General features: G+C 35.2%; 1 protein-coding gene across 3 annotated transcripts; it reads right to left on the bottom strand.

The window, feature by feature from the left end:
- Nucleotides 1-535: 535 nt before the first annotated feature.
- nrf1 (nuclear respiratory factor 1) lies at nt 536-22,944 on the bottom strand. Of its 3 annotated transcripts, none has more exons than XM_056455761.1 (11): nt 22,848-22,944; nt 20,542-20,791; nt 19,519-19,633; nt 18,350-18,476; nt 18,118-18,261; nt 15,232-15,390; nt 13,711-13,911; nt 12,448-12,549; nt 12,137-12,324; nt 9,761-9,885; nt 536-2,040 (listed from the first exon to the last, which is right to left on the bottom strand). In XM_056455761.1, exons 2-11 carry the CDS (start codon nt 20,762-20,764, stop codon nt 1,880-1,882), a joined length of 1,545 nt encoding a protein of 514 aa, XP_056311736.1. In that variant the 5' UTR covers nt 20,765-20,791; nt 22,848-22,944; the 3' UTR covers nt 536-1,879. The 3 variants fall into 3 exon arrangements, with proteins under 3 accessions (XP_056311736.1, XP_056311737.1, XP_056311735.1); XM_056455762.1 differs by having other exon boundaries at nt 12,167-12,324; XM_056455760.1 differs by having other exon boundaries at nt 12,167-12,549.
- Between the last annotated feature and the right edge of the window lie 30,481 nt (nt 22,945-53,425).

The following is a 53,425-nucleotide window of genomic DNA, read 5'->3' as shown; positions in this document are numbered from 1 at the left end:
GTCCAGAACCAACAAAACCAGTTGTTCAATTCTTGGTAACAGTTAAGTTATAGGTTTGATTCTCAACTCAAACACTGCAACTTGGTTTTTGCAACACCAAGGTTATGGGTTTGATTTCTTGGGTCAGCAAAACCAAGAATATAAATATAAATCCTACCAAGGTCAAGGGATTGATCCATAGATCAAACAATAGATGATGGTATTAGTACCTCCGAGCTCAAAGGTTTGATTACTAGAAAATGAATGGATACATTAAGCACTTAATCCAATGTCACCTTTGTTAAAAGGATCTACAAAATGCATAAATATATATGCAAGATGACGAATATGGTTGTTTTTTTGATGGTAATGTACCGGCATGGGATGAACATAGGGACAAAAACAACAATACACTTCATATATTTCTGAAGTGTAATGAATTAAAAAGGCACAATGAAGAATAATAACACAATTAAGTGAATCCTTAATATAAATGTACTATTTATATCATACGAGCAGGTGATTAATTTTTCTGTAATAATTTTCCAAAGCAGAATTCTGAATAGTGGCCATTTTATTTCCAAGACTGGATAAAAAGGGAAAGACAAAGTTTGCCAATGTCGCCATCATTTTGCACCAGCAACACGGGAGGGTTTGGTTTCATCAAACCGTATATATTTTACAAATTTCACATAAAAAGCCTCTCATTTGTGTGAGGTATAAAAATTCGAACCGATCAGGGGCTGGAAACATGACAGAGTGGATCATGGGTGGAGGAAACAGTAACAAAACATCCAAAATTGCACTGTAGAAACAATACAACAAGAGCTTGAGAGGTAAAGAAAGAGATATGAATTTATGGGTATTTCACTTCGCAATAACATTAGAATTCAAAATACATCCTATTTCATATCTAAATCTTTTTCCACGTGTCTTATTCAAAAGATATGAGTGCACATCTAAACAAACCAAAATAAATAAAAAATAAATAAAACATTTTCCCCAGCAGTTTCATAATAGGATCAGTTTCCAAAATGCAGACATACCATGAATATGTAAAGCTCTCTTTGTTTTCTGAAGTATAAAAGTTGAACGATATGGAGTGCTACATCTTCATCCTTGTCATTGACATTAATAGCAATCGATTAATAGTACAATTCAGTGAATAGTCTATAGATAGCACTGAGAGTTCTGAAAGTTCAAATCTGTACCGGCAGGAAACGGTGGTCTCATTCGATATACCACATCATTCGAGATCATACTTTTTTTTTTTACAATGGGAATTATGTGAAATGCTTACAAAGAAAACTACATTGTACAGACTTACAAAAAAAAAAAAAACCATGCATATCTCAGTAGTCAATGGGATCTAACACTAAAATTGTAATGCAATTTACACAATATATTAATGAAATTATTCAAATATGGCACAAGATGGTTCACAATATATATAATATGTACATAAAAACTGAGGAGAAAACGCATTAAGAATGACCAACACATAATGCCATATACATGGGGGGGAGAAATGAACAAATGACGCCAGTTTTGAAGGCAGAAAATTTGGATTGAGGTTTTTCTTTTCGTGTAATCGTAACGAAAGAAATAATTGGTAATTCTAAGTATCCTCTGCATTACATTTATCAAACACCAGCTAAAAAAAAGAAAAAAACGAAACTAATGTTAATGAATTTAACACTATGATGAAAATAAGACAACTAATTGGGTGTACAGCGTAAAAAAAACAAAACGGAAATGAATAATAATAACAAGAAAACCTCTACACACCCCTGCAGACATGAGAACAGGCTCGAATATTATTTTTTTACACTATATTCCAGCAGCTACTTCACATAGGCGCTGAAGTTCCTGTCCCGCACACCTGCAGGGGTAGAGTATGTCACTGTTCCAGGGTCACCACTTCCACCGCCTGCCCGTCGAGTGTCATCGTGTTGTCGATTCGAGTGGCTACGGGAGCCATGGCCACCTGAACGGGCCGATTGCCCTGGGCCAAACTGGTGACCACAGTCTGATACATGCTGACTGGAATTTGGACGAGACCTGGGGTAAAACAAAGAGCAGTTAGGTTTGTTTTCCATTCTCACTTGCTTACTGTGCAAAATTAAAACATTTATGCAGAAAAATGTTTCCATTTCATTTGTTTAGATCAGTGTTCCTCAACCATGTTCCTGGAGGACCAGCAACACACCCATTACAGGTCTTTCATTCCTGCTAATGAGCTGAATCAGGTGTGTTTGGTTGAGAAGAAATGGAAAATGTGCAGAGCTGGTGGTCCTCCAGGAACGTCACTGAGAAACAATAGCAATGTTTCCATCCACCCATTTTTATGATGCAATGATGCGCATAAATTTTGAAAAAGCGCATAACTGAGTCGGATAATTTCTTCGCAGAATAATTGCTAAAACAACACAAGTTTTTCCAAGATGAGCTCAGTTTACTGGCTAGTCTCGTAATCCAACAACCTCATCTGACTTTGATGGGTATCAAGGACTATTGTTATTGCTCCCATAGTATTTTATGCACTTATATATATATTTTTTTTTTAAAGCTCATCTTGATGTTTTCTCAGTGTTTTTATGCAATATTCTAAAATGTAGGGGTGGAGGAAATATCGATACACCACAATTTTGTAATATTTGACATGGCAATATATGAATACACAGACACCCACACATCCATATATCGGCAATATTTTATCATACTATTTAGTTGAAACGAAAAACGTACACTCCTCTAGACGGTGTTGTGAAACTTGAGTGCTTTCTGGTGAGCGGAATCTCTTTATGCATGCAGCAAGTTAGTAAAATAAAAATGGTTGCGTCGCAGAACGGTGCATGCATACATACAGTACATAGATTTATGCCAAGTCTTTTTTATTAAAACATCGGTCAGTTTGCCTGCTTAATTCCAAAAATTCTAAACAGAAAACAGAATTGTTTCGTTTATTTAAAACCGTTTTTGACAATTTAATGCTGGAAAAGGTTATGAAAATTCCATACACCACAGAATACCGCACTCTAAAATCTCATTAATATTGTATTGTGATACAAGAAACGTGATACTGTATTGTGACCCAACTAAAATGCATATGAACATATGTAGATAGAAATTACAACCTTATTCTTCACGTACGAGCAGGCTATTAGAATCTTGTTGGCTAAAGAATTTCGGTCTCATTCACTTCCACTGATTTTTGAACGTTAAAAACAGCTCGTTATGCTGCTTGATGTTGCAAGCTGATATTTTCTTTATTTAATTAGTCTACTTTTTATGTTTAGTCATGAACATATTTGTTTGTAGAGTAAATGGTTTGATTGTTTTCTGCCATTAATTATTCCAAGTCATTTCTCCTAAAGACAATTTAATCGGAAAGTTCTACAACATTCGCTAAAACTTCCGCATCGCAGAATAAGCTATCGGTGGATATAACCTCTATTAGATGCAACTGTGATGCCGTCAGCGCTGGTTTGGGATGTGCGTAGCTTGTCATTTGAGACAACCGGAGGGAGGGTAGGTTGGATGAGGCCACCTCGGACAGCCATGTTAGAGTTTGAGGGGCGGTGCGTGCTGAGGGCCAGCCCTAGAAAGAGGGCCGAGGGCAGGGCGACTGCATCACACTGCAATGCGGAACAATGGAGTAATTGAGGCAGCCGCTCCCAGCTTCCATTTCTCTCTCTCTCTCCCATTCTCTGACTCTAGGTAAACCCCTCAATCTACAGTACCTCTGTTTCCAAACCCAGCTGTGAGTGGAGCAGTCTGGATTACTGCTGCAGTCACATGGGGCCAGAGGTTGGCCAATACATTAGGGCCAAAAAAGGGAAGGTCAGAACTAACAGTGATTGGTTAACGCGTTCAGTAAGTTTTAAGGTTATGTAGGTTAGTATGCGTAGCATCATTAGTATGTTTCTGTAGGTGGTTGGGCTTGTGCATTAGGTTTTTTGAAGTAAGTTTTACATTTAAAGTAGTGCTATGGTGCACAACTGTCCCAACAACTCAAGTAATGGCTCATGTTTCAATCAATCAATCTCAAAGTATAAATTAATACAGTCACACTAAAGTAAATTATCGGTTTTGACTGCTTAAACAAATGAAAAACAAATAAATGGTAATAAAAAAAAGTTAAGATGTCGTCTCTTCTCCCAGAACATAAAGTGTATATCAATAAACCTGTTCAAAAGCATTCATCACAAAATAATAAGGCCGATACTTATTATTTCAAATATAAATGATATAACATACAAATTGAAAAGTTATTAAAATAAACAATATACACGTTTATATAAATACAAAAAGAAATGATCAAAATATGGGAGAAATAATGCTCTATAATTTAATCTAACCAATATTTTATGTAAAAATGAAGCAACATACTTATTCTGACCAGTACTAAATATTTTAATATATCTTTTTTATTTGATTTGAAAGGGAGGTCTTGGGCTCCCTGCTGAGACTGCTGCTCTGGCAACCCGGCCCAGGATAAGCAGTGGAAAATGGATGGATGGAAATTTTGATTATATTTTTAATTATTCAAAAGTTGTAATTTATGAGATGAAATTGCCATCAAAACATTTTATGTAGTGTATAGTGCTCAGCATATATAAGTACTGCCCCTATGAATCCATCTTTTAAATTCATATTTTTAATAGGAAGCTATACAATATTATATATCTGCATAAACATTAGATTAGTCAGTACTGAAGTCAAATCTGGAGCTAATCTAACAAATTAACTAATGAGAACGGTCTAAAAACTAGTACACCCAAATTTATGTCATAAAAAATATTAAATACAAATAAATAAAAAAAGAGGAAAAATCAACAGAAGCAAAAAAGAAAAAAAAATTGTTGAAATTTTGTTGGTTGAATTTTTTTGCGATATTTTGCTTGAATTTAATTGCATTATCTTTCTATTTTTAAATATGTGTGGTGACTAAAATATTATTTTAATAAATATATCTGTTTAATAAATCTGTTTTGTTTAAATGCACCAAAATACATGGCCTACATTCATTTTCAAAATGGATAAAAATAATCATTTTCAAAATGGGGTGTACTCAATTATGCTGAGCACTATATTATATCATTAATGCTCACATGTGAAGTAATAATAATGATAAATGACCTGTAATATTTCAGTAAAAATGATGCGCTTTCTTTCAAAGAAAAAGAGCATCCACGTGTTGCACAAGTGACTCAGTCCAAATGCTCTGATTTCTCGTAATCACATTGTCTTGCATAATTGACCGGGAGTTTGTAAGCAGTTTTTCAAGTGAAGTGCCTACAAACCCTCAATCACTCTGACATTGAGGGCTTCTACCAGACCTGCAGACTGAAAAAAAGGCCACTGAAGCAGGAAACATGAATCAGTCACGATTACCTCTGACCAGCCACTTCAAAGCTGCACCCGCGCTGCCATTTCACTGATTGAATGAGGTCAATAAACGCCGGCTGTCCGTCAAGTGTCTTGTTGTTGACTGCGCTCTCCCCAATCCTTCCCATGCCAAAGCGTAAATTAGGGTTAATTGCGCAGCTTAAAGGTGAGGGCCTCATTTTGGGAAGAGACGGCTCTCTGGGACTTGGTTACGTATATGGTGATGCACTAGCATTCTTTGTACTGGCCTCCTCTAAAAAGGGTTACTTGTGTAAAGACAAAGTTGCATAAAGTGGCATCCTCTTATCAAACACCACCAAACTTCCTAGACATCAACAGACGGTCAATTAAAATAATAAATTCTCCGAATTTGGAAATCAGACTATAATCAGTGTTATAATCCAAAGCCAAATAGGAAGTGGATCTTATATATTAGTGCTGTACTCATTACTCTTAGTTTAATTTTAATAATACTGTAATGTTTGTTCGCAAAGGATTGTACATTGGAATAGAGCAGTAATATGCTAGTCAGTGGGGTGAAATCAAGTTTCTTCCACAACAACTAAATAGTACTGGTTCAGTTCGTAAGTTGTCCTTCTCCAATACCGTCAGACCGTGGTTTGAACATGTATAACGTTTATCGCATAAGCTTGTTGTTCATCATGCCCAATCGATTTTCACTGGCGATGAGCTGAGTGAACGTGCAAAATTCCCCCTGACATTAGATGTCGCTTAATGAAAACAGAACCCTCATACTATTTCCTAGTGTATTTATCACATAAGCTTTTCCACTCATGATTAACTTCCTTTACAAACAGCTGGTAAAAAGTTTGTAGCAAAAGTTAGAAGGCATAAAAATAAATAAATAAAGTGAAATCCAAACTGAATTTGGTCTTTAATTGTTGTGCTTGGTTGTGCTAGATGTGTTTTACTGTAATGTCAGCAGCTCAAGGCATATGAACTAAAGCCCCAATCCTATTGGTCGGCCAGTTTTTAATGCTTCATGCCAAACTACAAAAACTAACCCAAGCTCATTTTTACTATTATTATTATTAAGTTATGCTATTTATCATTATTGTATTATTTATTAATTTGTATAATTATTATTATTATATTGCTTTGTCCTAAAAGTTTAAAGAGAAAACGTAAATTTCACTATGTCTGTCATATTAAGCATTTATGTTCTTTTCACTCAATTATAATAATAAAAAAGTAGCTTTAACGCCTGCTGTTTTGTGCATCTGTGCACACTCACATTAGCAACATTTGCTTAGTCACAAGGTACTAAATTTCAGCGATAATAGTGCACAATGATTGTGCCATTTTGCGTGAACCTTAAAGCTTGAATCCACTGATCATTTCTGACACTGCTACATGAGATTGGCTTATTTTGTTGTTTCTGTCAGAATAGTCTGTAAAGGCTCCGCCCTCACTTGGTTTCAGTGCTGCCAGACTGGGCGGATTCCCATCCAATAGAGCGGTTTTGAATTTGATTGTGCAGGTAAAAAATGGCTTAAGTGAGTTGACAAAATTTGGGACGATTTGAAAAACATAATATATATAACTTTTTAAACCAAACGTATCTATGTGCTCTTACTCTATTCAGTTAGTAGTGACCAATGTGTAGGTGAAAGACAGTTGTATCAAAATCTGACTCCCTTAACAAATCTGACTCTCATTCGTGTGCATGCATTTCATGCAGTGCCTGCCATTAAATTCACAGCGGTTTATCATAAAACTTTTCTTGATCAATTTTCCCCCAATTGACAGCAAGAACGAACATAGAAGAGTTGTCTGATTGACAAGGAGCACCTTTTTTTTTTTTTTTACGCCATTATGCATCTACATGAATCCATAATAGGAATACATGGAGCTGCTGTGGAAGCTGGAACTCCTATCTCTGTTGTGTCAAACAAGTCATCGTTTCGTGAGTTGCCAAATCAATTATTTTTAGACTCACCAGATTTACTGGAGACACATTGGAGTACAATAGCTAATTGATATTCTTAAAACTATCAGACTGAAACTAATATCTATAATAAATAAAGTCAGCTATATCTGGAAACACTGTTTGGTTTTAAAACTATGACATATTTGTACACTCCCTAATAGGGGCAAATTTGACAGGCTGTGATTAATATGTTGGACATTTTCAGTGGAAACTTACAACACATGTTCTGGAACATTAATATAACATCTTTCAACAAGGTGCATGTCCCCATTAAATTGCATTTCATTCATATTTAGGATTACTTAAACTTATACACTTGAGAAATCTAACTCTCAAATCACACCCGTGGTTGTATATTTGGGGAAAGGCCCAACGCCCATGTCTTTAAACGTAGTCTTAATTCCTGCTAATCAGCTTTTATGTTTGAATACAGCCTATTCTCTTAATGTCATGTGTTTTATAGACCGGGCTTCCCAGTGCTGACAGCTGGCTCAGTGATTAGACTATGCACTGATAATGGAGAGGATCAAAGCCCTTTAAGAGGGTTCCTCAGGGGTTATAAGGGGGAGGAGTTTCCTTTTGGTCACTAGGGGCAATGGAGTAATCAAGGACACTAGGTAAGAAGGGTCACTGAGAAATGATCAGGTATTAATGAGGACCATTTTTAAAAGAGCATTATGCACAAATGGATGCCGTGTAATTTTTTTAAAAGCACGTTCCCTCATATAACTAATTATTAGTGTTTATTATTATATAAATAAATGATGCACTATATTGATTCCAAGATTAATATTTTAAAGTTATTGCAGTACAATATAATTACTTAAAAGACCAGTTTATGACCAATAATTGTGTGCATGAGCATTAAAGCTTAAATCCACTACTTGTTATTACCTACACTGCTACACGAGATTGGCGAGATTTTGTTGTTTCTGTCAGAACAGTCTGTAAAGGCTCTGCCCCAGCTTATTTGCTTTTTAAAATGTGTTTTACACACTCCTAATAGGGGCAAGTTTGACAAGCTGTGATGAATGTTAATCTGGATATTTTCAGTGGAAACATGCAAACACATTCTAAATGTACGCCATGTACTTTCTTAATGCACGTTCCCTCATATAACTGAGCTAATTATTAGTGTTTATTATTACATAAATAAATTATGCACTACATTGATTCAAAGATTAATATTTTAAAGTTATCGCATTACATTATAATTACTAAAAAGTCCAATTTGTGACATGCACAGTCATAATTATGTAAGAATCGAAACTGACACATCATAATTACAGTAAGGCACTTCAGATACATTTTTCATACTAGTCATGCTTTACAGTATAAATCCACTTTTAGCATTTAAATCTTTTTAAGTGTTATTTACTAACTTTTTAGTTAATTAGTTTAACTGCTATAGAATTTTAGCTAAATTTAAATAGGTTATCAAGTATCAGTTAATGCAAGATAACACTAACTAATGTTAATATAATACAACTACATAAATATTGTAATTATAATGAATGAATTATAATGGAAAGCGTCACATCACCTTCCCGTGTTAGTTGCAAATTACGTGACATCACCCAGATGGAGGAGCTTGGCCGGATACGCCAATTGTGTGGAACAAGCACGTCGTCGTTAATATTTGGAGGAAAATAAATATATTTATGCTTTTTTGGAGTCAAACACTTTGGATAACTCTTGAACAAAAAATAAGACCTCGTAAAAACACGATTAAGACTTTTTAATACCTTATAAGGGCCTTAATTTGATCATAATTGATTTATCAACTTTTAATACATTTTAAGACCCAGCGGACATCCTTGAATAACACCAGATTTGAAACTGTAATATTTGAATATCATTGGGCAATGATTTACCTACATTTAAATGCAATCTTAAATCAAAATTAAACAAGGTTTCATTTCCACTGGCATTCGAAATCAACAATAGATGATTTCTAGATAGATGAAAAACTTAAATCTACCATAATTTCCTATCTCCCTTCAATCTGACTTCATGTTTCATGTCTAAAAGAGTGAACACGTCATCCTACACCGTCACAAATGCCTCCAGTGCACATTACTGCTGCTATCCGACAGTAACACGGCTTCTAATGCATGTGTAAGCACCAGTTCTGGAGTCTGCCGTGCATATGCAGAGCGCTTAGTGTTTGAGGCAAAGCGAGGATTAGCGTGAAGTGTAGAGGCTGGAGTCTGTGACACAGGTCACACACACACACCATCTGTCCCACAAACACCCCGGGGATTAAAACAGACCTCCATGGCCTTCCTCGCGCTCTCACACACCTTACAATACATGCGTAACATCCCTTCACATACCTACACGGATGACGCCGAAAGTGGATTCTATGCATTTATGTATTTCAATGACATCCGGCGAGTGTATGTGTGATTGTGTGTGATGTGTAGAAGATGTTTGTACCACTGCCATCCGGAACTCCAGTTAACGCTCCGACTGCAGCCGCCGTTTCTCCTGCTAACACGATCTGTCCTCCGCCTTGAAGAGTCGCTTCTGCTAATGTCGCCACTGCGTGAGCTGCTGCTTCGCTGTAACACATGCAAGTCAAATGAAAAATAAGTAACATCGTTTTTTTTATGAAAATACAATGCTTTATATTAGAGTTGAGGTGTATTGATTAGTACTGGTGTGTACTGCCCCCTAGTGTAGGAGGTCACTCTGAGGAAACAGAAAATGATAATCACCATTTTACTCAAGTTATTCTGGCTCTAGCTATAACATGTTGAAATTAGGAGATAAACATTTAAGAGTTTATTAAAAATAAAAAAACGAACATACTTTGGTTATCCATAATTATGAGAAGCCAAAGTTGATTAAATTCAAATTAAGATGTTAATTAGGGCTGCACGATAATATATAGTTTCAGCATCGATATCGCAATGTGTGTGTCCGCAATAGCCACATCGCAGGATATGAAATATTAAATTGGTTGAGAATAAGGCATTTCAACTTCGTTTTAAGCATTCTGGTGCAAAAACGTACATTATAAATATAACGAGGAGCTATTTTACTGAATTAATATACAACGTAGACTATACAGTGTTATTTTACATTTAATTGTTCAATTTATGTACCCGAATACTCTTTGACTCTCCAGAAAACCATAAAGCACTAGTTTGGTTTCCAACGTTCGTTGCTCTATTGTAATTATTTTTGTTTGCAATTGTTTTTTTTTATGCCTACATGATTCACCCTTACAAAATCACCCAAATCAATCTAAATTAACAAATTATTTCCAAATTGAGCTATTCATGCCATCTGGTTAAATTATTTTCATATTGCAGAAAAACTAAATATCGCAATGTCAGATTTTTCCAAAATCGTGCCGCCCTAATCTCAATTTGGTCATGATTATGAGATAAAAGTGATCATTAAATTACGAGTAAAAATGTAGACATGATCAATTATGATTCAGCACTGACTCAAAAACTCAAATTTGATGAGTCGTAAAATCAACAGACAGCTGAAAAATATTATTATTATTACTATTAACTAATATTATTATTGTTGTTTTACTATATGTTTGAGATATAACAATAATAATAGCCTCCTCATCTTAACCTTTAATTTACATCTACAGAATCGTGAGAAATTTGTGATCTTTATTTTAAGCAAAAAAATTTGACCAAGACATAATTGACAAGTCATCAATACCAACAAAGTTGAAATTAAAACATTTTGATAGCGCCAACTTCGACTGTTATAATATGAGCGTACTATGCCAAAATTATAAGATAGAAAACAGATAAACCAAGATGTTTATGACTTGGATTAAGTTATAAGCATACTGGCATATTTATCAAATAAAGTGTCAATTTCAACTTAAAAATATTGACTCATGATTATGATAATGGGTGACAAGGTGGCTCAGTGGTTAGCACTGTCACTTCACAGCAAGGTCGCTGATTCGAGTCCCATCTAGGTCAGTTGGCATTTCTGTCCTGAGTTCGCATGTTCTCCCCATGTTCGCGTGGGTTTCCTCCAGGTGCTCCGGTTTCCCCCATAGTCCAAAGACTGTATAAATTAACTGAATCAACGAAATTGGCCGTTGTTTATGTGTGTGCATGTGAGAGTGTATGGGTGTTTCCCAGTACTGGGTTGCAGATGGAAGGGCATCTGCTGTGTAAAACATATGCTGGATAAATTGGCGGTTCATTCCGCTGTGGTGACCCCTGATGAACAAAGGAACTAAACCGAAAGAAAATGAATGAATGGATTATGAGAATAAAGTCAAATTTATGACAGTGTGTACAGTTTTGACTATTACAACTTTCACTTAATGTCAATAAAAGCTATAAAGTATGAATTGGGTAAGAAGTCAATTAATTACAATAGAGTCGTATGACAAGGTGACATAAGCTGAAAAAGTACTTACAATTAAACAAAATTTTAGATAAAAGCTAGAAATTGACAAAAAAAGTATATCAGTTATGAATTCATCAAAAACTCAATTTTCCCCCTTTTTGTGGTGAAAATTGGCTAATATATCAAATATAGTTCACGCTCTCGTTTGCATGTACAGCTGTCCTGACAGTGCTAAGAGAACGGACATTAGATTTACTGCTTTAATGAAGACCGCTGAGCAGAAAACAATGCCTTCTCAGCCTAATTGTTGTGGGACTGGCCTATGAAGTGATTGTTCCTGCTGTGTGAGATTTCTGGGCTGCTGCTGTGACCTGCTTGTGGTAAACAGCAGAACGGGCTCAGGTGAGGCCTGTTAACAAGACCCCGGAGACAAAAACCTGCGCTTCAGTATTTCCTTTCTATTTTTTTTCCTACCCAAACTTCAGCGCTCCCTCCAAGGAGTACCTGTTGAGGGCCATGGTTACAGTTGCCCCGGTTTGCATCTCTTGCGAAGCTGCAACCGCAGCTTCGGCTAAAGAGGCCACAGCCTGCGTGGCCTCTGACGCTTGTGTGGTTTGGATGGTCATCTCGCCTCCCTGAAGTGTGGCCCAATTCTGCTCCACCTCAAAGACAGAAGGAAAATATGGGATGTAAGGGAAGAAATATGAGATAAAAGAATAGTATTTGTGTATAAAGATGCAAACTTGTGAAATATTCAGGTAAGAAATTGTGAGAGTTAATAGTACCTCTCCATCCGTCACTGTGGAGTAGTTCACTTGGGCTACTGTCACTGTGCCAGGCAATTCTGACGCATCTGCCAGTGTCGCTACTGTAGCTCCAGTGCCAACCTGTTGATTAGTTATGAATTTGGGACTTAGGACACGGCAATTTGAACAAAGTTTTCCATCTTAATAATGTAATGCATGCTTTGTAACAATTTATAATATTAGCATAACTTTGAGCATATTACTTTTTAAACTATAATTTCCAAGGCATTTTTTAAAAAGTCTCTCATGCTCACCAAGGTTACATTTATATGAATAAAAAACATGGTTAAATAAGTAAAATTGTGAAATATTACTACAAATGTGTTTTCTATTTCAATACATTTCTGTGAACATTCAGCATTATTATTATTTTACTCTTCAGCGTCTCATTATTCTTCAGTAATCCTTATTGATTATATTTTGATTTGCTGATAATAAAAAAAGTATTGTTTTGGCAAAACAGTTGTGCTGCATCATTCTTCGATGCATAGAATCAAAAGAACAGCATTTATAAGTTTTTTTTTTCATTACAATTATTTTTACTGTCACGAATGATTTAAATTAATACATGCAGGTTGAATAAAAGATTAATTTATTTAAAAAAACTGACCCATAAATAGCAAAGTATATATTTTTAGAAAGACAATGAATTAGACAGGAGTGTTAATAAAATAAATACCAAACATGTGATGTCATCAGTGCCAAGTTGTGGCAAAAAAAACATGCCCTTTTAAACAATCTATTACATTTTTCTTTTTGAAAGTGGAATGAACTAGAAATGAATGAAAATCGTAAATTCTCAGCAGCATTATATTTAGATCTGCACAAATTGCATCAGGTTCCATTTTTGCAGCATGAGCATTAGAACGAGTCACACCTATTTGTCATTATTACAAGATTAAAAGCGATAATGTTTTCTGTCAGAATATAAACTTTTTAATGAGCCCAATAAACAATTTTATTGATGGCATTTTTGGGTGAACGTTTGAAGATTTCTGATTGATATTCAATAAACACGCACAACTAACAAGATTATTATAAAAAGTAGATATAAGAATAGGACTGGAATTCAATCCCAGATATTGCACCATAATTAAAATATTGCCTTTTAATGGAAAAGTAAATGTCCATCCTAAACATTTCGCACTCCCTTACTGAACATAAAGTCCTGCAGTGCAGCTACTGTACAGTGTAGAGAAAAACAAGTGTGCAGTTGTTCCCTGCGCTGGGACCTGAGCTCACCTGTATGAGTGAGACGGTTCCATCAGGATTACTGATCGTCTGCACTACAGTCTGTGACGGCACCAGGTGCGCAATGCTGTGTGTGGCTGTTGTGGCAACTTGTGTGGTGACCTGGTCCTCAAAGGCATAGAGCAGGTCTTCTCTCCCATGCTGCTTATAGCAGTTTTTAACGATAGTCCTCAGGGCCTGCGTCCATGACACCTGTTTCCAATGGAAATAAACCCTCGGTAAGGCAAGATGATGCAAGCTTGAGCCCATTTGTTTTAACTCAGATGTCATTTTGTGAAAAGATGACAAAACGATGTTGTGGCTGATTCAATTATTTGCCTGTGGCATCAGTAGGTTTGTTATATTTTACCATTTATGATAATACATTCATTGTTTTAACAGTGAGCTCAAAAACAAAACATGATTGTGTTGAAGCCTACAAGAATGCAGCTATTAAGTTTCTATAACTATTTAAGATAGCAAAAAACATTGCTTTAATTTTAAAAGGTATAACAGTAGTAATATCACATAAACAAGAATGCCATTTTCTTTAATAACCGTGTGTGAGCAAATCTGATACTGAATTTATTGGTAAGTTTAATCCCAAAAAAATTAGACAAAATGTTGACATGGATTTTCCTTTCTCAACAAAATTACTTCTAAAAAAAAAAAAGATGGAAAAGAACAAGGTGCTTCAAAAAAAGCAACACATTGCAGCGTTTCTTTCCTAAATGGATCAATTTTCAAATGAATCATTTGAATCACTGTTTAATGATTCATTCATAAAGTCACTTCCTTCATAAATGTTAATTACTTAATTCATAAATTATAAAAGTAGATAAACATCTTTTCAGAGTTCTCAAAAAATAGAGAAAAAATCTTAAATTAGGTGCTTTCCACCAAGTTGTTAGAGCAGATGACAGTAGTATTGGTAACTTAGCAACCAACAGTAAACAAGGCAAGTATAGACCATTTTGAGGCATGCAAATAATAACAATGGTCCTAATGTACTTCCTGATTAATTTTTTTAATTTCCACAGCTTATGAAAATCCAAAAATAGCCACATATTGATAAACAATGTTATGATAGCTGTTTTAAAGTTATGCTTATTACAGTTATACTCGTTACAGTAAGGAAATAGTTTAACAAGCAGGAAATGTTCAAGGGCCAATGACATCACCACATTGAAATGGTCTATAATGGAGTCACATGGGTGTAGTGTTCATTTTGTTAAAGTTTTCAACAAATGTGTTTTCATCTCCCATTAACTCTTCTTCACATTAACCACAAGTCCAAAACTATCTAAAAATGAGTTAATTAAGCTATTTTTGCACTTGACACTGGATGAATGAAAGCTACTGGTACATGTTAAAAAAAACTTAAATGACTAAATGTATATGTAATACAACGTGTATATATATTGTATTTGAAATATATACATGTATTGTTATTTATGCAAATTGGTTCCAGGTTATGATTCAAATTATTAATACACAATGTTTCTAGTGTGCTAGTGTCTAATCTAATACTACCCTCTGTTTCTGCTCCTCTGTTCGGACGTCACTGCGCACATTGGCCCAGGGAATATCCTCTGGCCACCAGATGGGCTTGCAGCTTTCTTTCCCCCAGCCGGGCTTCCCTCGGCCTGTGGAATACTTCAGCATTTCTGGAATGAACGCTCGGAGCTGGGCCTGCAAACCGACAAAAACACCGCACAATGACCGTCAGAGACTTTATTCTGGACGTAGTAGAGCACATGATGGCCTCTGGAAAAACAAAATCTGTGTTAAACTAAATTTAAAAACAGCGAGGCATTGATTTCCTCTTCCTTCTGCAGACAGTCTGCCCGCATAAATAGCTTATAAAAAGCTAAAAGTAGACTATTAGGTTTCTATTTAAAGGTTAATCTATGAGCGAGGCTCCACTTCCCACTGACTACAAGAGATTAAGTAGATGAAAAAGAAAACAAAAATAGAGAATGCATGAGACCTTGTTCAAGAGTATATGGTCAGTAAAATTAATTTTTTTAATAAACAATTTTATTAAATATTATATGGGTCATAAATGAGTAAAAACTTTGAATTAAAATGTTACAAATGTACAAATTACAGCATTTTTGGAGCACCAAGTCATATTACAATGATTTCTAAAGTATCACACAGAATTAAATGTTGTTCTCTCACCTAACTACCTTTTAATTGTAAAAATAATACTACTAAACATCTATATAATAAGGATTTTCTGATGTCTCTATAGTGTAACAGCAAAAGTGTGCTTAAACGGATGGAAGGAAAATAATGAAGTGTAAAAAAAAAATAAGTCAAATCACAAATAACGTTTTCTGTCACTTTAAGTTTGATTTAAAACCATAACAGGCTTAATAATTACTAGTTAAAATGGTTAAGTTACTTACATTACAATAAAAGTGTTTATGTGTTTATATTTAAAAGTGCCCACTGACTGTATAAAGCCACATTGAGTTGTACGGGCATTCATCCCAGTGCCCTCGCTGCCCTTGGTAATTGCGTATGCAGGACGGGGATTGAACTGCAGTGCTCTGTAGCAACGTCTGTTCACCTCCACATCACAGGCTAAATTTGGCTTGGAGGAATAAATCAGCTCCCAAAAGAGCTCAGTTCCCTCCCCTTCTGCTCTCGGTGTCACAAACACACTTCCTATAAGCCTGACATTGGACAGTGACAGACAACAACATGGCAAATGGATGGAATAGAAGGATTTTAGGGAAAGAGCTATTCGTTGTTTTAAATACAACCCATGAATTGAAACGTAACACTCACTACATAGTTTTTTTTTTGATCAATTAATGTCCATAATGCTTGATTTTTGCACTGCAGTCACAAAATTATTCAATAAATTTTAATATATCTTAAAATAAATGGACAGAAGTTTCTAAAATGAAAAAATAAAGAACATAACCAAAAAAAGTATACTTATCTATCTATATCTACATAAAACGAAGCATTATTCATTTACAAAATTACAAAAGCATTATTAAAAGAACAAACTTCCAAATGAACACCAAAAATATAAAATAAACATTTTTTTTTTTCATTTTAAAAAGTAAATTAATAGATACATTGCTAAACTGCATACAATTTAAAGCTACATAACAATATTTAAACAGTAACTAAAATAATACTGTAAAATATTAATAATTTGTGATTAATAAACTCAAATTCAACCTGAATTTAAAAATGCCATCGTACAAAATGACAACTGCTGAAACCTAACAATAGGTACTCAATAAACACTGATAAGTAAACAGTTTAATGTCATTTAACAGATTGTCCACGACAGTGTCTTGAGTTGTAGGCTCTTCCTTGTGTTTGTGCAGATGGTCTAATTACGCGGCGAAGGAATTAAGAGGAATCTCACGCCCCCGTTTCCCTCCCCCTGCTCCGCTCTTAATCCACCTGGGAGCCAATCAGAAAGCTCTGTGCCCGGCCACGATGAGACAGATAATTACTGGCGCGTACAAGCCTCACCTGATGATCCCTGCACAGACCTGCCCACAACCACAAGCCAAGCAAGGTGTGCCTGTCCTGAGGGACACCCGCTAACAGCACACCTCCAGCGGGCTAATGAGAAATGGGTGAACTGGTTAAAGCTACTGGCTGAACTGGTTATGAGTGAAGATGCAACGATTGGCTGGGCAGAAGCTGAAACAGGACGGACTTTGCTTCAAACTTTAATCTTTTTTTTTTGGGGATTTGGACAATCTCCAGCCCGGACTTGCACACATTTAACTGCATTGTAACAATTTTATACTATAAAGTCTATAAATGTTCAAGCATCCACAGAGAAACACAAGATATTCTGTATTAACTTTAACAAATGTAACAATTATTTGTTAGTTACCCTATTCTGCCATTCAGAGATGCACTCAACGTTAGATAAAAGCTTTGTATGGATAATATTTGTGTGCTTGGCTGGTTTTTATTATAGCTAATATTAAGGCGATAGCTCTGGGGTTTTACATGTTTCAAAGTCATGAACAAATTAGCAGGATGTGTTAATTTAATCAGCAATAATTTGTTATTTAAAGTTAGAGTAAACATCTGTACTTAATGCCCTTTGTTTTATTGTAATTACAATGCAGTGATTGTCTTTAACTGAAAATCTCAGCAGATAGTTCAGCTTTTAATAAAGCAAATAGACATTTTTTTCATAAAACTAGTATTTTAAAAACAAATCTGGTTTCAAGCTTTAAAAAATATAAGAAATTTATATCAAAATTCTCTAATTTCCTTGTAAAAATATTGGCATTTAAAATCAGAGCATCTCTAGTTATGTGGTTTCTTTTCAGACCAAAGAAAAAAGGTTAAAGTGATGAATGATGAAATGAGACTAAGATTCAGAAGTTTGACTCCTGGCTCATAGCGCCACCTGCTGCCCACCTGTGTCATCTTGTCCACAGACACTGGTATCCCATCAATAGTCAGCGGAGGAAGTTCAGAGGTGAGTTCTCCTCCACCTGGGGGTGCGTGTTCAGCCAGAGCGTTTTCCAGATCCTCCAGAATCATGCTCTTGTATTTCCTCACCTGATCACATGACATGCCAGGAATTAAATCAGAAACAACCATCGGTGCAACTGATAGGAAGAGGGAAATGCACAGTAAATTTACTCACTACATTCTCTAGTGGTGCCGCTCCAAATACTCTAAAAACAGGATTTGGTTTAGAGGGAGATATGCATAAAACAATAGCCTGCTGGCCGACCCGTGTTGTGTATTCGTCTAGAGTTGCTCTCAGCTTCCTGCGGATATAATGAGGTTTGTGTTGTTATTGTTAAATTAATGTTAGGATTTAATAAATGCTTTATTTTGTATTTGGAAACTAAAGTTAAATCAAATTAGATGCAGTTTAACTCAGAATTAACTGATTTCTTTTATCTTTGCCATGATGACAGTAAATAATATTTGACTAGATATTTTTTCATGACACTTCTATACAGCTTAAAGTGACAATTAAAGGCTTAACTAGGTTAATTAGGTTGACTAGGCAGGTTAAAGTAATTAGGCAAGTTATTGCATAACGATGGTTTGTTCTGTAGACAATCGAAAAAATATATATAGCTTAAAGGGGCTAAAAATATTGACCCTAAAATGTTTTTTTTTTTTTTTTTTTTAAACTGCTTTTATTCTAGCTGAAATTAAACAAATAAGACTTTCTCCAGAAGAAAAAAATATTATTAGACATACTGTGAAAATTTCCTTGCTCTGTTAAACATAATTTGGCAAATATTTAAAAAAGAAAAAAAATTAAAGGAAGGCTAATAATTCGACTTCAAAATAATAATAAGACTTCAAATATTATTATTTTGATTAAATATTAGATGCCTGAACAAAAACATTTTAAATACTAAACAATAAGTTCACAAACTATATGGAAAATAAACAAATACAAAAAAGAATTAAATAAATAACAGTAAAATAATTAAAAATATAAGTAATTAAGTTAAGGCTTTACCTTTAAAATATATTTTTGCAACTGAAATTTTAAAATTATGTTTTCAAAGTCAAAAGTACATGTAAAATGTAAATGAAAAAAATGTAGAACAATTAAGTTAAAACAACACTGTAAGAACACATTTTAATATACAGAAGGTTTAGTTTAAAAAACTGTAACATAGGATAATAGAACCAAACAACACAAATTACTAAAACTTAACTTGAAATTAAACGGAAAAATAATAATAAATGCTAAAATATTGGCCACTACAATACAAAAACAAACTAATGTTAATATGCATGTTGTTTTAATCATGATATACAATTTTTTGGGGGAAAAAAGTTTACCTAAGCAGGCGCGTCTGTTGTCTTTTACGGATTGAAGGGTTTGATTCAAAGATGTGAGGCCTTTTACGTTTCTTCCCTGTTGCCACAGCGGCAGCTGCTGCCATGCCAACAGGCCCTAAAAAAGAAAAATCAGCTGTTTTTAGACATTCAGTGTCATCCTGAATTTTTTTATAACACCCTGGTTCAATCTTGAATGGAGTATATGCACAGCTATTCTTTTTCAGCCAATGATAATCTTCCTGTGAAATATTAATGTGATTATTTTCAATTTCACAAGGTTGTTTTTATAGCATTGACGTTGTAATGCAATTACAATACATTCAGTTAATAAGAATTAAGCATTCATTTAGTTGTCCAAGCATAAATCAAGAAGAAAGACAGAGTAACCGTTAGCGCCGTCAGGATCAGCAGGCTAGCGTAGAAACTTTATTGAAAATACTGGAGTAAAATAAATTGTCATATTTTAAAGACATAGCAGGGGGAATTAAATTTAATGTAGTGCTTCTTGTCCGGTCTGAGACCCACTTTATATCGTATATCTATCAGGCAGTGAAGGTTGCTGATTTTTAAAGAAATCAGATCTTAATTGTGCCAATTTTGTAATGGAAAGACTGGAATCACTGGGGCTGGCTGGCTGAATATTAAGTCTGTGTGCATATACCCTATTATAAGACTATTTATGGTTTAAGTGCACCATCTAGTGGTCTGTCTGATCACCAGCAGTCACTGTGCTATTAATGACCAGTATTAGTCATTATTCTCTGAATTTGCTGCATCCCAGACACCAATATTTTAGCCATTTACGAAAGACAAATCACTGTCTGATCATCATCATGGATACGGATATATTAAGAGTCATCATAATTTTCAACAACATTTCAGCGTATATATATCAGTGTTAGTACCATTTGTTCACTTTTGGCATCTGATTGAGCATTTCAACCCAAAATCTGTGGCATATGACATATTAGACTAATCAAAACAAGTGCATTTGTATGAGAGTCAGTATGTGCTGAAATCTACCTGCAGCAGCCAGATGTGCGGTGACTTCATCTGTTCCAGTTGAATTGAGGATGTCGGAGTCATCATAAGCATCATCGTCAGGCGAGGAGGGCGAATCCTCGTCGGCACTCAGCATGCCATGCTCTGTGTATGTGGCGACGTGCACCTGCCCGACCTGCTGAGAGACGGCGTGGGCCTCAATAGTGGTCATATGCTCCGTCTGATGCACCGTATGGTCTTCCATCACCCGATACAGTTTCACTCAAACACACTGAGAAACACACACACAGACAACATATTAGCACACAGGATAACATGCATTCAAAGTTGTAGTGTGTCAAATTAAGTGTTTGCATGCATGTTTATTGTAAAGTACTCAAACATGCACGCATTTTTATCTGTATTTTCATTTACAACGCACTCAAAATATTATAAAACAAATTGCATATTATAATAACTACCACACTTACATTTTACTTATATATTGTGAGTCACTGTTATAAGGTATACTGTTAATATGATGTGTTTGTGATTAATGTGTTTTATATATTGTAACAGCAAATATATTAACAACAAAACATTTCACTTTGTGTAAATCCAGGTAAAATGAGCAATGATGAAATGTGCCCAAAGTCAAGCTAAAATATTTGGTTAATTAAATTAATCCTCTTTGGCTGCTTATAATACACTATGTTTAAAACAGAGCATCATTTAAATGTAATCAGGAAAGCCTGGAGTAAATAAACTAAAAACTGGTTCTTAATACTTGTGACAGGAAATATAACAGGTAAACATGACATTGACAACATGACGAACATGCCAACATGACAGTGACAGGTATTCATTTAGTTTTGCCTGTTTAGTTACTAGTATATGTTCAATTAATACTATAGACATTATATAAATAAACAAAAACATTAGTTTCAGCTAAAAAAAACTTTAATACGGTTTACTTTGATCACCAAATGTTCAGTTTTGTATGACAGAAGTTGTAAATGCATATGCTATTTTCAGACTTCAATATTATTATTATTGTTTTAAACAATAATCCAGTAGAGGGCAGAACACATCACTGGAAATCAATATACTTCCCTCTTATATCTAACTTTTTTATACAAATAGTAATATTTGGCAAATATGGATGGAGTAAGACATGTTGACTCCAAGCATTCACCTAAAATAAATAGCAAATATTCAATGTTGTTAACTGCATATCCACGATCTATACTTACTGCAATTTGGCAATGTGCAATCATGCAAAAAAATACGTCACATTTTACACAGAGAATTTATTATTTAGATGACACACAAACTGAACGACACAGAATAAAAACCTTATTAAAGTTTTTATTGAATAATAATGTATTGAAGTGTCTGACAGCAAAGAGTGTAGTTTAACCATATTACAACTTTTTAATTATTATTAATAGTTTTTTGACCTCTTTAATAAGACGTAAAGTGTGTGTATAATAATGAAATATGACGTATGTGCTATGAATGTAACGTTAACGTTAGCATGTACACACGTAACGTTAGATAAATAAACCAGCAGCTAACGCAGCTACTAATTCATTCAGCGACCTCAAGCAGTAGAAAATGTACTTTTAATGACCAAAACATTGAAAACCTTGATATATAATACCAAAGAACATTTCAACAACCATAAATGGTCATTATAAAAGGTATGTTTGAATATCTCTGAAGCGATACAGACCGGTGTATTAGAGCATTAATAACAAACACATAAATGGCGGTTATTTTCAAATGGTGAATAAATAATACTGTAAAGAAAAGGGACAGTGTGTTGGCAAAATATTAAACACTGTCGCCCACTTAACTTCTTTAAGATCACAATCATTGAGATAAGAGCTAAACATCTAAAATGCTCTTTTTGATCAAATGTAACCGGGCACCGTTGTTGACTGAGAATAAAGCGATATAAACACTCGACTGATCGATAACACTGCTATGCTAATGCGATATTATGCATGCATTCAAAATCCGATTCCGCGATCGAGCATATAGGCACAAACTATCAAGCACTGAAATCCCATTTAGCATCTGGACAAAAAACACAAGCCATTCGATTGCACATCTAAATTCAGTAGGCCAAAGGCCCGCGCCTGCGCCATGATTCTTTTTTTGCCCCAATTTGAGCGGGGTAAATAATAATTGCCATCCGGGCAAAAGTGCTCGAAATCATCTTCAGTTCTGTTTCGCATCGTCGCGATCTGCATCTGAGTGTGTGAAAGGCAAACGCTGCCGGGTTGTTTGGTGCGGCTGCGCCAGGGCTGAAATGGCTGGAGATTGCGCGGTAGGGCACTAACCTCAGAGCGGCTGCGCTACTTCGGGCCTGCGCGGTGCGGCGGAGCTGTGAACACCAGCTGCAATGGAGGACAAAGAACGAGCAGCAGAGTGCGCGCGTCCTGGGCTCAGCGGCTGATGCGCGGTCACGAGCGAAGTGCACAGAACAAACCCCGCCCCTCCCTCTCGTGCTACACACTACGTGATGCTGCAGCACCAAGTGCACACTACACTCACAGAGAGTGAGGGAAAGGGTGTGGGAATGCGACGTTTCTATGGCTCCGATTTTTTTTGTTTAGTTTTTAATAATAATAAAGAACAAATAAATAAAAATAGTTTTTTTTAAGTCTTTGAGGTGCAACAGACTGTACGAAACACCTCCAAGCTAAAATATATAATTTAAAAAGCTTTAAATGTCATAGTTGTTTAAATAAAGACCCAATCGATCACTAAAAAAAATAAATAGAAAAATTAGGCTAAAATATCCTTTGGAAAATATTTAAATTAGATAAAGTTACATTATTACATCTTTCCTTTGCATTATAGTAGTCCAAACTGCATCTGCAGTACTTAATTTGTTATTTATCCAGCATATGTTTTGCACAGCGGATGCCTTTCCAGCTGCAACCCAGTTCAGGGAAACATCCATACACACTCATTCACACACATACACTATGGCCAATTTATTTATTCAATTTACCTCTACTGCATGCATTTGGACTGCGGGTGAAACCGGTGCATGCAGAGGAAACCCAGGCAAACATGGAGAGAAATGCCATCCACATAGAAATGCCAACTGACCCAGCCAGGACTCGAACCAGCGACCTTCTTGCTGTGAGGCTACAGTGCACACAGAGCCACAGTGTTGCCCGTAATTATTATTTATTATTATTTTTACTGAATATTACTTTTATCAATTTGTTTGATTAGTATATTTTATTTATTTTTATGCTTTTTTCTTAAATTTGTTCACAGACCACTATAGCACTATATTGTGGCTCACTGGGGTTCCTGGGCCACAGTTTGAAAACAGTTACTTGTTTACTTACAAAATTATTCCTCACAAATAATGTGTTTGATGTTTGATGTTTTAATTTGGCAAAAGTTATGTGTGCATGTGCGTGTCCATGCATTGCTGCATAATTCACATTTAATTGCAAAATTAAATTAAATATTTAAATGTATTTATATAAAATAATATATTTATATTGGTGTCACATGTATTTTCTGTTAATATGAAACATTATAATATAATATAATATAATATAATATAATATAATATAATATAATATAATATAATATAATATAATATAATATAATATAATATAAAATTTCATGCTGTTTATTACAATATAATGTAGAGAATAACAAAAATGAATATGTACATAACACAAATGAACATATTTTTTATGTTAATTATTTAAATGACCATATTGACCATAAAACTATTTATGTATTATTATTATTATTGTTATTATTATTATTATTATTAATATTATTATTATTATTATTTAAATTCATTGCTGATTATATAAACCAAAATATATACATTTGTGTTGCCAAAATGTTTCAGTTGTGTTGTCTGTTCAGGTGCCTGTATTAACAAGACAATAATTACTCTAGATAATTCACATGTAAATGTAAAATAGTAAAATTGATAAAATCATGTTTATTGTTTATTGCATTAAAAAAATTATGTTATATTATATTATATTATATTATATTATATTATATTATATTATATTATATTATATTATATTATATTATATTATTTGGAAAAACTAATTCATTTTGTATTGTTAATAGCCATGTTATGACAAAAAAGTTGTAATGTCAGAATAATTAAAAGATATTGGATGGCAAAAAAAGTACAACAACTAAACTGCATTGTTTTATACTATTCCTATGACTTAATTTTACGGGACATATTTAAAATTCAGAATAAAAACAATACAAAAGAAAAGTCTCCAAAAATCAAACCGCTAACACCTGTTTCCCATTATGTCTTAATTAATCTTTTGCACTGTAGGACACGCGTGATGGAAAGGGCAAAGACGCTATTGGATTCGCATGCTTCGAGTTATCTATAAAAACCTGGAATTTGGTGAGTACTTTTCACTTTATTTTAGTTAAAACGTTTGTGCCCTTGCATATACCATAGGTTAAGTACAAAACAGTGGCGTAATAAAGCCAGGTTGAATGTTTTACACGGTAGTCGTTTGGTGCAGAAGCAGGACGATTAAAAAAAGTTCACGTCCATTTATTAAATGTTAAAAGCATCCATAAGAGGGCAATATGGTATTAAAAATGTTTCACCACGTCTGTTTGACATTTAAACATCACTAGATGGCAGAAAAGGATCGTTTTTAACCTGCTACATGGACTACTGCTGCTGCTCACGATTGTAATGACAACAAACACTGCATGCGATAGTTTGTGTTTAACCCCAAATGTTAAATCAAGAAACAAAACAGTTTTTGTGACTATATTACACAATAGTACTATTGTCTTTGTCCAATCCATTAATACAAGCTACTGTATCAAAAATTCCCTTTAATCACTAGGGAAATTGTGTAATGGACAATTCCACTCCATTAGCCTGGCATCTTTTGCTTTTGGCATGAAGACTTGAAGTCCACTTTAGTTTATTGCCTAAAACTTTAGCTTAAAGGTTGTTTATGCCAGCCTATATCTTAACCATTATGGCAAAGTGACTGCAGGCCCATGCGGCAATACGCAGAGCAAATTCTCAGGTGATAAAGAGACAGTCTTTAGAGGTTTCACAATCTGTGATCTATCTTCACTGTGCTGCCCTGCTGGGGAGAACTGATAAGGTTTCAGAGGAGTTCAATAATTCTCTTAATTGATTGTCTGGAAGTGAAGATAATTCATGGTAATTGTCGGGCCAGTGAGGAGCTCATGAGTTGAAGTCACCGAGGGAGAAATAATGGACACTTCACTCACTTACATGACAAAGATTGTCAAGAAGATCACCATTCACAGACTGTTTTGGTTTGAGTTAAACAGACAATATGTCATGTTATGTAACAAACCGTGAGAGAAAAACAGATTGTGCTTTACTTATTATATATAATACTATGCTTATGCACTCACAAATGAAGACAAAACCTCCAGAGTGCACTGGGAGAACATTTAAGTCACTTTTTTCAAGTTCTTTCAGTTAAAACTTGAAGTGCGTAATTTCTAGGTGACTAATGAAAAGATTGATTGTTTTCACACAGTTTTCCTGCACATTACGTCAATTTGTAGGACAACCTGCAAGGCTAATTCTTTGTTGGTCCCCTTTGGAATTTCTCATGATTTTTTTGAATAGCAGTTTTCTATTTATGAAGTAATAAGTGGCTGCCTGATGCGTCAAATACATTATCCCACATGCTTGTAATATAGTTGTGCTTTAAAAACACAACCTGCTAATCAGAATTCTCATTTAAGGGATGACTGAATGTAATTTATGTTCAAGAACAAAATGTGAAGGTCTTTCCTATAGCAGTTTAATGAGTGATTTAACTTTTTATTTATTTAGTGGATATACATGTACAGTTTAAGTCATAATTATTAGCCCCCCTTTGAATTTTTTTTTCTTTTTTAAATATTTCCCAAATTATGTTTAAGAGTGCAAAAACATTTTCACAGTATATCTGATAATATTTTTTTCTTCTGGAGAAAGTGTTATTTGTTTAATTTCAGAATAGAATAAAAGCAGCTTTTAATTTTTTAAAAACATTTTAAGGTCAACATTATTAGCCTCTTTAAGCTATATATATTTTTAATAGTCTACAGAACAAACCAACATTATACAATGACTTGCCTAATTACCCTAACCTGCCTAGTTAACCTAATTAACCTAGTTAAGCCTTTAAATGTCACTTTAAGCTGTATAAAAGTGTCTTGAAAAATATCTAGTCAAATATTATTTACTGTCATCATGGCAAAGATAAAATAAATCAGTTATTAGAAATGAGTTATTAAAACTATTATGTTTAGAAAAAATATTCCCACCGTTAAACAGAAATTGGGGGAAAAAAACTCCATATCTAAAATATTCATTCATTCATTTTCTTTTCGGTTTAGTCCTTTTATTAATCTGGGGTTGCCACAGCGGAATGAACCGCCAACTTATACAGCATATGTTTTACGCAGCAGACACCCTTTCAGCCATAACCCATCACTGGGAAACATCCATATACACTTATTCACACACACTCACACACACATACACACCACGGGCAATTTTAGCTTACCCAATTCACCTGTACCACGTTTTTTGGACTTGTGGGGGAAACTGGAGCACCCGGAGGAAACCCACGCGAACACAGGGAGAACATGCAAACTCCACACAGAAATGCCAACTGACCCAGCCGAGGCTCAAACCAGCGACTTTCTTCCTGTGAGGTGATTGTGCTACCCACTGCGCCACCGTGCTGCCCTCTAAAATATTATATTTGAAAAAAAAAACCAGTCTATTTGTGAGTGATACAAAAATAATTAATAAAAAGTATTGAAGAAAATTCCATTAATGCATTTATTTATACATGTTTCATTTAAATGTTTTGTTAAAAAATACTTTGAATAAATACAGCTTTTAAAAAATGTATATTTTTAAATAAGCCTGCATTTTACTGTTGTAATTCTAATTAAGTCTGATTCCTGTAATCTAAAATAGATGGTTCATTTAAAGTTCTTTTTACATAGTAATAGTTCTATATAACTATGGCAAGCCGTTTTGAGATTTAATCAATAACCTGAACTAGTATCTATTTTCATGTTACTAGTACCTATTTTTTAGATACTAGTATCTTTTCCATTAAGTACTAGATAGTTCTTATTCATTAGATACTAGTACAGTTGATATTTGAAGCAATTGACATTCAATATTCATGTTATTATGAAATATTAGTAAAAAAAAATTTCAGAACAATTATTTTAAAATAGTCATTGCCAAAAAGTATTAAAGCAGAAGTCTGAGAAATCCCGTGTGGCTTCAAATATTGGTTTTAGCGGACCTTGAGTCAAAAATTTGGGTGTTGTAAAAAAGCTGACTCAACTTAAAATTTTAAGAGTTTACTCCGCTTAGTGCGGTAATTGGGTTGAAAGTCAATTCAGAAATGTCCTGAAGTTGTCGGCACAATAGCCTAGTTGTTAGCGCGTCGACATATGGTGCAGTAGCACGGCAGGGTGTCCCGAGTTTGAATCCCGGCTCGAGGACATTTCCCTACCCTACCCCCCTCTCTCTCCAACTTCGCTTCCTGTCTAAATACTGTCCTATCTAAAAAAGGCCAAAAATAAATCTCTAGAAATGTCCTGAAGTTTGTTGCCTTAATTTTAAGTTGAGTCAACTTTTTTTACAGTCTGAAACAATGCTTGTAAAATTTAATGTTACTTTAGTAGTTACCATGTTACTTTAGTAGTTTAGGTACTTTTTCTTAGACCTTAAGTTCAACTAATCTGTGAGTTGAACTATGAAATGAAAAGACTGTTTGCATTATTGACTCACAAAATGTGGGCATCCCCAAACGAGCCATCTAGTGTGATCTTTGCCAAGCACAGTCTGACAGGCCTTATCTGTGGATGGAAATGAAGGAATGAAGCCAGAAATAGCCCAAGCCCTTTAACCATGAATAGAGGCTTGTATAATTTATTCCAGCTGTAATCAGAGCACGGATTGCTGTCAGTGCAATCAGCTCATAATTAGGAGAATTCTCTGTTGTTCTGCTGTGTTTTCTGGGAGGCCCTGTGGTGCTGAGTGTCTGTCTGTGGGCTGATGTGTAGCAAACAGCCAATTTACTGAACCATTAAGATATCGGCACCTTTTGCTTTTCCCTCGTAACCTGTTGCCATGCCTGCTTCTCATCTCATATTATCTCTCCCTCTCTTCCCTGGTTCTGTGTTCTCTCTGTTTTTCTCTCTCTCTCTCCGTCTGTGCCTTCCACCCCCGCAAGTCCTGTGGCGAACAGGTGCAAAAATTATCTTTCATTCACAAAGGGCGAAAATACTTTGCGTATGGTGTCTCTGTCACATGTCAGGAATGGGGCCAGAGATGGATCATTCCCATATATTTGTAGTTTTCAACAGAAACAGAGGGGAGATGGGGAGAGAACTGACAGAGTAGAAAAGCAGTTTTTTCTGATTTGCAAACATGAAGATTTACTCACACAGCTCTTAGTTGGCCTCAAATACACACATCCCAAAACCCCTATTCCATTTTCCCATTTCAAGTGGATTCAAACCCGCTTTTCTGGCATAGAAGCCATAACAAGGACACTAAAGACTTTAGCTTCTAGTGTGTTTCTTGCAACCCGGGTCATGGCACCAATCCTCGGTTGTACTTGTACTCTCTGTTAAACCCTCTAAACCAGTGATTTTCAATCCTGGTCCTGGGGACCCATTACTATGCACATTGTGTATGTCACCCTTCTTTAACAAATCTGATTCAGATTAGTGGATCATTAGGAGAGAGCTCCATGAACTGAACGAGGTGTGTCAGATAACAGAGATATATTGCCACATGTGCAAAGCGATGAGTTCCCAGAACCAGGATTAAAAACCACTGCTCTAAATCTCACTCCCATCTGGGTCATACCAGTACTAAAGTCTATATCTTCCAGTGTCCTGGGGCAGCCTAATCTGGGGTAAAAAAAACAAAGGCTGATAATATACATTGTCCCAATGTTGCTTACATTAACAGATATATGAGGACCAAGATGGCAATGCATGCAGTATGTTTAAAAAAAATCTTCATAATGAAAAATTAAAGTATTCAGTTGTGTTTTTTGCTGGGAACACACATGTTTTTTTAGGTGTGTTCACTGCGTGGTAAATAACTAGAGAAATAAGGTAAATTAACACTACATTGACATATGTTGATTGACAGCAACAAACAATTCAGTAGGTTTTGATAAGTCAGTGTGTTACCCTTGTCAATGTCTTTTGGCATCTGTCATAGCTTGTTTTTAAGCTAGAATATGTTGAATAAGTGCTTACAGGGATTTCCAATTAAGTTTGTGGTGGTGTTTATATAGTGTGAATTATTTAACTAGACCACCAAACCACCATGTGCACAAAAACATCAAATGCAGACCTTGTAAACCACATAGCAATATTTTTTTTTTACCAAATATTAAAACTCAAGCATGGACTTGAATTATTGAACATGGATGTCATGTAGTTTGGTAGACGTTAAAAGAAAATGAATCCAAAAAAATCTAATTCTTTTGAAGGTCATTTGAGAGGTAGACTTCTATTATAGAAGATTTAGGTTCAGAAGAAAGGGACAAAACCGAGAACAGATCTGTCGATGTGACTGGGTGGTCTAAACAGTCTTGTATCACATGTCTACAGTAGAACTAAAAGGGTCATTCTCTGTCTCTCTTCGATGTGAATGCTTAATTTAACGCTCAGGAGGGGACTGTACCGCTCTGACATCAGTGCCCCACTGTGACATTTCTTGCTCTGCAAGTAATGACAGGGCATGGAGGAAGAGTGGGGGGGCTAAAAGCGAGAGGGAGAGAAAGAACCACAGAAAGAATGACAAAGCGATCTGTACAAACAGTCCAAATCAATCCCCCTATAGCCCCTGCACTTGATCGTTGTTCTCTTCACAGGGACAAACAGTGGGTTCTCAATGTTTCCAGCTAAAAATCTGGATTTTTAAAAATATTTAAGTTTAGGGAATGAAGTAAAAAATAAAACAACCAATATATAATTAAATAAAAACAACTAGAAAATATTGCAAAATGTGTGTGTGTGTGTGTCATTCACACACATACACTACGGCCAATTTAATTTATTAAATTCACTTATACTACATGTCCATATGCTGCATGTCTTTAGACTGCACCTTGAGGGTTTCAGGAGAGTTAATATTGTGACTTTAACTGTACACTGAAAAAAATTATTCAAAGATGATTCCTTGGATTTACTCAATTTTTTTTACGTTAAGTGGTTGTAAACAATTTATTTGGGCTGAAGTTGAACATTGCTCAATTTAATTTGTTTGTTTAAATTCAACACAAATAAATTCTTTACAACAGTTTTGCATGCAACACTTTTTAAATGTATATGTGTGTAAAGCATTTTATTTCTTCTTATTATGTGGAAGCATCGTTACTACTGTATAGTGATAGTTAGACCCCACTGTATAATATTCAATTTTAAGTCACATTAGATGCCTTATTATCCATTAGGAAAGTACCTACAATTCAGAGATTCCACCACATTCATTTTCTGAAGCGATTGCTGAAAATCCTCATTGTGAATTGGCCTTTCAACACACATGGGGCATTTAACTGTGTAGTGCTGCTTACTGTGAAGCGCAAAACGATGGATTCTAAGGCACCTCTCTCACAGGTTGAATTCCCAGGAGGCCTTATTACTTTGAGTCTTTTTGCACACAGTTTGGCTGACACGGCACTGAATAAAGTATGTATTGTTATAGTCACCCCAGTGTTCAGCTGCCCAATTATGTCAATAGCTCGGATTTGAAACAAAATATGATAATGGAGGGGAAAGTTGCTAACTCCCCTGTTTTGAAGTTATTAGCATTGGCGTGAAGTGCTGTTCTGTAATTTATCGCCTCTTCGAGTAATAAATGGAGAAAGTGAGCTCTGTTTTTCTTATTGATTCACAGTGAGCGTTGACTTGCAGGTCTAAGAGAGTTCTTACGCTCAGCATTTATTTGTTGTCATTTTTTTTGTTTCGGAGAGTGTTGACCAAATCCTTTCTGCATGCACAATTATATTCATACTGCATATATTACAACAAAGCACAAACTAGTTTCATTACAAAGCAACGAAGCACAAACACCCTTATTAGTGTACAAAAGATGAGCACGGCCCTTTTCACAATGCCAACATCAGCATTTGCTTTGCACAGTCATTCGTGTACTTGAGTTTGAGAGGTGTTTCTTGTTGTTTTTGGATGGAGGAGGTGAATTTAAGTTGGAATGTGGTCTGAAGGCCAGGGTCTTGAGGTTGGGAGCATGTCTTGTCCTTTCTATAATTGACTCTGGAGCTACGTGTTTAGGTTTACAAAACCAGCCATTGATCCATGCAGAGCTGCAGGCTATTTCATTGTGCTGTTATTGCTTGGCTTTGCACCTCGGCGTAAGTGCACACGTAAGTTAAGGGAAGTGATGTCATTGGCGATAAATAGGAATCAAGCACTTGAGATATTGCTGATTTCAGTGGAATAAATTACAAGGAGAGCTATCAATCAAACACTTGTTCTAAAATGCAAAACTGACCAATAAAGGATAAATTCTGTGCAAATGTCATCTGGTTGTTGTATCCCATTTGGGGGCAGTAGAGATTTTTAGGTAAACTGGAGTAATGAAAAGCATAGATTTTCAATACCACAGACTTATGAGCAGGACATCTCAGTTCAGACCTTTCACTTTTATCAATATTATTTCTGTGCTCTGCTTGATTTGCAACAAGGTATGAAATCCAATACCCTTACTCTTGAATATGATTGAAGTTTGAATTAATTTATTATTTAATCATTTTTTATATAAATTTTACCTGAAAAACTACCTGAACTAGTGTTGAGAATATGCTTTTCATTATAAAACAATACCCCCCCCCCCCCTTAAAAGGACATACACTATAGACATTATATATGTAAATAATGGTTATTGACGTATGTTTTACAAGAGAATACAACAGTTATTATACAATACTTCTAATATCCAACCAATTTGTTGTCGTTGTTGTTTCTTAGGTTTCCTACATAGTACAGTCTGCAATATGATTCTCATTAGAGCCATTAAAGTTGTTACATGCTGTGGTTGGCAAAGAAATGACACTGACACAAATTTTAAATAAGTAATTCAGCCCAATGTTTATGTTAACGTGAGTAAACATGGTTTTGATTTATTTTATAAAATTTCAACTGAGACCATAGAATTGTTTTATTTTGTTTGACTCTTTGTCCTCCAGAATTTCCTCTTGAAGTTGGATCAGAGCAGTTCTGCAAGGATGAACAAATGAAGCAGGACAAATGAAGCAGGAGAGAAGTTCTGCATACTGACTATGACCTGAGCAGGTTAGCAACTCTTAATACATTTACACCTGATCTAAATGTTTAAAGGCATTGTTCTTGATAGTTTTGTATTCTTGTCACATATGCCATATACATGTTAAGTTAGGAGAATGATTTTTAAAGATTGTTTAGTCTGGGAATTATCTTCAATTTTCTTTACATTTTTAACATCTTAAATATTCTAAATGTCTACTTAATATCCAAAAAATTAATGTCTAAGACTTTGTAGATAAGCAAGGGCTCTAATAATCACTTATTCCAGGATTAAACATCCAATACATCTCTGCAATGCACATTTGCTATCAGGTTTTCAGGTATATGCACAACATACTAAAAGTTTTAATGACAACAAAACAGTTTAGGTTTTTTAGGTAGACAGTGTAAAATAAATATCATCAGCACAGTTTATAAATAATGTAAGTTAATGGAATTCCTTATCATGTCAGAAAAGCAAACATGTGTGTGTGTGTGTGTGTGTGTGTATGCATGCATGTTTTTGTAAAATGCTTTTTCACACTCCAGTTCACACTGCCTTGTGCGGCTGTGTTGATATGTGGGTCCGGCAGGTGTGTGAATCAGAACCCCATATTAAATCTAAATTTACCTTTCATTTCCAAGATGATGAATGGAAGATTGAGTGTTTATTTATTTATGCAGCTTTATACTACGATTCCTACATACAGCCTGTTAATGCATTTGTATTCATAGGAACATAACTTTTGCCTCAGAATGTGTATATATCACTTCCAATCGAGTGTTTTCATCTGCTCACAGTATCACAAATCAGTAAATCCGTATATAAAGGGCAATATATCAAAAGGCTTTTATTAAAACAACCCAGCTGTGCCGTTATGGTAAAATATTAAGATCCAGGCCACATCGATCCTCTCTTCGTATTCCGGTTTGTTCTACAGAATCCAACTCGCCAAATCATTAAATTTTTAGTGTCTACTTATATCCAGCTGAATAATTTATCAGGCGGTGGGCCGAGTGATTCAGAAAACACTTGATTGTCTGCATGCTGGGGGTCTGGGGAGGTACTGAGCCAGGAAAGATGATTTAGAGAATGCATCGGATGGAAAGTCGGCGGCACGGATGTGATTGAGCGGATAGATGGCAACATTAATGATTGTTGAACTCTGTGCAGAGTCTTCCTGATTTAACGTTGCCGCTGTCCAATGTGATAAAGTAGATATGAATCGTAATCATTTGAAATTGGATGTTTATATATGCATATGGATTTTTGAAACTGAGCACAATGCTGATTTCAACTAGAAAGAGAAAACTTTTACCACAGTGTTTTTTTGAGGTCTGAAAGGCAAACTTTAAAAAAATTATACTATCTTTCCTTTAAACTACTAAAATATTACTTTGTGATTACAATGACAACCATAATAACAATGATGAACTGCAAGATTGCAAGTTTGCAGACAGTCAACTACTAGTTTTTTTTTTCACTGATTGTTTTGGCAATGTTGTCATCCATAAAGTTTGTAGTTGTGATAACACTTCCTAATTTGAACAAATACAACATTAGATTTTCAGTAATCATTCTACTGTGCTGATTTGATGGATGTGTGTATTTATGTATGTCAAAAGATAGTAAAGTAAGTCAGTAGAAACTGAAAACTGAAAGTGTTATCATTCATCAATTCATTTTCCTTCATCTTAGTCCATTTATTCATCAGGGATCACCACAGTGGAATAAACCATCAACTTATCCAACATATGTTTTACACAGCGGATGCCCTTCCAGCTGCAACCCAGTGCTGGGAAACATCCATACACATTTGATAAATTTTATTTGGAATGACTAATACTATACACACACACACACACACACACACACACACACTACGGCCAATTTAGTTTATTCATTTCACCTGTAGTGCATGTCTTTAGACTGTGGGGGAAACCGGAGCACCCGGAGGAAACCCAAGCGAACACGGGGAGAACATGCAGACTCCACACAGAAATGCCAGCTGACCCAGCCAGGACTCGTACGAGCGACCTTCTTGCTGTGAGGCAACAGTGCTAACCACTGAGTTTTTATTTAGTGTTTTATTCAGAGATTCAGAATACACCATATGTAACTCATCCAGTCTTTAAAAACTCTTCTTTTACTTCTGTTAATATAACTTCAGGACTAAGCAGTGACTTTGAAAATGTTGTTCTCTAATTTTAATCTCTATTACCAGAATGTTAACTGTAAAACTTCAAATGCTGTATTTTGATTATGCATTATACTGTTATTTGATTTTTTTTTTTTTAAATTTAACTTCAGCAAAACAAATACATTGCGTCCAGCTCATCAAAACCTTCCTAAATCCCTTTAGGTTCAATTAGCTACATTATCCAGAGTGAACAGGCATCGTTTTCCCTGACAACACTGTTTTGACAACATGCCATTATAAAAACTGCTTTTGTATAAATCTCTTTGAGGTTTAATTTGAAAAAGGTGTGACGCCATCAGTAGTAGCAGCAGCTTCCATGGAGTGAGAATGAGAGGGAAATTTAGCCTCACCTCCTCCTCCCTCCATCCTGCCCACTGGTTTGATTGTTTTTACATTACAGCATTATGTAAATGTGTGCATTGCGATTCTTTGGGGAGCATCTGAGCATTAGCAAGGGCGATCTGGGCTTTTGCTAGAAATGCTAGATAACATATGTCCACTTGTCACGCAAACACAAACACACAAACAAATGGACATTAATACACTCTCCACCAGGCCCCATCTGCAATCACACACCATTTGCAGGGACCCCCAGGTGTCATTTACGAATGACGAACTTACAGCAGTGAATAGACATTATTAATGGAGCCAAGAGTGGAGATACAAGGAGCTGCTTAGCCCTGAACCCTTGGTGAATATGAATAACAATGGGTGAGGGATCATTACCTTGGCCTGGAGGGAACATTTAATCAGGTTTTGCGTAATGAAGGCAGTTGCCGTAAATCGGGCACATGCATAATGTTCTGCTGACGTTTGCCCAACACTGCATTAGCATCACTGCCACTGCCCTGTTAGCAGAGATCTAACTCGAGTCACGAAAATCTGGTCTAAAAGAAGATTTTTTTAAATTTAGTTTTATTATTTTTTGTAAGTCGTCATATTCACAAGCAGGAGATGAATTGCAATGCTTTTAAGATCCACAGGCCTGAAATGGGATTGATTTATCCACATTATGCTAATATCAGTCAAGGTACCACAAATTCCTCTTTTTAATGTGTAATCGGATTTAGTTTGTCAAAACCATACTTGACAAGTGCTGTTGGTGAAAGCAATGAAGTCACTATTAAAACGAATGAATTCTAGCCACTTGGTCTGTATGCGACAAAATTGATGGCCTGGAAAAAGAAAATAAATTATGAGCATTAGATGAACCGAAGGCACACCAAACCATGATTTGCCACTTACTATTGCTTGTCAGAGACAGGCGGTTATTGTGATTAAAGGGGAGGGACGTTCGTGTAAATCTTCTGAACTACTACTGTAAAAAAGATTTTTCGTAGTTGTAAATACAGATTGCTAGTGTAGGTTTTACATTTATTGTTTTCCTATTTCAAATATAATGTTTAATACAATGTTTGCTTGCTGTTTCTTTGTAACTATTTGGAAAATTTACTAGCAATTTTTGAGTGAAAAGTATTTCTATGCTAGATTTGTAATATATATTTTCAATAACAGCTTTGGAAATGAAAAAAACAACAACATTTGATTATGTTTTACAAGAAAATTGTATTTTAATATTTGACAATTCAATATGTTACTTGCTTCTTTTCAGTTATTAAATTTACTAGTAATTTCTGACATAAAATAAAAATAAAATTATTATTATTATTATTATTATTATTATTATTATTATTATTATTATTATTATTATTATTATTATTATTATTATGCTAATAATAAAACAAACTGAAGGTAAAATACCTGAAAATAGCCTATTTTTGAGTAGTGTATTATTTTAAGCAAGTAAATATTTAAAAAATGTATGCATATTTTAATGTGCAGTAGAGCATGTTGGATGCAACTTGTGTACTGAATGTTTGATACTGAATGTTTTAAAAATCTAAATGTTATAAAATTACACTATATCAATATCTCTTTGGTCCCAGGCAGGGGTGCCCAAACCTTGGTTATTTGGTAATTTCTAAAAAAATACTTTAAAAATTACTTTAATCGCATTAATAATTATATATATCTTTACATTTTATAATAAACTTCTTACAATAAAAACAAACAAACACTTTTATAATGCTGAAGACATTGAATACACTTGACTTGCTCGTTGAGGATCCTTACAGTTTTTAAAGTCTGATTCATGCACAACATTTAATTCAAATTTTTCATTCGCTTATTCGTACACTTTAAAAAATTCTGGGTTCCAAACAATTCCTTCATGTTTTCCCAACACAAATCGATTAAATGAACTTTTTTTTTTTTTTTACATCAAATTGTTTTTACAAATTTAAGTGGATTGAACATAAAACAACTAAGTTATCCCAAACCAACCTCAGGAATTGTGTTGATTCAGCTCATTTTGAAGAAGTAGTATGAACAAGCAGCAACAATCATTTTTGAGTGTATCTCAATAATTAAACAAACAAACAAATGGTTACGTTAAAATTAGAAATGATGAGCTCTGTTGAAGGAATTAGCCTTAACCTTCAGATCATTCTCTTTCTGTTCTCAGATGGAATGGCGGGCCAAATCAAAGGTTACCATGGGCCGACTTTGGCCCGTGGGCCCTATTCTGGAATCTCTGGTCTCAGGTCTTCATACTTCACATCGTAACCAAGAAAAAAAGTTGTTTCAGCAGGATGCCTTCAAATCCAGAAGACATCAAAAGTAAGTTTGTTTAGTCAATACTGTTTTACAAGGAATATGCTGGGCATGAATAAATATAATGCAAATCAGCACGAATCCTTCTTTAATTCTCTGGAGTCAATGCCGCAGATGATGCATTTACCCAGCTGTTCTGCCTAATGAAGTGCAGCGGTGAACAGCATGTCACTCTCATGTCTGTTTGATGTCCGCACGATCCCCTCCTTTGTACAGAGGGAATAACAGTGGGGGCCTCGATCACAGCCAAACCCTGTTTAATCTAAATTAAAACTCACTAATCTTGTTATTATGCTGACCCCACTGCGAGACACACTTCCACAGGCCCCCTTCACCCAAACATTTCCATCCAGCCGAGACAAAAGGATTTTTGGGGAATTAGATGACAGTATGGTGGTCTGAAGTGAGGACAGATTTCAGCAGACTTGTTTTGATCATAAAGGCTTTTGTTTTGAATGATTAGGAGTTTTGCTTTCTGTACTATTCGACTGTTAAGTAGTAGCATGTCTGATAAAACAAGGTTGAAATAAATCAAGGGTTAGTATTTCCAGCAGGGACTTATCTAAGAGACATGACCATATTTGTCAGAATACACTATAAATGACATGTTTATTAAGTTTCATTGGCTAAGTGATATGATTTTTGGCACATTTTTAAATAAGTGGTAATTTTTTTTTTCTAAGTTATTAAAAGAAGTCATGATGCCACTCTGAGTTAAATGGTAAACGTTATCCATCATTAGCTGTATTATTGTTTTAATGTATAGCCTTCTCTTTACAACATAATTTGAGATTAAATTAAAAAATATTGATGAAAGTTTTCTAGAAGAAATATAAATGTTTGTGCATGTATTAGGTATTATGTGGTGGCATCTTGCAATGTAAGTGCTTGTGGGGGTTGATGTTTTTACTACCTTTTTTTGTTAGAATAATAAGATGTCATTATTTATTTTCAAATAAATTGGTATAACAAAATACCCAATTAACTGTCTGCATAAGATCTAATCCTATTGGTTGGATCATATAATCCCAATTATTGGTTAGTTTACCTGTCGGTCAAAAGCAACTAAGAGCCTTAGTGAGTGGTTTTTATTGAAAATTTAATGATGATGCACACAAGGTATGGTATTAAAACATTCAGAGATTCAACGCCCTTCAACAGCCAACCTACAATGCTGCCCCTGATCCCCATCATTGCTGATTTCAGATCAGTCTTTCAGTTTGGGTCACTTTGCTCAGGGTTAGGATTTGGGTTTGTGAATGCATCAATGGAGCCGTGCGGATAAACCTATGAGCTCCTCCTAATCCCATGATGTGTCCTGTATAAGACTTTTCCGAGGACAGGCCATACCCCGTGCCGGAGATGGAGAAAGTTCCATTTCCATATGCATGAGATGAGCCGTTGTTATTTTAATGAAGGGCATCCTCCCTCGAGCAAATAAAAAAGACTGAACTGATGCTAGACATGCCTCTGTGATCAGCTTTAATGGTCTATCTTTGTAAAGAGATGTGGCAGAAAGAAACACATTAGGGTGATGCCTGTGCGCGTCTCAGGAACTCTCATTTGAATCTTTGCTGTGATGATCCAAGACAAATGAAAAGTGAAAAACAAAATAAAAACTCCCACATTTGTAAGGTTCGTGCAAATGTCCTATTTAATGCAGTTTTTGTTGTTGTTGTTTGCGTCCCCCCTGTGTCTTTTTAAGAATTAACCTGGAGCATTTGTCACAAAAATCTTTTGCACAGAGAAAAATATTTTGTTTACCATGTGGTCACACAAGTTCTTTTTTTATATTATAGTTTATTACTTTTTTTTATTTAGGGATGAAAAAAAAACATTTATTTTTAATATATATTTAATTTTTGTTTATTATCACATAAAGACAGTTAATCATTTGAACTAATTTCTACATAGCATTTCTATTATTAAGAATGATGATATTAATAATAAAGGTTGAGGACATTTTTCAGATCAGTATATGCTTTTTAAACACTCTCCTAGACACCGGTAGCCATCACAATCATTTATCATTTATATTATAGAAGGACAAAATTGTTTCAAATTGTATTATAAAAATGCATCATATTATGTCTTATTAATGAGTAATGCATTCTAAGGTTAATCAAAAACTTGAGTGGACTTTTGATTTGAGGTCTCTGTGATGTTCTTTATGATTTGATATTTCTTAGTGTGGGCTGCACAGTGGCGCAGTGGGTAGCATGTTCACCTCACTGCAAGAAGGTCACTGGTTCAAGCCTCAGCTGGGTTAGTTGGCATTTCTGTGTGGAGTTTGCATGTTCTCCCCGTGTTGGCGTGGGTTTCCTCAGGGTGCCCCGGAGCCCCACATGTCCAAAGACATGTGGTATGTATGGATGCATCCCAGTGATGGGTTGCAGCTGGAAGGGCATCCACTGCGTAAAACGTATGCTGGATAAGTTGGCGGTTCATTCCACTGTGGCGACCCCAGATTAATAAAGGGACTAAGCTGAAAAGAAAATGAATGAATGAATGAATTTCTTAGTGTTTTACTTTTCAGTATGCTTCATAACACTTTGCTTAAGCCATATATCTTGCACAGATGCCTGTAGACGGGCACTTCACATGTAAATGCTATGCAATTGATTCCACAAGTTTCTGAAGATTTTCTGAGCTCTTAGGAGAGTTTCTTCTCGGTAATCATTTTTCTCAAAGTCAAGAGGGAAAAGACAAGATGTCTTCTCTTCTGTATTTGTATTATAATAACTTGCCTAATGATTATGTGGCAGCAAAAGTGATACGAATCGTATGAGTAATGAAAGAACAGGAACCTTATAGAGATGAGAAATGAATGAAATTATTATTCAAAGAAGAGTCAAGTAGAGAATGAGATGGAGTGAAAAGGACTTGAGACTTCAGAGAATATTAGTTTTGAATGTGTTTACTTTTATAAGTGCAATGTTGCTTTCTTGGTACATTCAACTTAATCTACCGAGTTCTGCCTATAAAAGTTGTTGTCCCCAACAAGTGTACATCCCCAAATGTATTGAGTATCGAGTTGCTGGTGAAGTTCTCAAATTGTTCACAAACTGAAAGATGGAAACTATTGGTTATTCAATCTGTATTTCTGTAAACATTTCCGCTCTTCAATAAATAGGGCAAGCTAAAATAGACTTTCAAAAGTAAGGGCTCTATTTTAACGATCTAGGCGCAAAGACTGAAGTGCAGGGTGCAAAAGCATTAAGGGCGTGTCCAAACCCACTTTTTAAGCAATTTTAAAGACGGAAGAATACAAAATGAACAAGTCTAACAGGGTTGTACTTATTGTCTTAATGAGTTATGGGTATGTTTTGAGCATAACCTGCATTAAACCAATCAGAGTCACATCTCCCATTCTCTTTAAGACTCGCTTTGCACCATGGCACATTTGCTATTGACATGGCAGACTTTGTAAGAGGAAAAACTGAATGCTTCACTAGGGAGAAAACCGTTAAACAGACCATCTGCAGCGCGAGGATAAAGAACGAGCCTCCTCTATTCAGCCTCTTTACTTTCCCTTTACTTTCGTGGATAAGGAAATGGTGTTGTACGCACTCCACTGAAGACATCCATTAGCCTACATGTTTAATTTTGTTTGTTAAGCACAAAGATTTGTTTCAAAACTACCAAAACCCGACAGGTGGACAATTTTTTTAATTAAAACAAATATAAATATGCATATAATAAAAAATACTGCTAATAATAATAACATTATACAAATGCAAATGTGAAAATTAGGGTTGAGCTGGTGAGAAAAGCAACAAATCGCACGATACGCGTCTTGCGCCTTATTGTGCCGGGTGTATCATAGGGCCCTTAGTTTTTTAAAACTTCATGAAATGCTAGATTAAAACAATGTCGTATGCATTCCTGATGAGAGCAAATGTTAGTAAAATTTGCCAAAAGATGTGAGAAGGTTGGTCATGGTAAACTGAATTCTGAAACAAGCGTTGTATTGGCAAATTTTTGTTTAAAACTTTTTTTGTCCCTCATTTTTGCATATATATTGGAGTGTATCGAGGCCTTTAAAAATAAAACAAAAAATATTATTAGCTCAGTAAAAACAATTGAAGGCAATAGAAAACCTCACCATGATAGACAACCAAAATCTCTCTCTCTCTCGTGTTTGAGAACAACTGCCACCTTTGACTTGCTCCTCATCCAGCCTCAGATCACTCACTGTCAAGATTTTCAAATTCAATTTATCTATAGATATTTCAGAAACTCATTTGGAGGTGATTTTCGCTCTCTCCGCAGCCGCTGGCTCCAGCTCCAGTCCTATACACCTCTCCTGAAGCCGTAGGCGGCCATAAGCCCGATCCTGAGCTGTACTATTTGATTTAATTTGAAGGGCCATCTGTAATCCCCCGCGGTACTCACTGAATCCCAGGGCCCGTCTGCTCTGCCGTGCTTCGAGTGTTTGCCCGCTATTGTGCCTGCTGCAGTGCGGGCCTTCTTTGTCATTTAGATCTCTCACTGTTGAAAAGCCGGCTGCTCTCGAAGCTAGTTTGAAAGAGTTTGGAGCTGCTGTTTACCTGCAGGACTCATTCAAAAATGACTCATGTGGGAATATTTCTCTGTCACGTTATGCATAATTCATTATTTTGCACAACTACATGTATTGCACAGGCACAGAAGTGCATGACTCAGCGGTTTAATTAGGAATAGTCCTTTTTTTTCCTAGTCATTTTTAGATATTGGACATTTTATGTCAGCGATTCACTTCTGATTTTGCTTCAGGGTTTTTTGCTTCCAGATTGTTATATTTAACATCACATGGTGATCCAGTATTTATGGTACTGAATATAAAGTATTAAAGCATTGCCATTAATTTAAGTATATAATATTGATGTTTATTTAAATAATTGCTACATTTATTGGCCTGTCAACATTTTAAAGGGAAAGAAAAATGCTTCCCATTTCTTTTGCAATTTTTATTATGTTTAATATGCTTTGCTTGCAATTGCTTTACCTTTTAAAAGTTTGGGACTAGTAAGAATTTTAAGGAAATTAAAATGGAAATGATGCATTAAATTGACCAAAAGTGACAGCGAATGCTTTTATAACCTTCTATTCATGAAAGGATCCTGGAAAAATTGTTTGCCACATTTTCTATAGAAATATTAAGAAGCACAATGGTTTTTATTGTTTAGAAAAGTAATAAATTTCTAAAAGAGCTTGTGACACTAAATATGGAGTTAAAAAAGGTAAAATAATGGAATTTTCTAATTTATTAAGGGCGTAATTCCAAGTATTTATGTATATTATTGTATTTTTTATTAAACAAATGCATCATTAGTAAGCAAATGAGAATTCTGAAAAAACCTTGATTTTTAGAACAAGTTGCAACTCATTAACTAGAAACCACTAACTTACATTACATTTTAAAATATTGTTTTATTACATCACAGTCTCCATGATGGCCCTCTAGTGGCTGATGGTTGTAGTGCTTTCATTCATTTCTTGTGGTTTCTCAATCTAAGGGTGCAGTGCAGGGTCGAGCGGGCTAGTCAGTGCTCTCTCAGGGTGAACAGTCGGATCTGTGAACACTGGGCAAAGATAAGCACCTGGAGAGCTTTTTATTCTCTTTTAAAGTGTCCAGTCAAGAGGGGCGAGAGAGCAATTCGGCAGACTGAGGCCCTAAATTCCATCTAAATTCTCTCTCTCTCTCTCTCTCTCTCTCTCTCTCTCTCTCTCTCTCTCTCTCTCTCTCTCTCTCTCTCTCTCTCTCTCTCTCCCTCTCTCTTTCTCTCTCTCTCTCTCTGTCATACTCTTGCTCTAAACTAAATAATTAGCCTTTATTTTTGGAGCACAAGAGTGATACACCCACAGCCAATCAGCGGAGTTATGTGACTAATAATGTCTTAAAACAGTGATTGCAAATAAATAGTTTATAGTGAAGATTAGCAATTAGAGGATTGAACAAAGTCAAATACATTAAAGGGCTTGTGGACCTAAAGAAATTAAGACATTCCTATGGGATTTTGTAATAGGTGTTTTCAATTAAGATGTAAAATAAGGGCTGTGGTAATCACAACGGAACGATACTCGAATGTTTTGTTCTACAACATTAACTTCACCGACTCGCTCACCAAACATTCTTATAGTTTCCTGTCAGAAACTTTTTAGAAGCTTTAAGATTTAAATGTTAGTATGTTATAGAGCAAAGCGTTAAAGTTATTTTGCTCCTATAAACAAATATAGAAAAGTCTCAAGTGAATGAATGGGGATTTATTCTTTTGGGTGTCGTCCATGCATTTTAGAGATTTCTGTGACACTTTGAAAGTGTGTTCACCCAAATGTTTCCATCTTTAAACTGTAATGATAATTATGGAAAAGTCCACATGTCTTAATCCAAATTAAAAGACAAAAGGAATATAATAAACGTATTTTATTGTTTACATTTCTTCACTTCCACATATTCAGCACTAATTCATAGGAAACCGTAATACTTATGGGGAAACCCGTAAAAACACTGGAAGAACATGCAAACTCCATTTAGAAACGTCAAATGACCCAGCCGGGGCTCGAACCAGTGACCTTGTCTCTGATCTTGCTACCCACTGCGCCACCGTGACACCCACAGAATTTTTTATATTTGGGTGAACTACTAAATATGGTGAGATCTTTGTCCCTCTCTCTTCCTCCCTCCTTCTTTCTCTCTCTCTCTCTCTCTCTCTCTCTCTCTCTCTCTCTCTCTCTCTCTCTCTCTCTCTCTCTCTCTCTCTCTCTCTCTCTGTCAAAGGTAATAACCCTTTTCTTTGCAGAGGCAGTGAGTCAGCAGTAATTACAAGTCCTGGTTTTGACTCCCCTGACCCTTAAGTTCTTCTTCGCACCTATAAATAACAACAATGATGGGTCAGCAGCATCGCCCACATGAGCACCATCACAGCATAGCAAATGAGATCCCATGAGCTGTGTGTACATTTAATGATACAGAGTCTGCAACCTGAAGTATGTGTGTGTGTGTGTGTGTGTGTGTGTGTGTGTGTGTGTGTGCATGCATACGCAGCACACGTGCCTTCAGAAAGAGCTGAATGTGTTATTAATGCATGTTTAACTTTGTAATTCATGGAGTGTTAATGGGCTATTGGTCAAGCCGTAAGTGTCTGCATCAGGGTTGTAACAGAGAACAGCTGTCTGCACCGTAACTCCCTCCACGATCGATCCAAACGCAGAGAGCCTGATAAAAGGATCGAGTCGGGCTGAAGCTCCAGATCTGCTGCAAAAGCAGTTGAGGTGTCAATGGGGCTGGAGAAAGGGGGGCTGATGATAACTTATGTGCACCATTGCTGTTTCCTGCCTACTTGTTACTTGTGTTCTCTGTATTCTGTTAGATGAGTGATTAGAGCCAGGGTTTTTAACCTTGGTCTGTAAGCTGGTTTATGTGCAGTCTCATGTTCACAACCCACCCACATAATAGCATTAAGTTGGTCTGGTTTTTACAAACAGGAAAATATATATTTAGTTATTAAGGAATGACAACACCGCTTACAGTAGTTATTATTATTATTATTATTATTATTATTATTATTATTATTATTATTATTATTATTATTATTGTTGTTGTTGTTGTTGTTGTTGTAGTTACAGTATTATTGTTATCTTATCTTAATAGCTATTTATGAATAACGATTATGCAAATAATCTATTTATTTTAATAAAAACTTTTTTATTTTATTTTATTTCATAGAACATTTATATAATATTTGTGCACACAGTGAATTTTATATGATAAAATAATATAAAAAAAAAAATATTAATTTCATTTCATTAATTTCATTTTTAATCTGTATATTTTATGGTATGTGTTTAATATTTCGTGCACAATATAAAATAAATGATAAACTAAAATAAAGAATTTCAATAATACAATTATATATTATAATTTATTTTATTATCTGTTCATCTAATTGATTGAATTTCTGAATGAAGATGATTTGGGGTAACCACAAATGTCATCTAATTGTAATCCTTTTAAACAAATCCTTTCACTAAGAGTCAGTGGTAATCATGTTGTACAGTTATCAGTTTATCAGTTTTTATCTGATGTATGAACACCAGTATTTGGTGTTTAAAGTCTCAGTGTCACCCTTTGACTAATTATGAATTCATGTTTGGTGTGACAGTGAATTTCAGATCACTCTCACTGTCTCACGTGTCTCATTGTGTTTCAGGTAATGATTGTTTTATTGACAAGACCCTTGTGTTTACGGAGTGAAGCTGTTGGCTTTGTTTGTTGTGCTGAAGTCTCAAGGACATGGATGGATTTTAGTCCAAGTCATTAATATGTATTGGAAATTATTTTCGTCTTTGTTGAGAATTCTTACGGCTTTGAAGGCCACTGAAGTGTTGAGGAAGGTTAGAACGCTTCGTCATGTTCATTCTTTGGCACAAAGGTGCTCAGTATTAGACTTTCTGCCCTGATTCACAGGGCCTGGATCATCTCATTCTGTCTGGTGTGCGTGCGTGTGTGTGTGTGTGTGTGTGTGTGTGTGTGTGCGTGTGCGTGTTTTTCGATCCTCTTTTTGGCTGGCGGCTGGTAGAGACCCTTATTGCACTGCCCTGACAAGGAGTAGAGAAGAAAAATCATATCCAATTTGAACAACAAACAGTTTGTACCCAAGGAATTCCTTTTGGAAGAATAAAAACCTTGCAATTAGTTTTAATGTCTGTACATAACCCCAATCCACTTGGGTTTAATCAAGCCTCAATTTATAAATCTCATTAGCTACTTTAATATAATTTTCAGAGTAAGTGCCCTTTATGCCTTTTGTGACGTTTTAAATCTTTCTCTTGATTTTCGTTCTGTCTGCTGTTGCAATCTTTGGAGTGTTGTTTAAGACAGACTTGAGAATTGTTTCTTTTTTCTTGATGGAGTGTGATATAGAGATTGCTCGGAGCGTAGCTGATTTTAATAACCCTGCAGATCTTTTTAAAGCTATTTAATTGCAAACAGGGTAGACAACCTCTCTGCATTCATTATTTCCAGAGTAAAAAAGCTCTACATGGACACCGGTCAGGAAATGCCTGATAGTATAGTTCAATTATATTATTTATGTACATAAATGTTTATGAATGTAATCCTATTTTGTGTAAATGACATTTTTTATTGCTAGATATATTAAAAGGTGCATCAGATTTGCTTTGTGATCAAGACAGCACTCTCACAGGAATGGGACCTTAACCATTGATTTCCCATGATGCTTTTTCTGATTTGTTAAATTGTAAAGGCCCTTTTTAAAAGAATGCTGTTTTATATTACTGGTTACTGGTTAATTTCAGGGTCAATTTAAAGCACTAGATATGACCTGTGGTAAAAGACATCAGTCATAATTATGGTATGAATACTGTTAGTCTGTTCGCATTGTATGCCATCAGAGCTAATTTTATGAGCACAGCCAGAAATCAAATTAGATAAAGAATGTTAGATGTTTTAGGTAAATTAAATAAATGTAGTAAAGTCCATTGGGATAATTTATGCTGGCATGAATAAGTCTTGTTTGAAACACTTTAATATACTAATAAAGAAAGAAAGAGAAAGAAAGAGAGAGAAAACTTACACAGCATATTTCTAGCGCAAGTTGTTAATAGCAGGAATTAACGTGTTTTTAGCCTGTTTCAAACATGTCTTTTCATTACTACTGAAATAGTACTGAAGTAATACAAATACTATACGACAGTACTGCTACTGCAATACATGTTAAACAATTTATTGCACGTAGGTACAGAAGTATTAAAAGTCCACTTTAGTTTTGTTATGTATTGCAGTATTGTAGATGTATTTCTGTAGTTAGTTACACTTCTGAAAAGTGCAATACAATTATTGTATAATATTGTACAATATTGTGGTAGTACTTCAGCAATACAACTTAAGGACCGAGACCTCATTTGGAAACCATTGTCCACCGAGCAGGAGAAGTAATGGTTGTACTGCAGTTGTGTTGTAGAAGTACTTCAGTTGTATTGCAATAGCGGTATGGCAGTTGTACTGTAGTAGTACTTCAGTTGTATTGCAGTAGCAGTACTGCATTATAATAGTAGTATTAGTTCAGTACCATTGCAGTAGTTGTACTGCATTATAGTATTACTTCAGTACCATTGCAGTAGTTGTGCTGCATTATACGTAGTAGTAGTAGTATCATTTCCGTACTATTACAGTAGTTGTACTGCAGTTGTACTGTAGTAGTAATTCAGTTGAATTGCAGTTGTTGTACTGCATTTGCTCTCTAGTAGTACTTCAGTTGTATTGCAGTAGATGTACTGCAGTTTGTTGTATTGTAGTACTTCAGTAGTATTGTAGTAGTATTACTGCAATATACTTAAATAATGCAGTTTTTTGTGTCCACTTTCCAGATGTTAACTAAAATGGCAATATTCCTTTAAAAAACTGCAGTATTCTTTTAAAAGAAAACTGCTGTAATTTTTGTAAGGGTCTTCTCAGTTTATTTAATGTTACTTTAGTTGTACTGCAGATTTTGCTGCTGTTGAACTTTATTGCGTTATACTGTTCAGTTCACTGCAGTTATTGTTTATTATTCGTTTTTGTAAATAAACTCTTAAAATTCTAATTAAAAATTACTTGAATCCAAAAAAAATCCCTGAAAAAAGTAAAAAATATTCTTGGAAGATGTTGAAGAACAAAACCCTTGGAACACAAGTGCAGTACAGTTCTTACCACACCATTGGCATATTAGACCACAGCAGCACATGTGCAGTAAAGATGGAGTTTACTTGTTTTTACTGCAGTTTACTGCAACTTTTACTGCTGTTGAACTTTATTGTACTGTATTTGAACTGTGTTTATACTTTGTATACATTGTATTGCAATTTTGCAATTGTACTTTACTGCAGTTATACTTCTATACAGTGCTGTTGTACTGCAGTTTTACTTCAGTTAACTGCAGTTATTTTTTGTAAGGGGTTACAAATGGCTTTTTAGCAGTTTCTAGTATATTTTTCTCTATTAAAAAAACAAAACAAAACAAACATTTCATCATGTTGCTCCCATAATTTAGCATGCTAAAAAATATTTTTCTCCAAAGTACTGTTATATTAAAAAAAATTAAAAAGTCAAATATTAACCTGTCACAACTGACTAACACTTAATTCAAAATGATGTAGGTAATATTTAATGAGAAATATATTATTATCATCAGAGAGGGGAGATCAAGATATACAGTGCTCAGCATATATAAGTACACACCTCACAAATCTTTAAAATCATATTTTTAATAGGACGCTATACAATATTATATTTGTGCATATATATTAGATTAGTCAGTACTGAAGCCCAATCTGGAGCTTATCTAACAAAATAATTTACGATAACGGCCCCAAAATGAGTACAGCCAAAATTATATGTTGTAGAAATATATTAAATACAAATTTTAAAAAGAGGGAAAAAATTTGTTGAAAGTTGGAGGTTGTATTATTTTTGTGCAATATTTTGCTTGAATTTAATTGTATTATCTTTCAATTTCTAATTATCTTTGGTTAGTAAAATATTATTTTATTAAATATATCTGTTTAATAAATCTGTTCCACACGAGCCTATATACCTAACAATGATGACACAGCATTAGTTCAACACAATTAACATCTGGCAAAACTCTTTTGTGTGGCCAGTTAATAAGATGGAGGTTTTGCAGTGGTGCAAAAGTGATGCAACTTGCTCAGTGAAATTTTCAAAGTTTAAGAAGTAAAAGCATTTGAGTAAGTAGGTGAGCAAGTGTATATAGAAGAGAGAAAGAGAGCAATGATCTTCGGCCCGCATCTCTTTAGAAATAAGAGGCAAACATTTAAATGGATATGTCAGTTTGAAGATGGATAGGACTCTGTTAATGCATTTTCTCTCACACGGAGAGGAATTAACTCTTCGCCGACTCTCCCGCCCCGGATTGAGGCTGTGTAATGAACCTTAAACAGAAAGTGCAGAATGTGTTTATCTTTCTTTGCGCCTTTCCACAGCCAAAACTAAGTAAAAAAAGGGGGAGAGGAGAGCTTGAGAAAAATGCCTTGACACAGCTGTGACTGATTGGAAATGCAGCACTCAAAGCCCATTTGAGCCACACAACAGAAACTCCTCCTTCAACTCATTTCTCTGAGCTGTGAGGAAAAAGCGAGGTGTGGAAATGAGAGTGTGTGTTCTGAAGACGCATCGGAGGAAACCTGTGAAGGATATCCAACAATTCGAGAGTGTGTGCGTCGGTTTTCGGGATAGATATATGTATGTTCCAGTCTCCACAGGGGCTCGGAAAGCAAATCAAATCTGTGTGTATGCGGACAGACAGATCTCGGCACTGTGGATGTGAGTGGTTTTGAAATGCATGGCTTCTCCACGCCAGCCACTGGTCATGTCTCATTTCCGGATGAAAGCAAAGAGACCCCCACCCTGTTCTCCTCGTCCTTTGCTTTAAAAGCCAGGCGCTGAGGCTTCCCATCAGAGCGACAGGGCCCTGCTCCTCTTCATCTGAGGGTGAGGAAGGGGGGTCCCTCTTCTGTGTCCCACCATCAAGATGCACCCAGCTGGGCCTTTGTCCCATCTTTTCTCCAGCGCTGTCACTTCAATCGTCTCTCGTAATGCTTTGGAGGACTTTGAACTGTTTCTGCAAGGTGGAAACTCACTTTCTACTGGAATGGATGTGTGTAAACAAACTTGCATGTCTTCAAACTTTCACCTCAGGATGACCAAATAGCTCCATGTAGAGACATATATGTGGAATAATCCTTGGACAAAGCTACTGAAATAATTATACTTTTTAGGCCATCTCATAGACATGAAATAGGTGTGCATACACCCCAGGGGTTACTTCAGTTGTTGTTAAACCTGCAGAATAGTTTTTTAAAAATATTAGAAGAATATAGCATTGTTGTACCTAGAATAGTTATGAATTTAAAGCAATAAGAAGAATACATCATTATTAAATGTTACAGGCTGACAGGCTGCAGGCTAAAAAGGTTGTCAAAAAGGTACCATTAATCCAAAAATGTTTTTTTAAATTAGTATTGAATTCTTGGATGCCACAGGGTTGTATACTTTTTTTCTTTCACCACATTGTTTGGTAATTTATTGTTTAACTTAAGCAATGTGACACTTAAAGTGTGACACTAAAAAAGTAACACCTAAAAATTATATTCACACAACAATGTTAAAGTCATTGCAAAATTTAGTGTAAAGTACAGCAAAAACTGCAAGTTTATAATATGGCTAGCAAATTATTTACATAATTTAGCATGCTTTTAGCATGTTTTTAAATGGACAGATAGACAGATAAGTCTAAGGATCTTGAACTGAATAATGTTTATGTTAATGTTTAAAAGTTCATTCTCAAATAAAGTCTATGGGATTTTTAGATGCAGAATAAAAAAACTAACTTTAAAATATAACATGTAATGTCACACAGTAATGTATTTGCAAAAATCGTGGATTTTACAGTAAATTCACTGAAGATACATTTAGCCTTTACCTGTAGTATTATTTCTAGTACTTTTCATCACAAACAAGTGACTAACACATCATAGATATACATAAAATGTATATGTTTAAATACTGTACACAAAATATGCAATAAATAATTCTGTATAGTTTATATTGGATTGTTTCTGTGTATAGCATAAAAGCAATGCAGTTACAAATCATTGTTTTTATGTTCACTCTGATAAATTTACCTGTGGTAATTCTTCAGAATTCTTCTCCTGCCATGTTACAAAGTTAATTGTGGACCCGGAACATCCCCATACTTCTTTTCTGCACTCAAGGCACTTAAGCCTGCCCTTATAGACAGCTATGATTGATATTGGTGCTAATTATTGCTTCTCTTGCAAACCATCCTCCACAGTTTCTCTGCATGGTTCGTCCATCCATTAAACTGCTGTAATGTGCATATTGAATATTTCTTTTTGAGTAACAAGATAACTCTTCATCTGTCATTGAACAGTATTGAGCTCTGCTTAATGAATGGCTTTGGCTCCAGTCACAAATAATGCTTTTACCCTCTTTTGCATTAAACACGTCAACCTTATCGACGTTTTTTTGCAATAGGGCATTTGATCAAACTGATTAAATGAAAAGTCATATTCAAAATTCTGTCATGTGGAGAATATGTAAAGAAGTTTGCAGGTTGCTGTTTTATTCCTTATTCCACAATATGAACCAAAATATGCAAATGTATATAAAGAAAGTTAGATGTCAATCTAGATTTTATGTTAGCTTTAAAATGTATAGACCTTCATAACATTATTTGAGGCTCGGATGATTTGACAAGGTTGTTTTTGCATAACAGAATCTCTTCACTAGAATTTGCAATCCATTTGCTGCAAATATTACATCCTCCACTGAATAAATGTAAAATCTGGCCCCTTCACTGTTATTTCCCCTGCCAGCTGTCCTGAAGTTAATCTCTGTGGGTAATGACCAGAATTTGATTTACCCCTGAGGAAATTTATTAATTTAATCCTTATCTCTTGCTTGTAATAGATCTGTGCTCTGATTGCTTTGGGCAGCATTTGACGAGATTAGATGTTATTTGCATTGTGTTTCTGAGTATCTGCCCTGTAGGACGGGTCCGTCATCGATGTGGGGAGGGGGAATGTTGTCCCGTTCACAGTGATGAGAACATTTTCACTCTGGAGGCTGTCAATTTTAGTAACTTTATTCAATGACCAGTAATAACATGTCAAATGTACAAGTTTTTGTCATTTTTTCAACATCCTTGTTATTTATTGTAGCTGTTAAACATGCACTTTATATAATGTTATATAAATACGTTCATATATAATAATGTATGAAAATGCATGATTATTCCACATTCATTTAAAAATCTGCTAGCCCAGTAAATACTTATATAACTTTTTATAGAACACATCTCAGATGTTTCAATTATACTATACCATAAAGTTAAGAATAAAAATTATTTGGCAATCCAATGGGGTGTGCTATTAATTTAAATTTATTTATAAACTAATTTTGAGAGAATCTAGTGCTTATGATTTACCACAGCCGGTCCCACATTAGCTAATCACGATTCTCCAATTATATGATTCCTAAGTTACTGTAAATAACAGAGTCTTCATCTCATATTTATCTTCATCGAGAACCCCCCTCCTCCCCTTCTCCTCCTTTTTTTCTTATAGATTGGGCAGCATGGTGGCCCAGTGGTTAGCACTGTTGACCCCACAACAAGAACACTGCTGGCTTTGGTCCTCGCCGGGCCGGTGGGTGTTTCTGTGCAGAGTTTGTATGTTCTCCCTGTGTCTGCGTGAGTTTCCCCTGGGTTCTCTGGTTTCCTCTCACCATCCAAAGATATGCGTCATACGTAACAGACTAAGCAAAAGAGGCACTTTGTTTAGCTCCCAGTATAAGTATCTTTTCTTCTCAAAGAAGTTTACCTTAACCACTTCAGCCGGGGAGTTTTGGAGATTTACTTGAGCTCAGTCTCCCCTCTCACTCTGCAAATGTAGGGAACCCTGAGCTCGAGGATCTCTTGAGCTCAGGACTCTCCTGGGGTAGCATGCCAAACAAGCTTGATAAATCATCAGCTAAGTGTGAACTCTTGAAATTACATTATTTACATATAATAACGTATTATTTATGTATTATCAGAGCAGCATTTATGAATTATCAGAGCAGTGTGACAGTATTTTTTTCCCCAAAATGTTATTTTAATTCATCACTCCAA

This window comes from Danio aesculapii, chromosome 4, assembly GCF_903798145.1.
Source record: "Danio aesculapii chromosome 4, fDanAes4.1, whole genome shotgun sequence".
Classification (NCBI taxonomy): domain Eukaryota; kingdom Metazoa; phylum Chordata; class Actinopteri; order Cypriniformes; family Danionidae; genus Danio; species Danio aesculapii.
This window is presented reverse-complemented; position numbering and strand designations above follow the sequence as displayed.

Bases quoted from the DNA above. Each gene is read 5' to 3' on its own strand.
- nrf1 (XM_056455760.1), bottom strand. From the start codon at position 20,764: ATGGAAGACCATACGGTGCATCAGACGGAGCATATGACCACTATTGAG. The intron at 19,634-20,541 runs GTAGATTTCAGC...TTTCTTTTTTAG, and splicing joins CGCACATCTGGCTGCTGCAG to GGCCTGTTGGCATGGCAGCA. The intron at 15,391-18,117 runs GTGGGCAGCAGG...GTCGGTTTGCAG, and splicing joins CTGTGGACAAGATGACACAG to GCCCAGCTCCGAGCGTTCAT.